General features: G+C 41.7%; 1 protein-coding gene across 4 annotated transcripts; it reads left to right on the top strand.

Moving 5' to 3' along the window:
- Positions 1 to 16,511: 16,511 nt before the first annotated feature.
- Positions 16,512 to 65,901, top strand: LOC116945129 (amyloid beta A4 precursor protein-binding family B member 1-interacting protein-like). Of its 4 annotated transcripts, XM_032959296.2 has the most exons (16): positions 16,512 to 16,600; positions 17,071 to 17,300; positions 31,658 to 31,774; positions 32,200 to 32,284; positions 33,516 to 33,862; positions 37,130 to 37,204; positions 38,258 to 38,335; positions 40,636 to 40,795; positions 44,804 to 44,925; positions 45,523 to 45,588; positions 47,272 to 47,415; positions 48,951 to 49,061; positions 49,486 to 49,584; positions 50,384 to 50,489; positions 56,022 to 56,131; positions 62,583 to 65,901. In XM_032959296.2, the coding sequence occupies exons 3-16, from the start codon at positions 31,670 to 31,672 to the stop codon at positions 63,618 to 63,620; spliced, it is 2,646 nt and encodes an 881-aa protein (XP_032815187.1). In that variant the 5' UTR covers positions 16,512 to 16,600; positions 17,071 to 17,300; positions 31,658 to 31,669; the 3' UTR covers positions 63,621 to 65,901. The 4 variants fall into 4 exon arrangements, with proteins under 4 accessions (XP_032815187.1, XP_032815195.1, XP_075927552.1 ...); XM_076071437.1 differs by lacking the exons at positions 16,512 to 16,600; positions 17,071 to 17,300 and adding an exon at positions 17,312 to 18,125; XM_032959304.2 differs by lacking the exons at positions 16,512 to 16,600; positions 37,130 to 37,204 and having other exon boundaries at positions 16,883 to 17,300.
- The last annotated feature ends 6,188 nt before the right edge of the window (positions 65,902 to 72,089 follow it).

The following is a 72,089-nucleotide window of genomic DNA, read 5'->3' as shown; positions in this document are numbered from 1 at the left end:
CTCTTCAAGGGTGGGCTGGCTTGTACAATATAACAAATACTCAACAGTAATACCTGAGCACTACCAAATTTCACAGAGGCCATGGCTGAACCCTCGCAAACCTCACATTGTATTTGTTTCCCAGGACCAGGAGACTGTTAAAGGGTTGACGTCGTTATCTTTAAATATAGATTGATTTCCTTATGCATTCAGACATCGTGTAAGGATATCATTCGTAGCATCTATATTTCACAGCACCCATTGAGATTCTGACATGAAATATGAGGGGAGGAAATTCCATGCTCGAATCCATTTTCCAGCCCAAGTTGACAAGGTTTTTTTTTCCCCCATAGTGCATTTTGCCAATGGAAATAATAAATTGGATGATTTGATAATACCAGTATTCACAATTAGTGTAGTTTCACCCTTCAATTGTCAAGCAGACCATGCCTGAGTCACACCAGAAAAATAAGGTCACTTATTAACACGTAGGCTTTCATAATAATTCAGCCTACGTGTTAAACAATATTATTCATAATAAACTTTTTTGAGTTAGATCGCGTTATTTATAAATGTGTCGAAACCCTCCAACACCCGACATGGCCAGTCAGTAAAAAAGTGTCACGTTGACAAAAGACAAATAGTTCACTACTTTAACCCACCGGTGTGTTGAAGAGTGAATCCACAACATTTAAAATTTTTGAGTACGACGTTTCGCTGGTAATTACATCCAGAATAGTGAAGCCCTCACTTGCTCCCGGTCTTAAATAGAGCAGCAGGGTGACGTCATCATTTAACTCATTCAGGTGCAGTGATTTGAGGCGGGGGGGGGGGGGGGGTATTGCAATTATATAATAGATTGGTAATCAGCCAATTGTTATGATTAGTAATGAGCTGTAAATAAGTAATAAGTTGTAATGTGTATTATTTAATAACTGAACCCAATTACTATAACCACTCATGTGCAGAATTAAAGGTGAGGGGGGTTATATAATAGATTAGAAATCAGTTAATTAGTATGTGTTTCCCCTATAAGGAATTGTAATATGTATTGTTTAATAATATGCTTCCAGGCCACACTAAGCCTGTAGCTGTCAGAGTGATTAAAGTTATTTCTATTTGTCTCAATTTCAATGGATTCTCTAATTAGTCTTTGCCAGTAATAATTAGTTTTACACAACACTTCAACGTTATCAAAATCAATTGAGTGTCCTTGTTGGCAAGCATGTTCTGCCACTGCCGAAAGTTGTGTTTGAGATAATTTTATATTTCTTTGGTGGTATTTTAGTCTTACGCTGATGTTACATCCCGTCTGTCCAATACATCTGCCACATAAGCAATTAATCTGATATACATCTTCTGTGAATAATTTAGGTAATTCGTCTTTAGTGCAAGATGCTAGTTTTTGAATTTTGTGTACTGTAGCAAATCTTACTTTAATGTTTTGCTTTTGCAAAACATGTTAGCCCATGTTTTGCAAAAGCAAAAAAGCTAATTTGTCAGTTACTCCTAAGATATATGGTATTTTTATTGTTTTAACAATCTGATCGCTTTCAGCAGTGTAGCTTTGCGATTGTGATTTGGCATTCAGTGATCTGTTAATTTGAGTATTATTGTAGCCATTCTGTCGTAGTGCTTCTTTAACATGTGTAAGGTGTTATTGGACGGACATACACCGTCACTGGGGGGTTCCCACATCTGTCCCATAGGGGGCAGTCAACGGGCTGAGCCAGTACCAGTGGAGTATGGCTCAAGGGCCAGACAGTCAACCAGCAGATCGGATCCTGGGGAAAATGGGCCAACCCCCAGGTGGGTGAATGATGTCACCCTTCCAGAACCTGGTGGAAGCTTCTGGAAGGGAGGCGTGGCTAGGGCGGAGCAAGCCTGGGAGCAGGATAAAAGGCCAGACCCCGAGAGGGTCCGGGCAGTGCTGCCAGTAAAGACTGAAGAACCAGTGGAAGACAGAAGGCCAGCTAGCCAGGACCCTGGGACTCATCTGACCCGCCGTCCTTATCAGGGCCAGGCAGAGTAAGCCAGTGGTACGACCCTGGAAGCCTCGGAGCCCGACATCCTTATTAGGGCCGGGTCCGAGTGGCCAGTGGTTGAGACCTGCGACTTGGCAGGGCCAGGTCAAGCTAGCCTCCCCTAGGACCATGTAGCCGGAGGACCCCGAGACCCTAGCTCAGGGATAGGGCGAGTTCTGTGGGGAAGTGTATCCCCTTAGTTAACGGGTGGAAGGGCCGCTACCCTTCCAGTTACAGTTGTTGTGTTGTGTAAAGTTATAATAAATAAGTGTTGCCTCAATCATCCGTCTACGCCGTCTTAAAGAACCCACTACACATGTTTAATCTCTCTCACTGGACTTCACCATCTGACACTGTTTTAGCCTGATGTATGAGCGTCTTGATAAGAGAGGATTTCTGAGCTGGGTGATGATGTGAATCTGCATTCAGATAGGCAACAGTGTGCGTTCACTTTCTGTAGACGCTGTTTGTTATTTTACCATTTAGGCCATGTCCAAGCAAAATATCTAGGAATGGGAGTGTGTTATTCGCCTCCATTTCCATGGTGAACTGGATGGCCGAGTTTTGTGCATTGAGATTATTTAGAAAATCATTAAGTGTATCTTTACCATATGACCAGACAACCAAAGTGTCATCCACATATCTAAACCAAAAAGTTTGTTTTAATGTACTCGAGGCAAGTGTGATGTCATGACAGCGAAGCCGCTCCACCGAGGGCGGGGCCACCACTGTGCTGCTGCAACAGAGAAGCCACCCAGCTTCCGTCACAGCGCTTTCCCCACCACCCCCCACATAAACACACACATGCACTCACGTAGGGCCTCGTGGGGGGGGTCACACAGTTTCTCAGGGCCAGGGAATTGGCAGAACCCGTCCCAGGCCGGATGACACTGCGGCGCCGTGGATTAACTTAAAATTGTATGGCCACGGCGAACTCACTGAGAACCGCAATGAGGAAATGCCCAAGGCACACGCAACGGCAGGCAGGCGGGGGGCGGCACGGCGCAGATTGACCTTGACGGTCTGTAAACGATGTGTGCGATCACCACAAATTGGCACACGATCACCACAAACTGGCACACGATCACCACAAACTGGCACACATCGGTTAAACAATGGGGGGCGGGACGTCAGAGAGGGGGGTAATCCGATTGGCCAGGGGTGGGAAATCCGAGGCTGCCGATTGGATAAGGGGCCAGCGGGTCGGCGGTACGTAGACTTTGAAGTTGGAGCATAAAAAGGGACGGATTTGGGAAGCTCAGTCTCTTTTCGCCGTGGGTCAACTGGAGAGAGGGATCGAGGAGTCGTCAACCCCACTGCTACTCGAACGTCCGTGAGACGGGTCAGAGAGCAGCCAGGTCCAGTTTCCCAGCCAAAGCCACGTGCAGCCTCGCCTTTCCGCGGCTTCCTACACCTCGAGGTCGGAGCGTAAATATAGAGTGGAGAGGTAAGTCCGAGGAGAAAATCCCGTAGAGGGGTTAGTAGGGAGAGACTAGGCAAATTGAGCCCTAAACAGCTGGAAGATAGGACAGACCTGCCCTGCTGACCTGCACTAACACGAGTAGAATCATTCTAGTTAAATAGAGAATAAACCACCAGTAGACATTAAACCGTGTCGTGTTGTCTCTCTGAGTACGGGGAGGGAGGGGGTGCGTGGTGTGGTGAGCCTGTGCGTTTTGTGGTGTCTTGTGTTTGCGCACGAGCGTATATTTTGCCCGCACGTGCGCGTTCGCCGTGCACGTTAACTGTGAGCCTGTGCGTTGTGGTGCCCCGTGTGTTCTGTCCGCGTGGGCACTCTCGCCGTTGTGCAGCTCGTGGTTGGCGTGTACGAGAAGGGCACCGCGGCGTATCTGCGAGTTGGTTAGTGCAGCAAGTTAAATCATGCCCCAAGGAGCAGCAGCGAAGGGGGGAGAGCAGGAGGACGGTGGGTCACAGGAGAACGGGGAGACGGGGGGCAATCTCCCTAACACAAGTGCTCTTGCTTCAAAGTTTTCCATGTACATATTTACTATAGCAGGAGATAAAGGAGAGCCCATTGTTGCTTCTTCCTTTTGTTTAAAGAAATCACCTTTCCATAAGTAGTAAGTGTTATTTAAACAATGGTCAGCGAGTTTCGGAATATATTTTGGTAAACCTATATTATTTACTAGTGTATCAAGTAATTTAAGCGACTCGTTCACTGGAACCTTAGTGAAAAGAGAAATCACATCAAAACTCACCAGAATATCATTAGGGTTAAGTTTAATATCTTTAACCACATTCACAAGATATCCTGAATCTCCTATGAATGAAGATGTCCTACCGATGTATGGCTGTATTTGTTTAGTTATACATTTTGCTAATTTATGTGGCAGAGCCAATTGTACTATGGGTAGTAATGGGATGCCGATTTTCTTAATCTTTGGTAGCCCATACAGTCTAGGTGGGTTTGAGGCCCTTAGCATAATATGGTATTGCTCATTCTTAGGGATTAATGAATTTGCAATGATTGCAGTAGTCTTACATTCTACAGTGTTAGTTGGATCTCATTTAATTTTAATGTAGGTACTTTCCATAATCGGCTCATGACATCACTACAGTAGTGCGGCCTTTATCAGCTGCCAGGATTTGAATATATTTATTTAATCGGAGCTCTCTTAAGGCTTTTGCTTCGTTCGAGCTAATATTTACTTTTGGTCCTTTTATATTCTCAATTATTTTGGCAATCTCATGTCGAGTAATCTCTGCCTCATTATTTGGAAGGAGTCTTCCTGCTGATTCTACCTCAGCAATGATCTCATGGAATTATGCGTGGGGTAATGGCAAAATTAAGGCCTTTAGAAAGGACGGAGATCATGTCACTGGTTAAAACAGTGTTAGTTAAGTTCATTACGGTTTTGTTTTTAAATTGTTCGTTTTTAGTAGGGAATTGTTTATTATGAAGTCTAGAGAATGCATTATTTTGGCTAGTATTTGTTAGATGAAACACATTATCAGCTGATTGTTGTGTTATGGTATCGATTATATTCCAATAATGCATGGATACACTAATGCTTATATCTAAGTGTAACTGCCTTAGAGATTCCGAAATGTAAGACAATTCACTCTTGTTGTACTGTATTCTCTCTATTAACAATAATTCGCTATATTTGTGTAGTATTTGGTTAGCTTTAGCAGACTTTATGTGATGTGTTATTTTAACTGCGTTTGGTATTACCTTCGAGTCTCTGCACCTTTTGAGGAACGCAAGTGAAGATATCAATTTCATCCGCTTGATGTAGAGCTTCTCGAATTTTCTGGTTTTAAGAAAAGTATCCTCCCCATAGAGGTTAGTCAGTTTAACACGTAGAATTCCCGACCAATATTATTCATAATTAACGTTTTTGGGTTAGATCACGTTATTTATAAATGTGTCATAACCCTCCACCACCCGACACGGCCAATCAGTAAAAAAGTGTCACATTGACAAAAGACAAATAGTTCACTACTTTAGCCCACCGGTGTGTTGAAGAGTGAATACACAACATTTTCAATTTTTGAGTACGACGTTTCGCTGGTAATTACATCGAGCATCATCGGGCAATTTGCCAGAATGGTGAAGCCCTCACTTGCTGATATATTTTTATTATTTTTGCTATCTACGTGGCTTTACCGAAAGACCCAAAGAATATGTAATATTGACTATTACATAAGTAGGCCTGAGCAGAGCACTGAGAAGGGATGAAAGCAGGTGAATAACACACCAAATGGAGGAAAACGCCCGAGAGGATGACCACCGCGGAGATGAAGCGATTAGACGAGCTCGTGTGCAATTGAGCAAAATGGATCGTGGAATCGCAAAATCGTGAGGAATTGTGATGACAAGATGAGACCCTCGTTGCACGGCTCCTATTGCTGATGATGATGATGAGAAAGATACAACTACCATCACATTACAGAAGGCACTTAAGTAAATTAGAAAAGTTGTTATGTAACGCTCATACGCAGGATTACTGTGGAATGCAATTGTGGTCAGGGTAAGAGACATATATATAAACCAATTGTTAATAGTGGTGAAGAATATCCTCACAATTAACCTATTGGTGTCCTTTAAAAATAATGGCTGCTTTGATTCAGATTGAAACCATATTATATAAACGAAATTCACAATATGCTCTGAAGCTGTTATTAATATATGATTTCTATGTAAGCAATTTTCAAAACCATTAACATATTACAGAAAATGGAATAATCCCTTTGCATATCCCACTGTCAGAGAAGAATACACTTTTGTTATGGTGTCAAATTCCCTTCATTTTTTTATATTTGCAAAAAAACATTTAACATTGTATGTTGCAATGCCGCAATTACCGTACTACCTTAGATGTACACGTCCACAATCCAAACCTCACGTGTGATATATATTTTAGAATATAGAAAATTAATTTCGGGACTTTTTTCTGCAGCTTTGCTCCAAAATGCTTCTATTTTCAAGATTTATCGTGGTAATCTTGTACTGTAATTGTTACAATGAAAAACTAATGACTTGCCATGATGGCATGAGCACATAAAAGTATGAGGCACATTTATTTAGAAGAGCAATGGAAGCATACACACCTACTTTAGATGGAGGTATGTAGTGAGTATATCAAAACTATTTGAAATTTACACAAACATTTTTTGTAAAACTCTTTTTTTAAAGGCAGATACATTTATATATATAAAGAAAACATTACGGAATGTATACCTTTTTGCATAAAAGTGTGATGGTTAGTTTCTAGAATCGCAATATTACGGCATATAGTGTATACATAGTTTAACTTGAACAAAGGAAATATTGTGCTCTAGGCATTGTAACAACTGCTTTGTGTATAAAATAGATATTCACAATACATGGTATTGACTTGTGTGGGCAAGGAGAGATTATTTTCAGTCATCTTCTTCTTATGGCTGATGTAGATGCAGAGCACCAACTACAATTCACGTTCACGTGGTCAAGCCAGACAACCGCGTCAGGAGTATCGGAGTGTACCATCGCTGTAATTTCTCCTTCGTATTTGTGGATCGGGCATTGCGTAATAATATGCTGTATTTTATCGTCTGTTCTGGATGACCACAGTCGCACACTGCTACCAGAGAGTTTCAAATTTTCCATTTGTGCTTCAGGTGTCCGCATCTGCCATGGTTTGTGCAGATACAGTTTCGGTTGGACCATGAGCTTCGTCGAAGATCAAATCCAAGGATCTTCTGCGTTTGGTCTTTTACCAAGGTGTTTGTGACTTATTTCAAACTCCATTCAGCTCACCAAGCTTCATCGGAGTTGAAGGTTAAATGCATGGGTCCAAAAGGGCTTGCGTGATTTCAAGTGGTGACGAGGGACGTTATAGAGGTCCTGATGAATGGGAAGGGGACTGTTTTCCTCGATTTGCAGGACTGTAGAGCATAGGTGATTGGTGAAGGTGCTCACGCCACTGCCGGCAGAAGGGCTTCCACTAGAGAGTATTTGGCCTACTCTTCCGTGCTGGTAAGACATCTTGGAGATGGGCGTATGCACACTTTAATCCACTCGCCACGTGTCAATTGACTACCCGTGGTGTACCCATTAATACTGCTGGGTGGACAGAAGTGGGGGGTTATATTTAGACTCTTGGCCCCTTTCCACGCCAGGTGATCGAATGAAACTGGCAACCTCTGCATTGCAAGTGCAGCGTGCTGACCGTTACACCACAGCCTCATCCATTCCTATACGTTGCGTGTAATATTTTCAGATAAACCCTGCCGTCAATGGCAAACATGATTGATTCTTGAATCTAAATGTGACTAGCTCGAATTGTGCTAATTCATTTCTTCATGAAAGGTGGGTGAAATGTTACTATAATCTTACAGTGCATCAACAAGTTTTCACATTGCTGCTTCATCTTGGATTATACATGTTTACTATATCAAGAAATAGGAAAACAGAATTTTATTTTTTTACATTTAATACTGCTTATCGGTTATAAAAAAGTCATAAACAGCTTATTCTACTTTTTGGCCATTCTCCATTTAATTAGTGCACATGGAGCCGTTATTGTGTGGCCAGATTACAGATTGCCGTTAATGAGGGTATGCTCATCCTTCACATGATTAAGCACATGCAAAATGAAAATCCAAATATGTATTTATGCTGGAGGAATCCGATGAGTTATAAAGCTCTTTTTCACAGATGTCCAGTAGGGGCGGATAAGAACATATAAATACATGCCATTCAAGCATAGGTACAGATTGTATTATGTACAGTGAGGGAAAAAAGTATTTGATCCCCTGCTGATTTTGTACGTTTGCCCACTGACAAAGAAATGATCAGTCTATAATTTTAATGGTAGGTATATTTGAACAGTGAGAGACAGAATAACAACAAAAAAATCCGGAAAAACGCATGTCAAAAATGTTCTAAATTGATTTGCATTTTAATGAGGGAAATAAGTATTTGACCCCTCTGCAAAACATGACTTAGTACTTGGTGGCAAAACCCTTGTTGGCAATCACAGAGGTCAGACGTTTCTTGTAGTTGGCCACCAGGTTTTGTCCCACTCCTCTTTGCAGATCTTCTCCAAGTCATTAAGGTTTCGAGGCTGACGTTTGGCAACTCGAACCTTCAGCTCCCTCCACAGATTTTCTATGGGATTAAGGTCTGGAGACTGGCTAGGCCACTCCAGGACCTTAATGTGCTTCTTCTTGAGCCACTCCTTTGTTGCTTTGGCCATGTGTTTTGGGTCATTGTCATGCTGGAATACCCATCCACGACCCATTTTTAATGCCCTGGCTGAGGGAAGGAGGTTCTCTCCCAACATTTGACGGTACATGGCCCCGTCCATCGTCCCTTTGATGCGGTGAAGTTGTCCTGTCCCCTTAGCAGAAAAACTCCCTCAAAGCATAATGTTTCCACCTCCATGTTTGACGGTGGGGATGGTGTTCTTGGGGTCATAGGCAGCATTCCTCCTCCTCCAAACACGGCGAGTTGAGTTGATGCCAAAGAGCTCCATTTTGGTCTCATCTGGCCACAACACTTTCACCCAGTTGTCCTCTGAATCATTCAGAAGTTCATTGGCAAACTTCAGACGGGCATGTATATGTGCTTTCTTGAGCAGGGGGATCTTGCGGGCGCTGCAGGATTTCAGTCCTTCATGGCGTAGTGTGTTACCAATTGTTTTCTTGGTGACTATGGTCCCAACTGCCTTGAGATCATTGACAAGATCCTCCCGTGTATTTCTGGGCTGATTCCTCACCGTTCTCATGATCATTGCAACTCCACGAGGTGAGATCTTGCATGGAGCCCCAGCCCGAGGGAGATTGACAGTTCTTTTGTGTTTCTTCCATTTGCGAATAATCGCACCAACTGTTGTCACCTTCTCACCAAGTTGCTTGGCAATGGTCTTGTAGCCCATTCCAGCCTTGTGTAGGTCAACAATATTGTCCCTGACATCCTTGGAGAGCTCTTTGGTCTTGGCCATGGTGGAGAGTTTGGAATCTGATTGATTGATTGCTTCTGTGGACAGGTGTCTTTTATACAGGTAACAAGCTGAGATTAGGAGCACACTCTTAAAGGGAGCCAGAAATCTTTCTGATTGAGAGGGGGTCAAATACTTATTTCCCTCATTAAAATGTAAATCAATTTATAACATTTTTGACATGCCTTTTTCTGGATTTTTGTTGTTGTTATTCTGTCTCTCACTGTTCAAATAAACCTAGCTTTAAAATTATAGACTGATCATTCTTTGTCGGTGGGCAAACGTACAAAATCAGCAGGGGATCAAATACTTTTTTCCCTCACTGTACACATTTTGGTGCAAATTTAAAAACGTTTCAAGAGAAACCCCCACAGCTTGGCTGAGCATACACAACAGTGGAAAAAAAATGTACATTCCTACATGCCTAGTATAAATCATGAAAGCTATTAACATCCTTGGCAAAAGTGTTTTGCCCTAATTGAAGATGCGCAGTTATATAACTTGATTCAATGCTATAGAATTACAAGTCATCATAGTACGGCATTGGAATGCTCAAGAGCAGAATACAGGGTCTCCAATGTGTGTACTGTCGCTACTCAACATTTTAAAAGCGTGAAAGGTTAATATAATATATAAATAAATCTGTACCACGTTTAAGTACCTTTCAGCTGTATAAATGTCTTGTTAACATTTTCTATCAGGGAAGAGATACTGAGGTTGTTCACAGTAATTGGCTTCACATGTCTAAGACACTTATTGCTGCCTAAAACAAAGCAAACTTTCAGGTTTTATGCCGATTTTATGGGCCACAAATCTGACAAGGAAATTGCCTACCTATAAATCCAACGTAACGTTTAAGATCTTGACCCAAAGCCAGAGGTTTACTAATACAGCTATTGCGCAATAGAAGATCCGTGCTCTAAAATGTGGGGCGAAAAACACGTTTTAAAAAATGCGATTTCTACAGGAGATGTATTCATGTTCTGTATGGGGTAATTTTGCTTACATGAAGGCAAGGTTTATCACACAACAAGTGGCAAGCGCGATGTGGATTATGTTAATATCGGAGAGTTGCTCCTTGGCTCGTGAAATTCAATCCTATCATCATGTATTCCATACATTAAGAATTTCATCTTTATATCCAAATAAGTCGTGGTGGGATGTTTAGGATATTTGTTTAACAATAAACTACATTATGGGACCTCCTTTGCCAGTACCAAAATATGAGAATAGGTTATGCACTTTTTTGGCGTCCTCTGGTCTAACACCGTTTGAGACTAGGCTCCAAGGAAAGCTGTCTCTGGTGTGGACCAATCAGTTTCAAAGACAATGCATATATTATCAGAGTGTGTTTTTTGTTTGCATTCTGACCACACATATTGTGGTTAATGCAGACATTATTCCTTGTAAAAAGGTTTCAGTTTTGTGTTTTAACATCTTAACACCTGTTTTGTTGCCAGAAAAATGGGGAAACCCTATTCTCATAATAAACTAGATTTATAAAGTGTCTTTCTACAAGGTACTTAAAGCGCTGTGTGGTTTAAATGTGTTTAAGCCAAAGTTCCATGCAACATCCATTTACATTTAAAATTTCCACTTTTATTTTCAAGCCAAAACCATGTATCCCCTTCCCCACTGCGCAACCCACCCCCAATATAATTTTGATTCTGAACTCCGAATTAATTTAATCACCTCAATGCATGTATCTGGAGCATAAGATTTGATTTTACTCGATGAACACTCGCTGCACCACCATCACACGCGTGCTTCATGAGGCTTGAACACCAGTGGCGATTGTCTGAAACGGTCCTGGGCCTCCCCGAGATAGACTCAGCCTCAAATGAGTACCTCATGTGGTGTGTAAACATCGCCACTGGGAAGACAATGGCGGTCGGGCACACCCCCTCGTGTGTCGTGTCGGCCTTCATACGTGCTCGCTAACAGCACTTGCACCAACAGTCTGTTAATGCTAAAGGGGAGATCTTTGTCTTTTGAGACAAGTTGTCATGAGGAATATGTTGTCTGTGCTGCCCTCCTGTGCTGGATAACGGGAAAGACCACCCCAACGCATAAACACGGCACTGCTCTTGTACCGCATTGTACACAATAGATTAATTCACTTTTGGTGGTTCCAACATTTCTATCGAGCAAAAACATGTTAGATAATCTCTATAAGTATATGCACATTCATGGGGTGTTTATTCCTGTAAGCATTAACACGTTACCTTTACTTATAGGATGGCATTTTAATAAATATGTAAAATGCCCATACACCTCAAAATTGCCTTGCAACTTGTAATCGTAGATTTTGGTGAGCACCAAAATTGTAAAGTGTAACAAATACAACAAAGTTCACACTGGAACTGCTGTAACAATTGCTGCAATTTATATGGTGAAGCCACATTGGCAGCGGTACACAAGCACAACAATTAACAACAACATATCGATTAAAATGTCCATTAAAAAACAGAGTGTTGAAAGTAGCCAAATCCCAATTAGTCGTATTTGTTGGTGTTTAACTGGTATTTATTTAATTTCATGCTTTTTTAGATTATCAGCTTTAGACTTTTATTTTTATTCTTGCGTCAAATTATAATGTGTGTATTATTGACATAGCATCTTAAATTCGAGTGTATTATATTTAAGATGTGTTTTAGCTAAACAGTCTCCAAAGTATTTTAACTAAATCATACATCACATGCCTTATGAAAGTGTTGTTGGTTTGCCTGACTCCCAAACATCTCTTGATGATAACACGTATTTTCTCTTACATCAGCCTTTTAAACAAAATTCCCGTGTTTTCATTGTCCCATGTACATTGGACGCAATAACTTTGGGCAATTTAAAGAAAATAAAACCTAAAAAAGTGTCAGTTGGCTCTAAAATCTTATTAACGTATTCATGATACGTTAAGTGATCTTGAAAAATATATATTTAGCCACGAATATAATAAGAGAGTGCACGCTAGCTTTATTGAACACTTACCAGTTCGCTTTGAATGCATATTTTATTACGTCATCGCGACAAATACGTTGGCAATTTTCACTTAATTAATTAACTTAATTCGCTTAAATCCCCCTGCTCTCATAAAATCCCGTATTATATGTGTAGTGACATCGCGGGATGTCACTGTGTGATGCCGGCCCTAGAGAGGCCCGGCGTGCGGTGTATTGACATCGCGGACACCACTTGGATGTGAGTGCAGTACCGGCCCTAGAGGGGCTCGGTGAGCGCTGATCGATAGCGCTGGATGGCACCACGCTTGGCGTGCAGTGCTGGCCCCTACAGGATAGGGTGTGGGAGTGCCGGCCATGGAAATGGGGTTACTAAGGGCCGTGGCACTCTGGTTGACCCCAGAGGACACATGACCGGTCAAGTCAACACAGGGGCGCCTAGTAGGGGCTTGGGGTGGTCACGTGTCAGGGTCGAGATCCTGCTTGAGGATTCTGTAAGGTGGTCGTGGCCAAGGGCGGAGCCAGCCACGCCATAGAGGATATAAGCCGGGTCCCCTAGAGGGACCGGCGCTGTTGTTCATCCTGAATAAATCTTCGTCTACGTTCTACGTCCTGCAGAGTCTCCAACACGTGGACCTGGACCCAAGCTGTGGTCCGGTCCGTTGTAGCTAGTTACGGTGTAATTAGTGTAATTAGCCTGGTGGTCACCAACATAGGTTGTTATTATGTTAAGGGGCAGTTACCCCGTGTGTTGGTGTTAATAAATGTGTTGCCTCAAAAAGTACATCTGTGACTCAGTTGAACTCACTACAGCTGCATCATGAGCATTTGTGTTGTTATCACGGTTTATCCAGCTTTTAATACGACTGGCATATTAAACTCGATAACAACCATGCGAAAATATGTAAAATGTTGTGTTATTATATTGAATCCAAAAAGACAGACCAAAAAAAAACACCCACGAAAAAATGTACAGATGTAATGCCTACGACAGGCGATTGAAAACTAATTTCTTCAGAACTGCTTTTTGTGTTTACTTTGTCGTCCTTCTACCGCGCCTCCGATTTAGCACGGCTGGCTACGTACGGTGCGAAATAAATTCAACGTACAATATACATACTTGCAAGGTGACACGATATTTACTGCGCCTGTAGGTGGCGTACATAAACCGCATTCCAGCCTTAACGAACTGCAATAAATTGCCCACCGCGTCCCACCGCCTGCATATCCGGCCAGCTTTTTGTAAAAAGTAGAGCGTATGCTTTTGTAAGGTGAAGCTCCACCACAATCTTCAGTGTGACCTAACTTGCATATACATCAGTGCACACGATGAATACGTATCCAATGGAGTCTCACTTTCGTTAACGTATAACGTTGACAACTTACAAACGATATTAATAATAATAATGAACGCATTAACCATAATTCAATCTACTTAAGTCACCAAACATCCATTCGTATTAAAATTGTAATAGTGTACATATTACAGTTTTAACTATTCCATTCTTGCGTATGGCATGATGTTCAGGCACTAATGACAATATCCGAGGTCTGCTAGCTATGATGGGGGGCTTCAGAAGAGAGTTCCTCTGTGGTTTGTTGTGGTCCATAGTTTGGGTTCCATGGCCACAATCGGACCGTGGCTTGACCTTATGTTGTTTTATCCCCGACCGAAAGCACCATTTGAACAATAAAAATGTCTGAGATATTTCTTTTAGACGACCACAACTTTAAATTTGTGAGCATGAGATAAGCGGGATTTCACCGTATTTCTTGCGACCCCATCCTCCGATTAAAAGTTCCTATTTTGGGGTAGCGACCCACTGTTTGGCACTTGCTTGCTCTATGGACTTGCACCCTGGCAACCACTCTTGTCTTGTTTCACTCTCCTCCTGTCCGTGCACTCTCTGTTCCAGCAACCAATGCTTTCTCTCAAAGAACCGAGTAAATATTCTTCGCACAATGGGAGCTCACTCATTCTCCGTCCACTTCCCGTCTGGAACGTTCTTCTCCCCGGCCGTCCGTGCTGTCGATTCCCTGCCACCGTTTTGGCCTATGACTGACAGCACAAATATGCCCACTGTCTCTGTACAGCAGCTCAAGATTATGTTACATTTACATTCGTTGTGAACAAGACCAAGTGACTTGGCATTGGAGAGCAAAGTGTTTCTAAACTCGGCTAGATTACACTGATGTTAAATCGAAATATTTGGGCTCATTTGTATATTGGATTTATATGTAGTTCATGAATTGTCCATGAAGTAGAACACTTTTGTGTGGAGGAGGTAATTGGTTATTTGTTTTTTATGGAGTCGCTTGAAAGAGTTTATTTGTTAGTCACGAGAAAATGTATCCAAAAATTTAAAAATATATATATATGGCACACCGGAATCTCAGAAGCACATTTATCATACCTCAGCTCTTTGTATTTGAGGTGGGAATGTGTTCTCCCACATATAACATTAAGCTACGGGTGTTATCTCTTTCCCTACATGACATGTTTTGTTCTTGTTGAATATATTGTAATCACAATAGTCTAGACGAATAGGGGAAAAAACTGCAGTTTATATGCTATTCAACACTTTTGTTTACAAATTTAATAACGGGTATAGCGTTTCTCCCAAATTCCTTAACGCAATGAAATAGTTGTTTTGGTCCATGTAAAAATGACAAAAAATGCAGCTGTTGTTACATTGGCAAACAGACCACACGTGCACATTCTTACGTACTTTGCTTTACTTCTCTTCCATTATCAACACCACCAGTCATGATGCACTTCCTGTTTGTTCTCCTCGCAAACCTCCCTGTGTTTACAAACCTTCCTCCATCCGTACATCACTCGAGGCCGCTCTCTATATGTTTCGTTTTTTTTTTGCGATTAAATACATTATAGCTTGCGTCTCAGTCTCCCTCTCCCTATGCACTGTTCCGTTTATCGTTCTCTCACTGACCCGATGCACGGTACCCTGTATCATTATCTAAATCAACCAGTGGTGGATCCAGGGGACGGGGGCCTGTGGGGGGTGGCGATAGTCTGCACCTTGAAACCCCTTTAATTTGTATTTTACTGTCTTTATATTCACCATTATAAATACATTGGTTATGTTTGAATTATTATTAAATAAAACTATATATTTTTTTATTTACCAAGTAAGAACTACTGAGCTATATAGCTTTTTTTTTCAAGAGACGTGGCCACAAATGATAGCTCAACGAAATTAATGATCACGTGGTAACGTATAGCGGCCGAATACTTTACACCCACGTTGATTCTCATGCAAACTCAAACTTCCTGTGTACCAGGCGAGGTAGTTAACATCTCACCACCGTGGCAATTTCACGACTGCCCTCCCCCTCACCTCCCCTTGGGAAGTTTCGAGTAGTTCCACCTCTGTAACCAAGTCAATTAGCACGGTTGTCAAAGTACGGTGTGGAAAAAGTTCAACGTACGGTATATACGTACAACATACATCATTGTCCCGATCCCGTATAGATCCCTCCATGCCTGACCTCTCTAACGTGTTCGTTCTACACCCCCCCCCCACCACATAACGATGTAGTTATATTGTTCGCAGTTTTCTCTACCAACTTTCCATCATCTGATTTCATCAAAATGTCTTCATTCCATTCTCAACGTCACTCATCTACACTTTTAAAATCGGCATTTTACACGCGATTTTGTGTCATCACTGGGAGGAAACCACGTGTGGACACGCATAGTTATGAAAGATCAGCACAAGTGTACAAATATCCGATGAGGTTTAATCTCCTGTCGGTAAATTGTTTTTCAACCTAACAATTCATTTAGAGTGCGCACAATAAAGTGGCTTTTTTGTCAGACGTGGAATGTACCTCTATGAAAACTCTTGTACAGCGCCCAGGTATTTGTTTTGTTTGGATGCCAGCGTAAAAGGCCAAATTAAATTTGAACTGCAGGGGATTTTTTTAAAGATAATATTTGCACGCCTTCTGGATGAGTTATTGGTACACATACATACGTGGGAGCTGGACAAATATTGTCCAGTGTGTGGGATGAGTGGTCAGTCTAATCACATTTGTGAAGTTTAATGGTGTTTTACCCAGGAGGTCTGGCAGCACGCCCTTTTAAACAAGTGCACACTCACTAGCTACAGGGCGCATTGTGCGCTCGGCTCATAGTCTGTCATGCGGCAAATACAAGTATACTGCATACAGTGTACGTTGTTGATTAATTTACCGGAATAAGTAATGTGTCAGTGAAATTATGCTCCGTCCACCGTAGCCACCGATTGACAAATTATAAGCGAATAGAATCTGGAAAAAAAAAACCTAGATTTAAAGCGGCTTAAAAGTTACGTTTCGTAAACGTTTCAAAGGAGGTTTTCTTTCATTTGAGATCCTTCAGCTCCAGCAGTGGAAGTGTACTAATACTGTGTCGATGACATCGTGTGTGTGTGTGCGGCTCTGTCATTGCACATAGGCGACCCTTGTGCGGTGATTGTCCACACGTGTTGCGAATTTTTGCAGCGTGCAGCCGTTGTTGTCACTCATCCAACACACTGTGCAGGCCGTGATAACAAAAAAAAACGATTTCCTGCCCATGTTTCCTGTTTCGCGCCTGTACCAAAGCAACATTCATGATGCGCGTGCGTGCATACGAGACTGGGTCTTTTTTTGTTTCTACAGGAAGAACTTGAGCATCGAACAAAAGTCATCGGGAGTATCCTTTAAGCCATTATTTTCAAAGCTCCTGGCACAGGCTGAGGTCACGCATTGACTGCCAAAAGAATACGTTCGAACTAAAACTGATAAAGGACACACACACAGAGCTGAGCGCAAACCATCAATCTCTTTTCAACTCAACCGTGTTGTCATCTGTTTGTCAACTGGAAAGTCACTCAACAGAATTCTACAAGGTAGGAGAAAGCAACTTTATTGACCTTTCTTTTTACATTTTTAAGCTGATTTCCCTCGTTATTTCAGATACTGTCACAAAAAATATTAGATGAGCTACTTTAAACCGTAGTATTAGCGTATAAAATTATTTTCAGCACTTCCTCCTAAAGCTAAGCTTTGCATCGTCTTGTTTTCAAGCATAACTGTCATGGAATATATAGAGTACTTTATTTGGATACAAATAAAAGCGTGTTTTTTAGGAAGTAATGCTATTCTTGTATATGGTTATATTTTCAGGAGCTAAATGCCAATGTCGATGTTTCGTTAACCAGGAGAGGGCTTCGAGAGAGAGTTCATGTCAATATTTTTAACAGAACAAAACGTAGCTTTAAAACTCAAGCTTATATTGTGTTGTAACTTTGTATATGATTCATGTAGCATTGTTGAAAACCGTGGACTGTATTGGAAAGGTATCTAAATCAATTAATTATAATGCACATACAAAAGTTGAATATTTTTTAAACAGGAAAAAAACGTCTAACCAAATGTACCGTATTATTGGGCATGCATCAGAATTTATTTTTAAATGAATTTTATAAATCGCGAAAATGTTGGTAAGGATATTTAGCGTTATATATTTACGCAGAGTCAATGGTGGAGGAGTTGTTAATAAGTAAGGACTTGTCCCTTGCTTTGTATTCGACGCGTGTGCGGCGATGGCACAGCCATCGATCGAGGTGTCGAATTGGAACCGCGTTGTTGTGTGATCGGCATCGCTCTCGCTGAAGTTGTCGATGCCTTCAGGGAAGTCGTGTCCTGCTCTACACGCAACTGCGCACAATTCTGTGAGTCACTTATAACTCAGTATAACACGTAGGCTTTCGCGAATTATAACCGCTTTTCCGTTACTTATTGCCAATTATGGACTCGGACCATTGTCCTATCATCTCGCAGAGTCCTTGGCACGTGATAATATGCTACAAAGTGGCAGTGGGGGTCGCAAAATGCCGATGTATTACTATTAACCCCAATGATCCGATCGAAATTAGGGATTTCGATCGGATCATGGGGGGGGGGGGCACGTGCCACACCCCCCTCCCCCCACTGGCTCTGCCAGTGGGTAGAATCAATCTACGGTAAAATTGATGTATATTTCTTAACATAATTAACATAAATTTTGATTTAAAGCTTTCGTGACTGCAGTAATTCATATTCTTAGCTCTTTCGGTAAAGTCACGTTGAAGGGAAACAATAAAATAATAATATATATATAAAACAATACAAATTCTCACGACGTTTCGACCGTTTGTGTTATGGTCGAAACGTCGTGAGAATTTTTATTGTTTTATATATATTTTATTATTTTGTTGTTTCCCTTCAACGTGACTTTACCGAAAAAGCTAAGATTATAATTAACATATTTGTCAATTGAGCCATATTTTAATTTATTTGTAATTTAGTTGATAAGTAAACTACTAAAATGAGCTACTGTATATCATTATTTGTATAATATGCAAACACACCAGTGAAATTATATCAAAGGTTATTCTTAAATCATGGCCAGATATAAGAATATAACAACACTTGTTGTAGCTTTGCGTTTAGTATTTCACTATACTGTAGTGTATTTCATGTTGAAATGCAGTGCTAGTCTACAACACATTTAATATAAATTTGCTTCAAATTACAGTTCCTTCAGATACACAGTATTAGGTAAAGGTGAAATTTAAAGATGCATGTAGCTTAAATATGAAGATGAAAGAAACAACAAATGTGACTATCCTCATTTACTTATCACACTGAGCATATACAGCACAGGATATTTTATAATAATAGCTGCATCAGCATATACACTCATACATGACTGGCTCATGGTCCATTTCAATTAAGCCAAATTTAAATTATTTACAAATCCTGTTAAATGGAGATGCGCCTCGGATTCGCACGGTTGGCTACGTGCGGTGTGAAGTAAGTTCAACGTACATACAATGGTGCGTTGGCAGTGGTTTACAACCACAGTTAACGAGAAAAACTCAACACATATTTCAACAAGACTACCTTAATAAAATAAGGACAATAGTATCAGAGATCACGTTTCAGACATTCGCCATTCTTCATAGCGCTTAAGTAACTACAATTCCAGCGCGAGTGGGCTGGAGCCTCAAAACAGTTTTCTTTCTCAACAGTAGTTATGACTACAGCTGGCATGACCATTCATTCCACCAACAGATGCCAAGAGTCGTTTATGGTCACAATACACAGCTACTGGGAGCTCATCTCGGCTCATTCACGGTGGAGGTCATTTAGGGTTTCTCCTGTTTTTTTTTCCCATTCGTGCCATAAAATATTCACCCGCCTGATTATTTTATTTTTGCCCTCTTAAAAAAGCAAACAATAATTATATCATAAAAAAAAATAATCTAAAGCACCGGGACAGCATCTCATTGCAGAGTCAAAGCAACAAGACCGAGATAAATGTTGCATTACTTCTGGTTTCACAATTGGTGTGCCCGCATCGCACAACTGGAGCCATGGTATATTATGCCACTGGCGCACGACAAAGCACTATTCGGGAATTTCCCGTTTTTTTTAGTCCCACTCATGCCGCTTAATTCCGCCACTAAGCGGTACATTGCATTTCTGACACCATTCAATTATGGCACCCATTGTGTCACGAATCATCCTCTGAAATGGAGGTGGTGTAAATGTTGTATTATTGCCTTCTGTAACATAATTGAACTTTGATCGTTGAAGAGTTCGAGTGGAACGGGTGATGGATGAAGAGTTGATGGAAATGACTTGCTCAAATCTAAAATGTGTTTTTTTTTCCCCTCTAAGGTATAAAGGCAACATTCAAACATGAGCTAGTTGTATGTGAGAACTATTCATACAATAACCATTACGGCCTGCACTTTGTTCTCATACAAGGAAATATAAAAAAAATACTACCATGGTGAAAATATCATGAATGTGGATACCTTTTATGTAATTGTTTTCATACAAAGCACAAGCAATGGAAAGGTTGGTAGCGGTGGCGCAGTGGTCAGCACGCTCTTCTCCGAACCCAGTAACCTGGGTTTAATTCCTGGTCACGGTGAACCACAGTGGCGAGTGATATCTCGGCTGGTCCTGAGTCCCTCTGCTTCACAAAGCTGCACTGACCAGCATGGCAACTTATGGTCAAAAAGCCTCATGATTGACACGACTTTAATCCAATAGTATTGGGTTGACTAGATGTCTTGTGGCCCCCCAATTAATTTACCCCTAACATATTTACATTGCATATTCATCTGGACCACGTTGTAAATTAACACAAGGTATGTAAATTATTATTTTTACTATGTTATAAAATAGTAACAACATACTGATAATAAGACTAAATATCAGTCCATTGTCAATTCACTGCTGATAAATGCATCAACGTGTCGTGTTAGTTACAGAGGTCGTGTGACTACACTTCACCACACTGGTGAGCAGATTTGTAAAGCCGAGCTCCAGGAGGGGTTCAGATATTAGTTGCTGCTGATGATAGCCGTGCTGTGGAATCAAACTCAGACCACCACTCTACCCAATAATAGAATACAGCAATGCCAATTGTTTACCCAATAAAGCATTAATGAGTCTCAAGGCTAAAGAAGGCCCTGCATTGAAATTGTTTGCCAATACCATGAATGAGTGGCATGTGGGAGGAAAATGGAGTACCTGGAGAAACCCCACACGTAAAAGGGCTGCGATTTCCTGGCGACACCTCTACCACACCAGGCAAGGCTTGGTGGCCACCGATGTAAAAGCTAACCAGGGCAGGGTTAACCCTCCTTAGCTTCTGACATTGAACAAGATCGGGTGGATTTGTAGATATTTTCTCATACATATTCTAAATATTTTCTACGTAAGATATCGTCGTTGAAAGACCAAATCCTCTTCATGTAGCATTTAATGAAAGCATTTAGAAATTGTTGTGGTATGTCTCAGAGAATGCAATACCATGTGTATGAATTGAAGACAATACGGCATCTTATTCACATTTCAATTGACCACGTGCTGTACATTCCAGAACAATCGTGCCCTTTTATGAATAACTGCAATGTATATCTACTACCCGGTAATTTTGTGTATGCTTGGATATGTACACAGCTGTTGTTTGCCACAGCAAATAGTGACAGCCAAACATTTTCTGTTGGGAACATTTGCGAACCCACAAAGGGCAGATTGTTGCTAGGGATATGAAATGCTACTCTAACATGCAATGTTATTCTCACGCTACAATTAGCGTGTGGTATGTTTTTATTATATATTTTATAAATACAGTACAGTAATGTATGTTTGTAATGAAAATAGAAATAGTATAATGAATGTACAAAGATTACAATTTGACCACAATCTCACGAGACTAGCTAACTAGATCTTAGTTCTTCAAAGAAAATATTGCTTGGAAAGAATTGGCTGTGCCCACATTTATCTAGAGTTAATTTATATGTTCCATATAATGTATCATAATTGTGCGTTGCCGCTTCAATTGTATTTATTGATATAAGATATTTGTTTTACTGTGCAAAAAACTTAAAGAGCATCTGCTCTCTCTGTGTTACCTTTCAACCCAGACACTCAGGTGCTGCCAATATTTTACGTTAAAACTCAACAGAATCCAGTACCCATAATCCATTTGTATTCCTGTGAGTGCACTCAGTATCATTCTCTTTATGGTGAAACCTGTGTGGGTGCAGGTCTAAATGTATAGGACCACAGTCTATATGTGTAATAAGACAGAAGTGCCTATTTTCCCACATACAGCCCGCATGCGCATATAAGCCGCAGACGCATATACCCCGCAAAAATAGCGTTTTGTGTAAAACAAATTTCAGATAGCCCACACCTCCATATACCCCGCATGCATTAATATATTTAACGTCGTTTCTGCAGCTTAATTCCATCATTAATACGAAGTTTACATTTGTAATACATTCCACTATCAATTGTTAACATTAAAATCATAACGTGCACAAAGAAAACAAACTAACCGGGAACGAGTGAACTTAAAACAGTAAATAAGTAACAAAAGTAAATATCCAATAAATACGTAACGCGTAACTGGTAGATAAGTAAGGACAGTTTTAGCACTGGCAGATTGCGCACTGCACAGATAATAGCGGCACTACGGTAACGCCGTTGCCTCGCCCCCCCACCTCTCTCTCCCGTCACTACCACAGATCTTGCTCTGCACCACCCCCCAACCTCCCACCTCTCCCTCCCCCCAGATTTCCCGTCGCCGGTAAACAAAGTGCGCCCACTTAAAACATCGTCGTTTAATTGTACAAACAATTCGAATAATTTAAAACATGATAGCATGTGCAATTTTAGTGTGAGTAGTTTATTCAGCAGTGCTTTAAGTCAAAGGTAAGTGTTGCACAGTGGATAGTCCTACCATGAAAAAATTAAACGAGTTATGACATGTCACACGTGTAAAATATTTATGGGATAGCCCGCACCTCCATATACCCCGTAGGGTCTTGTTTTGTTTGTAAAAAGTGGTATACCCCGCGGGTTATATGCGGGAAAATACGGCACTTTTAACCATTTGTTAGTTTATTGCATGATGAGGAACTCCCAATTGCCATGTCAGTATGGGAGAGTGTTTGACCATACTTCACGATCTTAAATTTCGATTTAAAGCTTTCGTGACTGCAATGATTCATCTTCTTTGGTTCTTTCGGTAAAGTCACGTAGAATGAGAATAATATTATTGTGTTATTTTATTTTATCAATTTATTATTTTATTCTCATTCTACGTGACTTTACCGAAAGAACCAAAGAAGACTTCACGATCTTGTTCAGTGTGGGTTTTTGAAGGGGCTACCCATGTCTGATTAAGGTATCACTCACCACTAATGTTAGCTGTGGCCGGGAACCAAACTAAAGTGACCAGGTTCATAGCACAGCGTACTAACCACCGCATCACTAATCTACCCCCATTTTTCTAATCTTATCAATGGAGGCGGTGGCTCCTCGGACGTCAGGACACTGAGCTGGCACCGTTGAGGTGCTAGGTTTGAGTCCAGGCAGCCTTCCATGATTAAAGTGGTTTCTGAAGGTTGATGGTTGGTTTTAGTGTATTCACCAATAGCTGCATAAAAGCACACATCACACTCTGTTAAATGTGCAGTTGCAACCGAGTTTGCTATATTCCAGCTACTGTATGTGACGTTTAATACACTTTGCACTCTATGGGTTTTTTGCTGGCATGTGACAATCTCACATTAGAACTTGTGTGAAAATGTACCTCTTAATGTGAAGGTTAATTAGGCCACTTGGAGGATCACTTAGGAGGAGTCCTGTGGAACAAAAAATATATATTTTGCAGGCTGATACATTGAGTGCACTGCTCTGAGATTTCCATGAGGATTCTTCATCAAATAACACAATTGGAATATATTTTTTGGAAAATAATTTTAAAAAAAACGTACACACTGCGTTTGAAACCTCAAGTGATAACATCAGGCTCAATGTGTGTGCTTGTATTGGGGAATTTACTTCTGTTGCCACACACCCGTGTGTGTGTGTGTGTGCTCATCTACAGCACATGACTGAACAGTACCTCACCCCTCTGATTCGCATGAACACCACAAGTGCTATATACTCGTGGTGTTCATGCGAATCAGAGGGGTGAGGAAAAACAAAAAGTGCTATATACTCTTTGTTTTTTTCGGTAAAGTCACGTAGGTAAAATAAAATAAAATAGAACAACTAAATTAAATCACGACGTTTCGGAGGCAACACAAGCTTCCGTCTTCAGGTGGAACAGTCACAGCAGAATAGCTGTACCAAGGTACCAAGGTACAGCTATTCTGCTGTGACTGCAGCAGAATAGCTTTGAATTAATGTTATGGTGATGCTTTTCATCATTAAACCCACACTTCCTCTATTTATTTATTTAGTAATCTAACTGCCTAATCTCTATGCCAAGGAGTTGAATGCAGTTTTTCCATTTCACCTTATATATCCAACTATCAAGATGGTATAGCACAATGAGACATACATGTGTAATGACAGTGCCGAGCGATAGCGGGATAGTGTGGCTCCCTGGGACCATGGTTACTAATAGACGAGCTATTAATGACATGGGAGCCAATGGCAGGGAAGGACAAGTTCATGAGTATTCATGAGCCGGGATCCAATGGCGGGGAAGTGTTAGAAGAACGTGAGCGGCAGGGGCAGGTGCGGTGAGGAGGATTGAGGCTTAGGGTGTGGCCGGAGTGGGCGAACATAAATAGCAGCGTGAGCAGAGGCTTGGGGCTGCTTGGTGTGGGGAACTGCCATCATCGTTACCTGGGATCGGGGCGTCTGCAAGTTGTCTGGAGCTTGGAAGCTATATTGTCTTCGAGTAGGATTGGGTTTCATTACCCGAGTGTACGGAGTCACTCGTGTTACGTGTTGAGTTGTTATTGGACTTTATTCTTAATAAATATACGGAAGACAAGATGGCGTCTCTGAGAGCTACATTACAGTGGTGTCAGAAGTGGCTATTGTAAATTGCCGAAGAAGGTAAAGAGTAAGAACCCACCTGTAGCATCTTCAGAGACGGAGAAGGGAGATGGCCATGGAGTTCCCCCAGCAGCCCTGGAGCCGGGAGCCCGGTGACGAAGCCAGAGGGTGCAGAGGATGTGGCACCTGCATCAGAGGAGTGGCGAGCCCTCATGGCAGAGGCGGTTCGGCTCCGGGTGACCGTTGCTAATGTGACGTCGAAGAAGTGAGTGGCGACTTCGGGAGCCGATGCGGCCGAGGATGAGCCACAAAGTCAGGCGTGGATGGGGGAGTGTCTGCCTGCTATCGGGGTTCCCGCGCTGGAGACCACGTCGTCGGGGGCCGCCATTTCGCGGGTGGAGACGCGGCCGACGGCCGCTATTATGAAGCCTGCGCGGGAGGCAGCGATGACGGTGTCGTCTCGGACAGCGGAGGGGGGAGCCATCGAGCAACCATGACAGTTGCCATTAATTGCCTTCACCCGCCGGTTTGGAGCAGCGTACCAGTCTGTCGGCTGGATGGAGGAAGAGGCGCGATCTGCTTTGCCTACGGCTCTGGACGATGAGGGCCTCGCGGTGTTCTGGGCCATCCAGGAGGAGAGGAGATCCACGCTCCAGGATGCCTATTAGGAAATGTCAGCTGTGTACAACCCACCGAGGGGTGCTGGCAAGCCAGGGAGGGCCTACAAGGATGGACTTGGGGGGCTGCATGGAGTGGATGATCCCGACTCGGGGAAGAAGGGACAGGCCGATCATCCAAAATTATCGTGGAGCCATCGGAGGAAGAAGAGGAGTCTTCGGGGGGAGTGACGGCGGCGGATCGCGGAGGGGCCTGGCGGCGATGGGGGACGCCGGGATAGCTTCAGGAGTGGCGATCCCGGTCCGATCTATTGCCTTCATTGCGGGCGTCCTGGCTCCCCTGCTCTGCTGAGGTCAGCTTCGACCCTTTGTGTGGGGATGCCAAGTATCATGGGGACATCATGGAGCCCCCTGCGTCCACCGCCTCGTCGACAGCTATGGCCTGGCCCAGGCTAGTCGCGATGCACCTGACACCCGACCGCTAAAATCACTTCACGCATCAGGGTCATCGGGGATGCGTAGAGGCTGAACTCGGACACGCAGTGGTGACTGTTGGTGGGCCGAGTAGTGTAGGGTGTGTGGCTGGTTCATCGGGAATTGTATATGTTGTGTATGTGGTGAAATTGTGAATTATGTGTTGTGGGATGAGTGCCTTGGATTGTGGTTTGGAAGTCGTTGTTATGAAGCCCTTTAGATTAAGGGATCATGGGGTTTGCTGTGGTGATTGTGTGTGTAGCGGCACATGAAAGAATGGGAGCATAGTAGCCTGTATCAGAATAGGGGGAGTGTAAATTATGGTGCCAGAAATTCGATTGGGACACTGGCTGTGGCCTTATTCTGGGGCACAGATCCTGACCAGGATGCCCCTGTAATTGTTGCCGGGGGGGCTGCGAATGTTACGGGGATCCCCTCTCCCATAGGAGAACAGTAGTGAGTTCAGATAATTGTTGAGAATCAGCCTTACACGAGAGTTGTGGTCCCATCATGCTGTGGCAGATGGCTTGACCTGACAGCCCGGAGGCGAGACACTCCGTGGCATGTCTAGCGCTAGATTTGAAGCTTTCGTGACTGCAAGGATTCATACTCTTTGGTTTTTTCGGTAAAGTCATGTAGGTAAAATAAAATAAAACAACTAAATTAAATCACGACGTTTCAGAGGCAACAAACACAAGCTTCCATTTTCAGGTGGAATAGTCACAGCAGAATATCTGTGTCAAGTGGACAGCTCTGAGACAGCCGGGATTATATACAGGTTAAGAGAGGGGGAGGAGCCAGAAAGGGACGTGGGTGGGGGGGAGGGCTGAGTTAAGCCGCCTTTTGTTAAACTGCAGGGGGTTCGGGGGGAGGGGTGGCGTACTGCACAAAAGCGGGTAAAACCTCCTTTTGTTATGCTGCAGGGGGTTCGGGGGGAACGATGGCGTGCTGCACGAAAGCGAGTACAGCCCCATTTTTTAGAAAGCAATGTAAATGGCTGTACAATTATAAGGCAGCTTAAGTTTGGCATACAACCCACTGAGAGATGGAAATGGCTGTACAATTATAAGGCAACAAACGTTTGACTTGATTTATAACATCTTTCCAATGGTTGCTCAATTTGAAACCATCCTCTCGGTTTAAGTTGTGTCTGTGTTTGTATATCTGGATGGCTTCATGGACAAATCTCTGGTAATAACCGGGAGGTTTGCAGAGAACTTTGGTATCAGAGAAAACAATGTCATGAGAACCCGCTATGTTGACACAATGATCAGCCACGGCCGAAGAATTTGTTCTGCCGTGTTTCAAATCTGATTTGTGCTCGCGGATTCGGTCAGAAATATGTCGTTTCGTCTCCCCGATATAGCAGTCACCACAGGTACAACTCAATTTGTAAACACCGGGGTACTGTAAGTCAGGAATGACATCCTTTACGGATGGGATCAGATCACGGATTTTGTGTACTGTATTGAACCGGACCTGGATCTTGTGTTTGTTTAGAATTTTGGAAATCTTTTTTGTAACGCCTGCTATGTATGGTAACGTGATGATTTTGATTGGAGTATCAGGTGGTTGTTTCTGTATGGTGGGAGAAACAGCTGGCGGATGGTACGGTCAGAGTATCCGTTCATCTTGAGGGCCAGATGTACATGTTTTAATTCACTGGCCAGGTGGTGTTGGTCAGAAATGCAATGAGCCCTATGGTATAATGTTTTGATGAGAGAGTTATTTTGAGTCGGGTGGTGGTGGGAATCAGGCTTCAAGTAGGAGTCTTGCATCATGTATCCCCAGTGTTGTGCGGTCGGGGTCTGAGGTGTCGGAGGGGCCGATCCAGTGGGCCAGAGTAATCGGACGCCAAGGGATGTGTGTTGTTGCACCCCCAGTTGTGGATCCCTCGGGCTTGAGTGTAAGCCCTCTTGGCCATTGACGGCCACAAATCTGCCCGGGGAGAAGGACCGACGTCAAGAACTGGACATTTCGCTGACAGATCGCCGTGATGTTGTTGTTCTTGTGTTGTGGGCGTCCGTATGTTTGAAATGTCCGTGGCTTGACGGGATGATCGCGGGGTTTGTGTGCATGTGTTGTTCGGATTTTGGCGTTATTGGGGTGTTATTAGTTTGGTTGCTGTTGTCCGCATTGGGGTTCTAAGAATGTAAGTTGTTCTTTCAATCCTCAAACGATTGGTATACGTTGTGTTAAATGGGTGATTAAGCCTAGAAAGAAATTGTCTGAAACTGTGTTAGCTGAGGACAACTACTTTTTTTACGAGGGGGGGGGGGGTGATGTAATGACAGTGCGGAGCGATAGCGGGACAAAGTGGCTCCCCGGGTCCATGGTTATTAATGGTCGAGTTATTAATGAGACGGGAGGCAATGGCAGGGAAGGACGAGTTAATGAGGATTCATCAGCCAGGATCCAGTGGCGGGGAAGTGTTACTAATGGACTAGTTAATGAAGATTCATGAGACGGGATCCAATGGCGGGGAAGTGTTAGAAGAACGTGAGCGGCAGGGCCAGGTGCGGTGAGGAGGATTGAGGCTTAGGGTGTGGCCGGAGTGGGCGAGCATAAATAGCAGCGTGAGCGGAGGCTTGGGGCTGCTTGGTGTGGGGAACTGCCATCATCGTTACCTGGGATCGGGGCGTCTGCAAGTTGTCTGGAGCTTGGAAGCTAGATTGTCTCCGAGTAGGGTTGTGTTTCATCACCCGAATGTACGGAGTCACTCGTGTTACGTGTTGAGTTGTTATTGGACTTTATTCTTAATAAGTAGACGGAAGACAAGACAGCGTCTCTGAGAGCTACATGACACATGGATGCATTTTCGATGATACAAGATAGTTATATCGCATTAGTGTAATTTTGAAATTAATATACTGAGCATGATATGCGAATTACACAATGTAATTACTGCATAGTTACCTTGTAGTATTGTAAAATATATTTACAGAATTGTGTCAGCCATGAACTTCATGATTAATGACATTAATTATTTACAATACCGTATTACTTATTTTTCATACACTATACTCTACGTAAAAATGACCACACTGTATGGATGCAAATTTCGTACATTTTTATATTTAGGCCATAAGGGCTTACAAAATGTTGCTCACGAAAAATAAAACGAGAATTCATTGCATTGGTTTATAATCCCCTGGGTATTGTGAGTCTATATATACGTATCCTCATGTTCCTGTTTTTGAGAAGCCAACAGTCACAGCCTCCCTGCCCCCACAGCCATAGCCACACCCTTTGCATGGCTTCTGTGCTCTTTGTGTGACAGGAAACCTCTATGCACTAGACCGGCCAAGCTCGATTTTCACATGTCGAAAGGTGGATGCGTGAGGTTTGTTACTATTGCCAAAGGCTTGGTGTATTTGACGTGGGCAATAAGCATTCAGATTCCAATGCTGAGTTTTGTGAGGAGCGCAAACATAAATGATGACGTTGAACGTCGAATGCTTGTGTCCACGTGATAAGGTGCTATTGCACTGCAGAAAAGGCATTATGAACATCCGCATTGCAAAAGGTCTTTGCATACTTCACATACATGAACTAAACTTGAAAGGAACATATATGTTTGTCAACGTTTCAAAGAATTGCCCTGCCACCGCCACCTTGCTACAGTGAGGGAAAAAAGTATTTGATCCTCTGCTGATTTTGTACGTTTGCCCACTGACAAAGAAAGTATCAGTCTATAATTTTAATGGTAGGTTTATTTGAACAGTGAGAGACAGAATAACAACAACAAAATCCAGAACAACACATGTCAAAAATGTTCTAAATTGATTTGCATTTTAATGAGGGAAATAAGTATTTGACCCCTCTGCAAAACATGACTTAGTACTTGGTGGCAAAACCCTTGTTGGCAATCACAGAGGTCAGACGTTTCTTGTAGTTGGCCACTAGGTTTGCACACATCTCAGGAGGGATTTTGTCCCACTCCTCTTTGCAGATCTTCTCCAAGTCATTAAGGTTTCGAGGCTGACGTTTGGCAACTCGAACCTCCAGCTCCCTCCACAGATTTTCTATGGGATTAAGGTCTGGAGACTGGCTAGGCCACTCCAGGACCTTAATGTGGTTCTTCTTGAGCCACTCCTTTGTTGCCTTGGCCGTGTGTTTTGGGTCATTGTCATGCTGGAATACCCATCCACGACCCATTTTCAATGCCCTGGCTGAGGGAAGGAGGTTCTCACCCAAGATTTGACGGTACATGGCCCCTCCATTGTCCCTTTGATGCGGTGAAGTTGTCCTATCCCCTTAGGAGAAAAACACTCCCAAAGCATGTTTCCACCTCCGTGTTTGACAGTGGGGATGGTGTTCTTGGGGTCATAGGCAGCATTCCTCCTCCTCCAAACACGGCGAGTTGAGTTGATGCCAAAGAGCTCCATTTTGGTCTCATCTGACCACAACACTTTCACCCAGTTGTCCTCTGAATCATTCAGAGGTGCATTGGCAAACTTCAGACGGGCATGTATATGTGCTTTCTTAAGCAGGGGCACCTTGCGGGCGCTGCAGGATTTCAGTCCTTCACGGCGTAGTGTGTTACCAATTGTTTTCTTGGTGACTATGGTCCCAGCTGCCTTGAGATCGTTAACAAGATCGTCCCGTGTAGTTCTGTGCTGATTTCTCACCGTTCTCATGATCATTGCAACTCCACGAGGTGAGATCTTGCATGGAGCCCCAGGCCGAGGGAGATTGACAGTTATTTTGTGTTTCTTCCATTTGCGAATAATCGCACCAACTGTTGGCACCTTCTCACCAAGTTGCTTGGCAATATTCTTGTAGTCCATTCCAGCTTTGTGTAGGTCTACAATCTTGTCCCTGACATCCTTGGAGAGCTCTTTGGTCTTGGCCATGGTGGAGAGTTTGGAATCTGATTGATTGATTGCTTCTGTGGACAGGTGTCTTTTATACAGGTAACAAGCTGAGATTAGGAGCACTCCCTTTAAGAGTGTGCTCCTAATCTCAGCTCGTTACCTATATAAAAGACACCTGGGAGCCAGAAATCTTTCTGATTGAGAGGGGGTCAAATACTTATTTCCCTCATTAAAATGCAAATCAATTTATAACATTTTTGACATGCGTTTTTTTGGATTTTGTTGTTGTTATTCTGTCTCTCACTTTTCAAATAAATCTACCATTAAAATTATAGACTGATCATTTCTTTGTCAGTGGGCAAACGTACTAAATCAGCAGGGGATCAAATACTTTTTTCCCTCACTGTATACCGTACAGTATATGGATTTGAAATGTTATTTACACGCGGTATTTCTTGAAAATTGCAATGGAATGAAATAAATCCAAGTAAAAATGTGAGCGTTTGTGACGAAAAATGTATGTTTTAGTTAATTTTATTTTGTTTAACCAGGTGAGAACTCAACAGACAAGGATAGCCTAATTTTCAAGAGTGGCCTGGGTAACCAAAATTACCAAAACTAACATAAACACGAGCACAACAATGACGCAAATAATAATCGGAGCAGAGACAGAGCAAAGACAACTGCGTTATGGAAGAAATAATCAGAATAATAATCTTTCTTTATCCTGGAGAAACCCGATGAGCTATGAAAATGTTTTCACAGATGTCCAGTAATCACAGATGTCCAGTAGAACAAACAAAAAACAGGGCTAACAAAAATATATATTAGATTATGTAAATTTCCTATCGCGACGGTTTTCTCAAACAAATAATTTTTAACAACCATTCCATAGTAAAAATTAAGCTAGAAAAAGACAAGTTGCATACATTTGCATAAATCGTAAGTCGTATGTGCCCTGACCAAATATGTTTTTGTTTTTCTCAACAGATTAATACAGAGATGGATGAATCAGAAAATGAAATCTTGGAGGCATGTGAAGAAGGCGCCAATGAATTTGATCAAATGTTTGGTGATTTTCTTGGAGAGCTTGAAGAGCTCACTAAAGTAAGACCGTTTGTAAATTCACAGCATATATCAATTGTACGTAATGATTGTCCCGTTGGTTATTTTATAAATAAGCCAGTTGCACATTGGAAGGCTTTATTGTTACGTCATCATGAAAATGGCTGCCCAGTGGCCATATTTAAAATTATTCCTTCTATGATTGCTCGGGAAGTCATATACTGTCCGTGAATTCAATATATTATATATGAAGATAGCATATATGCTATCAATGCAGATAGCAATACATCTTAGAACTACAATGCCGAACTAAAATACTCAGTACTGTAGTTATGCTGGTGTGTTTTTTTTATGCCAAATTAATACAGCATATTACAGTGGGGGACACGCTACACAACTGCGGAATAGATTTCTGTATTTTTAAAATGACCAAGGTAATCTTAACATGTTAATTGCTTTCTCCACAGGACATTGACAGAGGAATTGCATCTGACACAACCATTAGCCAGCCTGCTGCCAAGCTCAATGATTGGCCCACCATTAACTTAGATGGTATGATTTCCACCAGATACATATTCAATATCGATATAAACATGTGTTAGCCAGATCTATGCATTAATCATCACATATTCTTTTAATATAAAAACGAATACGCATCATTACTGCAAAATAGTTATTTTTCTTTTAACTTTTTTGTTTATATCTTCCTTCCAATACAGGATAGCTACCATTAACTATGCACAGGGTGGAAAGCAGCACAATGTTTGTGTTAACACGCTTGTTCAAAAAAAAGTTTAATTACAATGGCAGTTAGGGTATAGATCACACATGTCAGCACATTATTATCTTGGTATACTAGGGGTACTACAAAAGTGACAAAGTGCCGTAATGCAATAGATAAATTACAGCAGTTGAAAACATAGTAGCTCAGAAAATGCTTCTCGCTTTCTAAATTAATATTGATGTCAAATGTCGCACAACTCTGATTTATATTATTGCAAATGCTTTAATATTTCCTGAAGTATATCTTTATCATCTATATATATAAAAGGGACATTTGTGAATGTGTCTTTTCGAAATGTTTAGCATACTTCCCGACATGCAACAAACTTGAAATTGGGCATGTGGGTAGCTTCCAGACTGTACACCATGCTAAAAGCATGAAAATAGACTGTTGTATAATGAGGGACGGGGGGGGGGGGGGCGCAATAATGGGTTTATTTTGCACGGCAAGTGAGCTGTGACGTAACATCTGTGATGTCACCCGCATGCGGCAGCGTCACGCAGTGTGCCTGCTGACGTCACGCATCCCCCCCCCAACCCCTCCGCATAGGCCTGTGTCTCCCGCACAAATGTGCGGCGTAGCTGTCTCGATTTTCGAAGTCAATGCGACTATTTTCAGCTCGCTCTTAAATATAAAGCAGAAAATACATCTGTTCGTGTGAAGCAGCAAAAACTCTCGAACGCTGAGCTCTGAAGTCATGAAATTTGCACAGCTTACGCTGTCTGGAATTTCTAAGGGAGCGCGACTATTTTCAGCTCGCCACGTCATTCCCTTACTGAGTTGCCTGAATCGACCTTACGGCTAAGTGGGTTAAGGTTGAATTTCCTTGAGTGAAAAACATCCGATTTAGGGAATATTAAATTTATCCTAGACAAGAATCCCAGTCCCCGGGCGAAGCCGGGTAGTAAAGCTAGTATTACATAAAACAAAATTGGACCCAGTTTAAACATTGCTGAACATTGCCACCGTGATAACAGCATCTCAAACTCTGACACGCAGACATGCTGAACGACAGCATGGGTCTGGACACCCTCATGGCAGACCTTTGCTCCATGGAGGAAGAGCTCAATCAGATGACCATGGGAGATGTTCTGAGCCACGAGCCTGCCGGCTGCCCAACTGTCACAGCCCAGCCACCTGCACAGTCACCTTCGCATCTATACGCACAGCTAGTCGCGAAGTCACCCCCAAAGCAGGAGCAGATGACTGCTGCACCCCTGAGCAAGGCCCTGACACCTGTGGCCCCTGGGTCAGGAAGACCACAGCCCAGCCACGAGCTGCCTTCCTCCACGATTCCTGAACCTCAACCTTCCACCCCGAAGCCCGAAGATGAGAATCTTACCGAGGTACAGTGCTTGTAGAGGCAGTGTGTTTGAGCATTACATCTTGACGTTTGCCAATCAGCCTACGCTTAGGGTAATAACAGATATTGCTTTATTTATTTAGTCTTATTATTATTGATTATCGAAGGTGAAGTATTCAGAGAACAATGCATCATGGATTAGTATACATTATTAAGCTCTGTGTTGACTTGGGACCCGTGTTGGTGGTGTGCCCTTGTAAATAACATATAGCAAACCAGCAGTATGTTTAACTGTCTATGCTGATGAGAGTGTGAAGATCAAAACTTATGGTTAAACATTTGGGAAAAAACGAGCAAAAAGACCCGAACATTTACCTTGGCTATTTAATGTGTTTGTCTATTTATAATCCCATATTTGTTCTGATAATGCATTATTACAATCATAGCTACTGACTGAAAATCACTTTAAAAATATGTTTAAAGATAAATACATGAATATATTGATTTATTAGTTTACAAAGGCAAGAGTATGAACTACAATAGTAAACAAAATAAAAACTGTACATGGGGTATGAGCTACTAGTTTTTGCTAAGTAGCAATATGATTTGTTGCTTTTAAGTGGGTGCATGAATCATTCAAAGTGTGGTTAAGGTCTAGTTGTTTCTCTGAAGAAAGCAATTCTGAAGCGATTGCTCAAATTGAGATAATGGTTATCATGGATCTTTGCCATGAAGGTGGCAGATGAGAGAACAAAGACTCGGTTATCCTTATATTTACAAAGTGTAAATGAAAGATTCAGATGATTTTTACATTTGCATTAACCGGTATCCTAAAAACCTGGTGATTACAGAATGTTCACAAGTATGATCTTCAGTTAAGTAGGATGCTTCTCAGTCTCCTGAAGAAGTGTACATTAAATTCACATAATTCAAGTTTAAATCTCAAATGTGCAATGTATAGTTAATAGAGCATACCACACACACACATTTTGAATAAAATTAGTACTTAAGGCTAGGAATCCAATTGTGTTTTATCATGTTAATTATAACTGCACAGATTTCTGAGTTATTTTAAGAGGGCCTTTGCAAAGCTCTATCGAGAGGCCACAGGTTCCTTTTGAAAGAATGTACCCACGAAGTCAGAGTGGCTTCTGACATTTGCAAGAAAATGATCAGAAACAAAGCTTCTCTCTACGTGTCCTTCATAGATCTCGCCAAAGCATTTGACCTGGTCAGAAGGAAGGGCCTTTCTTTAACACTAGAAAGGATTCAGTGCCAAAGAGCCCTAATCAGTTTGATTTGATCCAATCACGACAGACTGAGGGCCACAGGCCAGTATGACGGTGATCAATCTGTCAGTGTTGAAATCAGCAATGGAGTTGATCAAGGATATATATTGCACCAGCAACTCTTTGTAATATTGTTCTCCCCATTACTCAGCTATACATTTAATCCAGAACTGAGGATGTATGTTTATTGAACTTCGTTCGTACTGCACGTAGCCAACCATGCAAATCGGAGGTGCGGGGAAAGTACAACAAATTAAACACAAAAAAGCACTTCTAAAGAAATGAGTTTGCAATCTAGATTTTAAAATAGATCTCCGTATAAGATCTTACGGGAAACTTTCCAACATTTCTCATTCGTGCTGTAACTTCTTTATGCCGACGATGGCGTACTTGTTACACCACAGTGAAAATTAGTAGCAACAACGTTGCCTCAAACATTCTGCATTGTTCTGACGAGTTTGGACTCACCATCAACCTAGAAAAGACAGTGATCGTGACACAAGGCATGCTGACCCCTCCAAAAACATGTCAATAGCGAACACCACACGAGAAGTTGTACACAAGTTTTGCTACCTTGTGTCCACTATATTAGATAGCCTGCCTTAGGATTGTGAGCTTGATTCACAGTTTGGAAAAGCATCTGCTATTTTCAGCCTTTAATAATATTCAAATTTGAAACGCCACGATACAAGTCTTCGAGGTATGTGTTCGAAGTAACCTGCTGTACGGTGATGGGTGAGACGGGGACCACACACAGCAAACTCGAGAAAAGCCGAAACAGCTTTCACACCTGCTGTCTTCAACGTAGCACGTGGGAGGACAGAGATAGTTGTGGAGGTACTCACTTTCCAGTCTGAATTCTTGCTGAAACATAAACAACATCTCTGTGACTTCCCAGGTGCTTATTTTTGTAGTGAATTCTAAAAGGCATCGAGGCATGCCTCAAGACAAACTTAACAGCCTTCAATGTAGGTTTAGTGCAATCTGGAAAATAACAGCTCATGAAAGACTGAGCTGGAGATTCATGCCGAATGAAGGGGCCAAACTAGGAGAAAAAAAAGTGTTACAAATCTTGTGTGAAACAGCCCGGCCTTCCTCTGCTGCCGGGTTGTACCTGTACACTGCGAGCATGTAGTGTGGCAGGGGTTGCAGTTCAAGAATCGGTCTTTTAAGAAACTAACAACATTGCAAGGGGACCTATAGTTGAAGAACTTCATCGGCGCTGATGCAAATGTCTTACGAGATGGACGAATGTCATTGATTTACATTTTCCCTTTGTTTTGGTTTGAAGAAGAGATCGGGCTGTTGGCACATTTGTGTTGATGAAAAGTGTGTGTGTATGCATTCTAATACATTTGCCCTGTTCTCATATGATTACACATTCAAACATTGTGTAAACAGGCTGCTAATGGGATTATTTTTTTGCATTTTGATTTGCGATAGTTGAGGTTCCATCACGTCTGCTTAATCTACAGTGCGTTCTGTTTTTCGTAAAATTATAATGTATTTTGTTAGGAAGTCCCCCTTCGCGATTAAAATCATATTTTTACAGTGAAGGCATTCAGCCACAGACGCCGCACGGTAATGCTCCAGTGCAAAATAAGAGTAGCGTATGTGCAACGTGCATCACAGTTTTGTTTCGCATGCCGACATGCAGATTGTGGAATCAATATAAGTGACTATGATGGGTGGCGTGCATTTGATATTAAAAAATATTGGGGAACTGCTGTATCAGTATCCCAATTTTTTTTTTACGAGAAAATACATTATCCAAATTTGTCTCCGAACATTTTTCGAGCGACTTTTATTCGCATAATTAATTTAGATATGTATTACATGTAAACATATGGAAAATGTCATTATTTTAGAGTGATGAGTTGATGCGTTCATTGTTCCCCGATGAAATGCGTACCGAGTTTAGCTGTTCAACTTGACGCATGTCAATACACTGCTGTATGAGCCGCTTTCTCATGTGCACTTTGTTGTAAAACGGCTTCCCACAAATGTTTGTGCAAGTGAAGTTAAGCTTCCTGGATAGCGAAACCTCGTTGCTGTTGCATCAGATGGCCGGAAAACCTGCTCAGCTGCTCTCGGAGGTGACTTGAGTACAAGCCTGAAGAGCTCCTCTCCACTGATGCCCATTCCAGAACCTTGCTTGTGATCCTCATGTGCATGAAAGTGCAATGCATGTCGACTTGTTAGATAGGTGCCCAATTTGCTTAACATTTCAAAGGTGCATTGTATTAATGTGGATGTTGTTGTGTGACAAGTATAACATAGATTGTTTTGTTGTTCATCTGGTGATTAAGCAGGAAACTTCTTTTGGTGATACTAAGTCCGTTAAACACCATCACTGCTCAAAAAATGCTTAGTTCAAGACTTGTTCTAGCAGATAAAAAGCCCTTGGCACAAGTATGCATTATCAACCAAAATTATAAACATTCGTTGGCAAATATGCTAAGATCTCTAAAATTATGCTTACAGACAGACTATACCTGCTTAATGACACCAGTACTACTGGCATCATGTGCATGCAGCAAATATTAACCCATTACTGACAGTCCTAACAAGAGATTCATATCATCCAGCATGAAATGCAGCCTGTTTCATCAGGAGTCCTGCAGGCTTGCATGTACGATTTGCAAGAACACAATTTCATGCTTAGAAAACATGTTCCAAATGCATCATTATCAAGATAGGGTTGAAAGTCTTGCATGCATGCAAGCTAATATTATTTGACACACTCATCAACCACTGTAGAATAACAATGATATGATACATACAGGAATAAATACACTGTATTAATACGTGTATGGTTGGGTGGGAGCAGTAGTGCAGTTATTAGCACAGTGTGCTACAAATTAGGTGACCCGGGTTCAATTGCCACTCATGGCCAACATCACTGACGAATATCTGAAGCAGTCCTGGGCCCCCCTCTACTAGGTCGACTCAACCTTAAATGGATACCTTGTGTGTTATGTAAAAACATCAGCACTGAAGAGGCAAAGGCAGCCGGACGTGGTCTTAACCATGATAGGTGCCCACTAATGGCACTTTCCCCAACAGGCTGTGTTGGCTATTTGGGGGATCTTTGTCTTTGTTGTTGGCAGGAGCACCTAATGAGGGAGTTGCATGTTGTCTGTTTGTAGGAGGAGAAGGCAGCAAGAATAAAAGCTGAAAAGATCCGTATTGCTTTACAGAAGATGAAGGAGGCACAAGTTAGGAAGGTGAGTTATACAGTGTTCGCTATTTAAGCCAATTAAACAACGAATAAATACAAGTTATTTATGGTGGAGCTTTCATTGAAATAGTTACATTTTCACCAGTTTGAAAACAATGCAAACGGTGTAATCAAAGTTCACAAAAAGAGTATCAATTCAACATTTGAAATATAACTTTGGTTGAAAAAATCTGAAGTGCAAATTTAAGGTTACGAACAGACCATTATAATAATTTACTCTAGTGCATATACTTTACGCTGTGAAGCCAGATTAGCAAGTCCCCCTATATCTGGCACATGATATAGTGACTCGTTAAACCGTTGGATGACATTGAAGCTTAAGTATAAAACATTGTCTTCAAAATTGCAAATGAAACTGAAAAATGCCACGTAAAACGGATAAAAGTGCATTCCAAAATTATACAAATTTAGCGAATATATGTTAACACAAAAGTGAAATTTTAATGTCAGTAAGAAACCCATTTTCGTAAAAGAAAATTAACATTTTAACAGCGCAGCATGCAAATGAAATGTGAGCCATGCGATCCGCGTGCGTTACTCGTGCAGACGCGGAGACGCGTGTTCCTGCCTGCTGAGCAAAAACAAATGCAATCCATTATCCATTTTTTTTTATAAAGGCAAATCCCACCCCACACTGCCGCCTTTTACATAAAAAATATATATCAATGAATAAATATTGGTTGGGACCAATATATGTTTTTGTTAATTCCACTTGCCCACGATATATTTTTTTTATTCCTGGTATTCTCATGTCTGCCCATATGCTGCAATAACCTTGCCGTATGTCTTGAGTAAATGTTTGTTGAACAAATGTATTGAAGGGAAACGTCATGTGTTCCACCTTGCCGGTTTACCTTATATCACTGCCAATCATTCTCACGATTGTCCATGTAAAACAGGGGATAATGCCACGGGTGTAATGTATAGCACGCTGGACTTGCAATACAGGTGTTGCTGGTGTGAGCTTATCTCCCGGCTTGGCAGTTGCAACAATGGGCAAGCTTCTTAATGTATTCCTTCTTCAGTTGCCAATGAATCATAAGCCTACTCATAATAGATACAATCCAGGCACAATGGTACTTGATATTAATTTGTATTTTCTAGGACTTGATGGGTAGTGCGTAGACGCCTTTCCTAAATTTAGCTTGCTCACGTGGTTGGTTGTGATAAGAGCTTGATGTGTTTGTTGTTCCTCAAATCGGTTTTATCATCATCGTTGAATACAAGAATGATTGAGGCATCATTCCACGATTGTGGTATTCAATTTCTGTGTAAACATTTGGTAAATAGGCCTTCTAATTTTGTTTCAAAAGCTGATCTTGTTACTTTGATAATTATCACAGATATTACATTTCGGTCCAGGAGATTTCCCTTGTTTCATACTGTGAAAAACAGTGGTTACTTCTTAAGGTGCAATATCTGGATTGTTATCCTCCGCATCTGAGCAATCAATGCTTACCTGTCGAATTTAAATTATCTTTAGAGATCTGAATGAAATTTCTCCACGAGCTTACTAATTATGTGTATATCATGTGCTATGGTTCTATTTGGTCTCTTAGAGCTACAACTCTTCTATAGCATACGTGTATTTTTATTTTATTTTTGTGTGCTTTTATGCATGTCTAAATATATCAAGTGCTAGTGTTTTGACGTACCTGTTGAAATTAATTGGATGCACCTGTGTATCCATGCATGTCTGTGTGTGTAGCTGGGGAGTGGGGAGCGATAGTGTAGTGGTTAGCGCGCTGTGCTATGAACCTGGCGACTCGGGTTCGATTCCTGCTCACGGCCAACACCAGTGACGATTATCTGAACCGGTCCCGGGCCTCCCCTAGGTCGACTCAGCCTCAAATGAGTACCTAGTGCGGTGTGTAAACATTACCACTAGGGAGACAAAGGCGGTCGAGGCGTGGCGCTGGCCACCCACCCCCTCATGTACCGATCTGGCCTTCAAAGGTGCTCGCTAACAGCACTTGCCCCTACAGTCTGTTAAGGCTATACAGGGGATCTTTTTCTTTGTGTAGCTGGGGAGTTGTGGTCCAGTTAACCTGGCAACGTGGTTTTAATTCCAGGCCATGGATACCATTAGTGGCAAGTGGTATTTGGACCTCTCGTGAGCTTTTCTCTAACTTGAGTACCAGGTTCAGAATGTAATAATCAATTAATGGTTCCCAGCCATAGGTAGTAATGGTTACACTATCCCTTCACGTCCCATGCTGGTTTCAATATCACTTGCCCCAACAGTCAATATTGATGAGTAGGAGATCTCCATCCTTTTGTTGGCAGTTGGTGATCCGAATCGGCCTTGTGGACAAGAGTTCCAAGAACCTGATGGTGGAGGAGCAGCAGTCAGTGCGTGAGGTGATGGACAACCTCCGCGAAAAGACACACAGCACCAACAGCCCAGACTGGTGCCTGGTGGAGACCAACCCTGATCTCGACATGGGTATGGACAGCCGAGGGTTCACAGAACATACACATTATGGAACTGGAGTTGGACAGTGCTCAGGAGAGTTGAAATGTGCCATGCCTTGAGATGCCACATCACATGTGGAGAATATAATAAACTTCTACATGACTTGAGGTGCTAGATGGCCTCAACACAGTATAAATTTTCATCCCAGAAAATGCATTGGCCTTATTGCCGCGTGAGGTTTATCAATGCAGTATAACGTACAAACATATGAATTACATTGTTCGTTCCATGATTTTGACATGTCAATTACAACCATATTTATATGTCAAGGTAAGAGAGAAAGGCACCGCCCTGCAATTGGTCGATCACGCCACTGATGGTGGAAGGGCCTCCAATTAGACAAAGCTCTCGAGTGCCTGGCTAGAGGTTGTTTGGGCTACTCTTCCACACTGGCCAGAGGTGGGAGTATCCACACTTTTCTCCACCACACTGATCACTTAATTGTGGTTGAACCCAGTTATACTACTGGGTGGGCAAATAGGTGAAGGTATTGTAGAATCTTTCCACATTCCTTCAACTACTACACGATGAGATCCCATCAATTTAGCGACCTCTGGACTGAAAGTCCAGTGTACTCATAATTACACCGCGGCAGCAACCCTTATTGTTATGTATGATTGCAGAAAGCCTTTCTGCATGGTGTGGCAAAGCATAGCTTTAACGAGGCCCATTGGATTGTCTTCACAAGAGAGCTCTCTAAATGCATTTTTTTCACTTGTCTACACAAATGTAAGGAAACGAGTAATGCTCTCTTTACAGCGAAATCTCAAGGGCACAAACTCTCTGAAAATCATTTAAGTTTTTTTTTTTAGCTGTGATTTAGCAGCACGGCTGTAATTAGGCTAGAGTGGAAGTACATTGAATAACAAAGCTTGCTGACTTTTACCTCCATTAGATCAATACACAAAGTGCTTGCCACAAATGAAGCACAATACTTTGCTGATCTTGTCAAGGAGCATACATCATCATGCAAACACCATTCATCTTCGCAGTGGCTTTTCGGTAGCCATCAAACAAAAACGGTCACTGCATCGCGCATTTTCATGATGCTCTTCTGCAGCCGTCTGGAACGTTCTTCCTTCCGATATTAGGAAGACACTAGAGCTATGCACTTTTAAATCTAGATTGAAAACTCATTTCTTTAGAACTGATTTTTGTGTTTAGTTTGTTGTCCTTCCCCTGCACATCTGATTAGCATGGTTGGCTAAATACAGTGCAAAAGAAGTTCAACATACATTCAAACAAGTAATTGTAGCTCTGTGTTGCCTAACCCGGGCCCACTTAACGTGAGCATGTACTTTAAAGACCACAACACATCTTCTCAAAGCGGTAGCAAATGAGTCATTCGCACACTTAATGGTTTGTGTGATGTGAACAAATACACCCGATTTCTGTGAGTTACGGTCCGATAACATTGCAATGTTATTTGCTTTAAAAAAATAGAACGTGGAAGTACTTCAAAATACAGTTTGTCAGTTGCATGACATGTTTTCTATTAAACAATAACTGGCAAGATGTGCACCATTTTTTATAGGCATAATATACATGAACTAGCTTTTTTTGTCCGTACAAGGACGAGTGTATATTGCAGTAAATCTGAAATGTTCAATAGAAAAATTGTTCAGCTCATGATTATTAATGAGGGAGGGGTTGCCCCATGTGGAGTGACGTCACCCGCTAATGGTTATTGGGGAGGGTTGCAGCATGTGGAGTGACGTCACCCCCTCATGGTTATTGTGGAGGGGTGCGGCATGTGGAGTGACGTCACCCGCTAATGGTTATTGGGGAGGGGTGCGGCATGTGCAGTGACGTCACCCCCTTATGGTTATTGTGGAGGGGTGCGGCATGTGGAGTGACGTCACCCGCTCATAATTATTAATGAGGGGAGGGGTACGGCATGTGGAGTGCGCGACCTTCTTGTGCGTTAGTGGAAATTTCCACGCGTGCATGAATATTAATGAAGGTGGGGGAGGCCTCTTTTGCAGTGATGTAATGCACGGATGTAGCACTGTGCTGCATAGATTTATTTTTTACCGTCACTTTCTGGAAAAGAAATGTCATATTTTAAGCGACTTTGCATAATCAATTATTTAATTCAGCTCGACCTTCCTCTGCGTTAGTGTAAAAACCCACCCACTCATGAATATTAATTATGGGGGGGGGCTCATGTGGAGTGACGTCACGCAGGGGGGGGGGCTCATGTGGAGTGACGTCACGCGCGGGACGGACAGACATTTCTGGGTGATTATAGGATTATAGTAGGTAATGATTTAAATCGTGGTTATTATTTCATGCGAAGCAAAGCATTTCTCAGAGGAACTAATTACACGGTCTGCACTTACTGCACTGATGCACAACACGTCGATCACCAACAACAGGATAAGCCAATTGCTCAAAGTGTCTGAGACAGGAACACATCGCATTCCAATGTACTCAACGCCATCATCACAATCTACCCTCCAAAGAGAACTCTCAACACAGCCTATGTGTGTTTGATTGTGCGGAAACCCAAAATGGTCATGTTAGGCTGTATTGAGCTAATCAAACCAAGTGCCATCATATTATTAAATATATTGATGCCGAACGTGGCCAACAGATATGTTACTCATGCACTGGTGCACAGCTACTATTCAATTACCCATGTGGAAGCTGTTGCTTTTGGATACTTTACTGGAGATGAGTGGAGTGCGAGGTCAGCTGGGAAATCCAGAGTCATGCTCATGTGGTGAGCGACTGTATAATGACATTTTCCCAAAAGGGAATGACTTTTACCTTCACAACGTCAGTTTATATCACCTGCCTGACATTTACTTTGGTACACATTTCAAGAACACTGTACCATTTTCCGAAGTTATTGAATGGCATGTGTAATTTACTACAGTAGTTGGTCGGGTTTTCAAAATGACTGGCAGAGATAAGATATTGGCATTCAAAATGTATTGCTACAGAACGATATCACATCTAAGCTGGACCCAAAGAGTGGCCAACGTAGAAGTAAGAAAAAGGTTGCACATAGAAGAAGACAACCTGATGATGCAAGCAGTGGTGAGAAGGAATTTGGCACTATTTGGACACATATGTAGGATGGAAAACAACAGCAAAATTGTAAGTGTGTTGTGGGGAAAAATGGAAGGAACCGGAAAGAGAGGAAGACCTAACAGAGAATGGTTTGATGACGACATGAGAGATTGGTGCCAGAAAGCTGTGGCACTACTTGAGCATATTGGCACAAGAAAGGGGAAAGTGGAAACAAATTACTAAATGTGTAGTGGACACCTACAGGCTCCCTGCCCATGGATCGTGATGACGATAACGAGCCAACGTTTAACGATGAATTCACGCGTTATTACAAGCAGCCAATTCAATGACACTGTGCAGTTGTTAATAAGAATTATGAATCAAGTTGACACAGTGGGTTTCACAGCAAGTTGTTTCTAGGTACTTTGCAAACATATATGTACAAACACTTTAAATCGGCAACTTTTAGGAAAACAAAAAGTCTTAGAAACATTTCTAAAATGGAGATCATGTGCAAGACAAAAAAGGCAATCCTAAATAAGATAATACACGTAATACTGGAAAAATAAGTCTTAACTCGTGATTTTAAAACATTTACTGACACCCAAGTTCCTGGTTAAGGGAGTAAGGTCCATAGTTTAGTGTGTGTTCTGAAGTTAACGAAGTTAATTCTGCCAGTTAATTCTGGCAAATCGCCTGTGAAGCTGGTTGAAATCACCAGCGAAACTTCATACTCAAATTGATGATGTGGGTTTACTCAACACACCGGTGTGCTAAAATAGCAACTACTTGGCACGTTATGTTTACGTGACAAACCTTACTAATTGGCTGTGTCCGGTGGTGGTGGGTTAACGACACATTTATATTGATGCGATCTTAGCCAAAAAAAAATAGTGAATAATATTGGCCGTGAAAGCCGAAGTGTTAAACCGAGTGTGTTTGTGTGACGTGGCTTTTCAGAGCGGTTCTACGAAGACCACGAGAACCTGGTGCAGAACCTGGTGACGTGGACCCGCGATACACAGAACGGGCTGACCTTCGTGGAGCGCAGGGAAAAGAACGCTCTCTTTAAAAACCCACAGGTGCACCAGCATGGCCTGCTCTTTGAATATCTGTTTTTAGTTTGTTGTCCTTTAGAGCGGTTGGTTTCGTACGGTGCGTAAATAAGTTGACCATACGTACATTGCTACTGTAGATAATCGTCGTAAAAATGGAACACGCTTTCAAGGAAATGTTGTACAACTGTTGTTTTAGATTTAGTATAATATGACCCTCTGTCATATAATTTTTACATTCTAAAGTCTTACCTTTAAGGCTCATTTGGGCTTCATTAAAATGTGTTTAAATTATGACAACCCTCTTGAGATTTACAGTTAACGGAACTGAAAAAGAAAACACTAGTGAACTGCGTGCGATTTTTCTGAATTCCCGAATACCTTAAAGAGGTTCTATGAACTGTACATCGGTTACCACAGCCTAAACCACATCTCTGAATACTTGTCGAGCTATCATTTGTGACCAGGTCGCTTCTGAAAAAAAGCTATATATTTCAGTGGGCCTTACCTGGTAAAATAAAAATTGTTTATAGTTTAGTTTAAACACACATTCCAAACACAGAATGGCCAAGATGCTATGACATCTGTTCAATACGTTTTCTATCAATTGTTTACGCTTTTCAGAATTATCTGCTGGGAAACAAGGAAGCTAAGGATGTGAAGGACAGGGATAAGGAATCACTCCTGGAGGTTTGTATTGAATGGCTGCAACCTGCATGGACCATTATGTACACCTTGACATTTGTGGCACGTAATAATAATTACCAACGAAAATCATAATTAACTATTTCAGGAGTTTTATTTTTTTATTTAAAGCTTTCGTGACTGCAGGGATTCATACTCTTGGTTTTTTCAGTAAAGTCACGCAGAAGGGAAACAATAAAAGAATAAAAATATAAAAAAATAAAATTCTCACGACGTTTCGACTGCAACACAAGCAATCATCATCAGGTGTGGTTTTCACACCTGATGATGATTGCTTGTGTTGCACACCTGATGATGATTGCTTGTGTTGCAGTCGAAACGTCGTGAGAATTTTATTGTTTTATATTTTTATTATTTTATTATTTCAGGAGTGTCTTGCATTGGATTGTTTGACCAGAGAAGTCAGATAAAACCCACATTAGTGGGGTGACACCAAGCACTGCCATGCCTCTAAAACACCTGGCAAACTCTGGTGCTCATCCATCCAAGTACCAACCAGTCTGAACCCTGCCTATCTTTTGAGATCCAACAAGGTCAATTGCATTTATGGTGATTTGGTCACGGAAAATTCACTACATCATGGTTCAACACACGTGTTGATGGTGTGTTCAGCACTACACCCAGCTGCGTAATACCGAGCACGGGGCCACAAGTGGACGATTATGTGCTTATTGTAGCCTGCATTGACTTAGGGGACGCCCACCAAGTGCACGGGTCAGTAGGAATTGTTGGATATTTAAGAGGCTGCTCCTGTGCAGTGATCTCTCGTCACTGGGATTAAAGTTAGGAACTCGAGAAGAATGTCAGGACTGCATATCTGCGAACTGCATTTATGCAACGTACTTGTAATATTTACATTGATTATTAATGAATGCTTTAAAAGCTGACAAGTAGCAAACACAGTGTTCTTTCATTTAGACATTTAATCTCTCCATGAATTCCACTGTAGCTGTGCATATTAATTCAGGGTTATTATTATTATTATCCATCAGTGAACCACCATGAAAGAGGTTGTGGGAAAGAGTTCCAGAAAGCATAGCAGCTTCCATTAAATTGTGATTTTAGAATGTTGTAATTCATTTCAACTATCATGTCCCATACTCTTTGGTTCTTTTGGTAAAGTTACATAGGTAAAAATAAAAAGAAAGTTACCTACGTGACTTTACCGAAAGAACCAAAGAGTATGGATCATTGCAGTCACGAAAACTTCAAATCTAGAAATATCATGTCCCAGTTTATATCATTAATCCAAAGTTTAAAGATAAACTTGCATTGATCGATGAGTCATTTTAGGAAAGGTTCAGCCAATGTTAGAGTATATATGCCTCCCTTGCAAAATAGATATGACTTCTTATTGCTTGTTCTATAACTAATAAAACGAAACTAATTTATACATTGTATTTGCTATATTGACCAAAACATAAAAATACGCGTTTTTTCCCCCCATCAACTTAACTACGAAGAGAAATTTCCAGTTAAGATTATGTATGTACTCACCACCACAGAATGGTAATTGTTTTTTAGGAACGTGAGTTTAATAAGTTCCCACGTGAAGAAGCAATTGTATGATTGCGAACAGCACCAGGTCATCCCTCTCACACCTTGCCTCACCTCCGGTCCTTCTGCTCCCTCTCTTCCTACCTCCCTGCTCGTGCTGCCAATGGGCAGGAATGTTTCTGTGGGACCTCAGTGGCTGTACCTGAGCTGGAAGGAGAGCTTTTCCTCAAGGAAGATGGCAAAAAGTCATGGAAGCGGCGCTACTTTCTGCTTCGAGCCTCTGGAATCTACTTTGTGCCCAAGGGCAAGACCAAGGTGAGTGGGCCCCATGGTGCTGTGATGCGACATAATGCCCTGTGAACGATGACAGTTCGGCTAACTGGCTTTTACGGTAGCTGTATGAAATCTGTAAACAAAAAATTTTGCTCCTTGTTTTGCTTTTATTTTCTTCCATATGAACACATTTCCATGTTTTTATTCTAGCAGTGCAAATACAATATATATATACATAAAATGACCCCCAGATGACGGAATTGAACTGCCATGCCTTCACATTTCCTTGACACTGTCTGCATACTTGTAAGGCACACCATTCAAACAACGTTTGTCGCATTCGATCAAACTGAAACGTTTAATTCTCAGGAACTGAAATAAGCTAAAATTAAATAACAAAGCCCAGTAGGAGAGATTTTTTGAGCTATCATTAGTAACAGGGCTGGTACCGTCAAATGAATACAATACACTTGAGCACACTGGTGTGCTCATAGATGGCTGCCCAGATTCAAACACAGGATCTCAGCTGTGTGAGATCAGTCATAGGCCATGGTATTACCACTCTTGGACTACCTGCCCACCCTCTTCTATGTCATCAATTATTACACATTTCCACGCAATGATACATGCAGATTGTAGTATTAAAGTTAAGGATGTGTCGTGGGTAATAAACTGGAGGAAGCTTACTCTGAGGCAACACGTTTATTACAACACCAACAGACTACAACACAAAAGGGTAACGGCCCCTTTCACTCGATACTCTATGGAGGGGAGTCCCTCCAGGCTAGCTCGCCTCTTACTGGCTATCACTACGCCTACACTGCTGGGGCTTGAGTCTTCTCTTGAGTCTTCACTGGTTATAAGTTGGAGCTCTCACTGGTACGAGCTCGAGCCGACCCTAGCCAGGGGTTTCGGCTCTGCTCATTGAACTCTTCTCTTCAGGGCTCTAAGTCAGGGTCTTCGGCCGCACGATGACTGCCGGGACCGCTCAGGGACCTGGCTTATATACAGGGTCCCGGCTCACTCCGGCCCTAGCCACGCCTTCCTTCCAGGACCTTCTCCAAGGGCCAGGAGAATGACATCAATCCCCCAGCCCCCTTCCTGGGGTCTGGGGTCCCGACCGTTGGTCACCATGCTCCCCCCAGGGATTGCCTCGGGCCAATGGCCCGTCAACATTATCTCACAGTTTCAGCCTCCCTTCCGCTCCCTACTGGCACAAGCTAGTACTGCCGGCTATAGGTAGTTGCGATCATGTTCAACCATGCCACGACTACCTATGTACTCTCCTGACTACCCTAAAAATCAACAGACATAACCATACTGCGTACGAGCTTTTAATTATATAAATTGCTACTTACAACCAAACATGCCCTTTCGTAGAGTCTGTTATGCACAATGATGTTCAAAGGTTAGTTATTCTCATACTGTGTTGGTTGATCCGTGACGTCTTTCCTTTGTGTTTTTTTAATACTTTTTTTGAAAAAGCCTTCATTAGTTAAAAATACAGCACTGCATACTGCATGTAATACAGCATATGCAACCTTTTGAATGTCACATATCACAATGTATGTTGTCAGACCCTGCGGGACCTCACCTGCTTCATCCAGTTTGAGAATCTCAATGTGTACTACTGCCTGGACTACAAGAACAAGTACAAAGCACCAACAGACTGTTGCTTCGCGCTGAAGGTACTTACCAGAATGTGATAATTCACAGTGAATGGCAATCCGTATTGAGAGTAAGATATAAGGAATGTAATAGGGTACAGTATTCCTATATGTTCAAAGTACACGTGGGAGCTACAGAATCGTTATTAATATTGATGAATTTCACGTTTAATCTTTGCGCTTATGACTTGTAAAGAACAGCACTCCAAAGTGAGGTGCATATTGATTGGCATATTGTCTAAATGAATAGACACTATGATTAAATGAGTTACATATTTCTTTGAAACCGCACTTTTTTCTAAGAACCTCTACATATCACAATCACATAGGCTGAATGAACACATTCTGCTAAATTTAAACCTTTTTTTTCTTTGAAATATGCAAATCTTATGGTATTATGAGGAACATTTCTCATTTTTACATCATACGCGATAATTCTCCCCAGCACCCTCAGATTCAGAAGAAGTCGCAGTATATCAAGTACCTGTGTTGCGATGATGCACGAAGCCTTCATCAGTGGGTCACTGGCATCCGCATTGCCAAGGTACCATCCCCACACTTTGTTGTGACGCTCAGAATTAACATAAGGATGTTTGTTAAACTTATTTCGCACCGTACATAGCCAACCGTGCTAATCGGAGGTATGGGGGAAGGACAATAAACTAAACACAAAAAGCTCTTATAAAAAAATGAGTTTTCAATCTAGATTTAAAAGTGCATAGCTCCAGTGGCTTCCTAAGATCGGAGAGAAGAGCTTTCCAGACGGCCGCAGAAGCACATTTAAAAGTGTGCGATGCGATAAACGTCTTTGTTCGATGCCTGGCCAAAACCTGCTTCAAGGATGACCAGAGTTCGCGTGATGGTTTATGCTCCTAAACGTTTCAGTTTGATTAATAAAAGAAGTGAAATGTGGCTCGATGGTGAAGAGCGAGAATGCTCAATAACTTTGTAGCAAAGCAACACAAATTAACTGCTGCTCAGCAAGACATTTTAGCACCGACATACCCCTTTAATCATAAATAAATATTAACATTAGCTATCCATTTGTTCATATAATAACTTCATACAAAATAAATGCTGTCTTCAATTATTAAAGTGCTATTAAATGCATAGAATAGGACGTTTTTCAACCTTTTTTTCATTAAAAAAACATCCTCTGTTGATACTTTTCCAAACACTTGCTGTACTTATTGAATACCTCCTATTAGAACGGTAGGCTACATACGGTGCGAAAGAAGTTCAACATACAATACAATTCAGCAGTTAAATACTGGAAGCAGAAGTTAGTTAATTTTCTTTTGAAAGTGGTTAAGGAGCTGTTCCGTCATCCTCTTCTCATACAGTATGGCAAGTATCTCTATGACAACTTCAAGGAGGCGAGCAGGAAGGCAGGCGAGGGCTGGCCCACCCTGGCCAACTTGGTTGTCAAAACACCAGAGCCTACACCAGGTACGGACAATCCAGTTAAGTCACAGCAAGGCACAAAGCCACAGCAGGACACATAATCAATAGCACGCAACAACGAAAACTCAGGCTTAGTTCAGATGAGTGTGCCTAAATATCCATGAACGTGCCCCATCTTCATCATTAGACCTCTTTTTCCAGTACCAAAATGTAATAATAGGGTTTTTCCCCTTTTTTCTGGCAACAAAACTGAAACCTTTTTACAAGGATTCATGTCTGCATTAACCACAATACCTGCAGTCAAAATGCAAACAAAAAAAGGTTTCAGTTTTGTTGCCAGAAAAAAGGGGAAAACCCCTATTATGTGCCCCATCTTGTCAGATGTTAAAAGCCACACAGTGTCGAACTCGGTTCATGGATGGAAGATTGTCTGGGAATATCGGCAGTAGAGCAATGTAATATGAAATCCATCTATGCGAAGGTTTGAGTGTTACTCTCTCATATTTGTGGGTTTTCTGTGGGTATCCTGCTTCCTCCCCCATATCAAACACAATTGGCTTATCATCCCAATGCAGGACCCTCCTGAAAAAAGGGTCACAAGGCTCAGTGAAGCTTTCCTTGGTCAAAACAGTCAAACTTACAAAGCCATAGACTTCGTTTTAGGTCATTTGGTATTACCTGTAGTGGCAGAGTTATATTTGAACCCAGGAAGGTGCCCCCATGTGTTTTATAAGCCAGGGTACTACCCCCTGTTAAAGGGGACAATTTGCAATTCATTCACCAATTAAAAAGTCCAGAATGGCAAGTAAATACGACGAAAGTAAAGACTACATAAGTAAAAACAATTCAGTGATTCACTTCGTCATGATTATGTGAGTTTGATTCCCGCGCTCAAATGCGATCTTTGGTAGATGATATCTGAATTGGTCATGGCAATCTCCAGTACCAACCCACCTTGATCAGTGTGGGGAATTATGGTCAAAAGAGTCAATACAGCTGGCATGGGACGTGGAGGCCTTAATCCAGCAATAGAATGAAAAAGGGGATGAAAATTATTGTTATCATTTGTTTAAGTCAAGTAATTAGCTTTTAGGTTGTGGAGTCATGCACTCTGCATCTTGATACCGACCCACCATCCCCCAGTCTCACGTCTCGGCTAGGCAATCTCAAGTCAGGAACGGGCACAATGCTCTTCTTAAGTAAATGATACAATCAAAAGAACATCTCATAAAATATGCAATTGCAATCTGGAACATTTTTGGAATCAGTCAATTCATGACTCTGAAACGGTTCTCCAATATATTGAGTTCAATGGAAAAAAAACTACGTTTGGTTTTATACAGAATGAAATTAAAACAAAAACGTCTCAATGCTGCTGTTGATGATGAAAGGCACTGTGAGTTTGTAGCTGGGGAATATATTCTTGCAATGTCGACATTTATTGCAATAAAGCCACATTGAGTTTTATTTTCAATAGGTGGCAGTATATACCAGTGTATACCAAAAATAAGACCCAAAATGTATCAGATTTCGGGGGCATTCTCCTTAACAATGTGTTGGATATTGACATACGAACATAGAGTGTATAAATTTTTATCATATCACTATACTTCAATGGTTTGATCAATTCATTATACAAGCATACTAAAATGGTAACACATCCCATTGTAGTTTCAAAGCAGTGCTGTCCACATTCTAATTTACACAGAGATGAGTGGCTTCTTTTAAACCAAATTTTCACAATGAAGACACAGCATAGATGAGAGTAGCCAGTTGATTTTTCAATGATTTTTAGCATGATAAGAATGTGTGCCTGAGAGCTGAATACTACATTTTCAGAGGAAGTTTCATATTCCATTTTCAAATATTTAACGGTAATCTTTCAAGGCTCAGAGTGGCTGAGACAAGGAAGTGGTACATTCTGCAACAACATTGGGCTGCATTAAAATCCGTTGCTTTTTGAAAGCTGAATACATTAAATGTGTCTCAGTCTTGTAAAGGAAACATAACTGGACAATATCCAATTATTAAACTGAACCAATTACCTACGGCCACTGGCTAGAATCTAAACAGTATAATTTGATTAGCAGTGGATGTGAACCATCACCTTGACGTGGTGGAGGGGCTTGCATGCTCCGATGAACCTCAGCGCTATGTGGTTGGGAGTTCCATACTCCTAGTAGGGTCACCCATGACGAACGAGGGGAGGTTTCAGACTAAGAATGGTTCATACCGAAGAAGGAAATGGAAAACCACTTCTGGTATATTTGCCAAGAAAATATTCACGACCAGAAATTTAAGGATAGCTGCGCTGGTGCTGGACAGTGGGCCCCCAGGAAAGAAAGCATCCACATAACTACTGGAGAAGAACGAAGAACTCTGACAAGTAGAGCTACCTGTAATAATGCTACCACAGGAAAGCCGAAATTAACTGCGGATGCTGAAGTCTATAGCACCGAAAGCCAAGCTGAAGGGGACCTGCAAAGATATCCTAGGTGTCAGTGAGCTAAGATGGACAGGAATGGGGCACTTTAATTCGGACGACTGTAAGATTCTATACTCAGGCCATGAATCGTACAAGAGGAATTGAGTAGCCATTAAAAGTCTAACTCTGTAGGTTACAACCCGGATAATGATGGCATTGTCTTAGTACGTTTCTGATCCATACCAGTTAACATCACCATTGTGCAGGTCTACGCACCCACCTCAATGTCTGAGGCAGCTTACATTGATTATTTTTTATGGGAAACTTCAAGAAACAATTGACAGCACACCAAAAGGCCACACATTAGTTGTCATGGGAGATTGGAATGCAAAAATAAGTGACATGCGGACAACTTGGATAACTGGACAACATGGCCTTGAAGAAACTAATGATGCTGGGGTCATTTTATATATTTTTTTGTGCTGCCAATGACCTAGTCATTACAAATTCTCTTTTTAAGAAGAAGAATTGGAGAGAATACACAGAGACACTGTTTAAGCTAGATGAAAGCATTAACAAAAAAATTATGCAGGAGAGTATGAACAATAACCTTCTGTGATTGAGTGTAAGGTACACAAAAGACCATGAAAGAGCTTACGAACAACAAAGCTCCAGGAGGAGAAGGCATACCCATTGATCTCATCAAGGGATCAGGAGATGAGGCTATTACTCAGTTTTGAGCCAACAGATTTGGTCGAGTGGTGAGTGGCTCAGAGACTGGAAGCGTTCAGTATGTATATATATACCTATGCATAAGGTGACCCCAGAGAATGCTCCAGCAACCGTACTATAGCTCTCATATCCCATACCAGCAAGCTTTTGCTGAAGATTATTCAACATAGAATGGACATATATGTAGAAAAATAACTACCAGATGGTCAAGCAGGCTTCAGGAAAAGAAGAGCAACAAGGGACTAAAATTGCGAACATCAGACGGATAATGGAAAGCTCAAACGAATAGAGGCAACAGCTGTACCTCTCCTTCAATGACTACAGCAAAGATTTTGATTGTGTGGACCATGAACTGATGTGGATTACAATGAAGGAAATGGGAATCCCACTAACCTTGTATGCCTGTTACATAATCTATATGCCAATCAAAAAGTAACGGTTAAACCAGTATAGGGAGACACAATAATTTGACAATGGGAAAGGAGTAAGACAGGGATATATACTGTCTCCATACCTATTCAATTTATGCGAGAGGCAGGCCTGGATTCCATCGAATCAGGCGTGAATATTGGAGGCAGACTAATAAACAACTTAAGATATACTGATGATACCACCCAACTAGCAAATAGCCAAGCTGAAATAATGACCCCGTTGGTAAATGTTAAAGAAGCTTGTGAGAAGGCTGGACTCTGACTCGATCTCCAAAAGACAAAGGCGATAGCGACACAACACCTAAACTCATTTAGTCTGGGAAATGAACCAATCGAAGTTGTGAAGAACGTTGTATGCATGGGCTCCTTGATTGCTGAAGACGGGGAGTGTAGCCACGAGATCAGAAGTGGGCTAGCTCGCGGTAGAACAGCCATATCACGGCTCAATACGATATGGAGAGACAAGGGCATTACCATAAACACCAAGAAGAGGCTTGTCAAAGCTCTGTTATTCCCTCTTGCCCTATATGGATGTGAGTCGTGGACGCCGAGATTGAGTGAGTGAAAGAGGATCAGCGCATTTGAGATGTGGTGCTGGAGAATAATTATACGTACACCATGGGCAGCAAAAATATCAAACATGTCCACCCTGAGAGAGATTGGTCCTGCTGTTCAACTCGAGGCCTTATTCGTGAAGCAAGAATTGACAAACTTTGGACACGATATGAGGACCTCTGGACTAAGGTCTTGCTCGGTAATGGAAAAAGTAGCAGGGGCAGAGGTCGACCTCGGAGGAGGTGGATGGACGACATCAAGAACACCGCTGGCCTTATATACTAACCCAGCTATGAGAGGCAGCGGAGAGACAGGTGTGGATGGCGGAGTCTGGTCGTGGATGTCACCAGAGGTCGTACTCGACCTCACAGCACAAGTTGTTGACAAGTTGACTGCCTGGAATCCAATTAGCGTTATCTGATTAGCAGTGCATGTGAGTCAACAAGTTTGTAAAATATAGATATATAAATACCCACAATTAAACTGTAATTATGAAATTAGTATTTATGCTTAACAATTGGCAGCTCATTAAGACTTAGGGATTTGGCCAATATTTTTGGGAACATGTGACTATACACACTGGGTGAGATCCATACATTTGTAATTACAGAATGTTCCAATGCAACATTACATTTCCCATATTAATTACCACTTCGGCAAAGTAAATGCACATGTACGATGCCGTGACTGCAAATGAAAATAACTGTTAAATTACATTCATCACTAATTCTTATTTTACCAATTAGTTGTCACCAGTTAAGACGTTATTTTTGTAATATATAAATTGATACATTAGCTTGAAAAGAACATAAGCTGTATCACTTAACTCAAGCGAAACTCTAGAAGTATGTGTGCTGCCATAATTCAGGAATCTAAAACGTTGGGATGCTCCCCATGATCCGTGATTCCACTGTGGTGAATGAGAGCAGACACATGGCTAAAAACCTCCTCTCGTTCACGACACATTCGTTCTTTTAACATCTGCTAGAGACAAAATCGAGTATCTGCTCTTTTGACTTTTATTTACCCTTGATGCTCTATGGAAACGTGCAAATGAATTTGTGTCTCGGCATTGCTTTTTTTTTCGCATTGAATGCGGTCCCATGTTTAACCCTTGCCCTACTGTTGCCAATAGCACCTGGCCATCTGGCAGCATTTGTTTAACAAACCTGACTCTGCTCATGAGACACAGAAGGTCAAAGCTGGTCCAGATTTTGTTTGATCAATAAATGTTGCTTTGTAATATTTGTCTGGAAAGCCAATCTGCTTATGGAATGAAACATTTCGTTTTATTTATATGTGGAGGCACAACATGAAGTGTTGCGTTTGTATATTTATACACACATACATACATACGTAGAAGCCTGAGTTGCAAAGAACAAACTCATTGCCTACAAAGTTCTTCGTGACACGCGGGTTGACTGTGCTGTGTAGGTGTGGTGGCCGACAGCCCGACATCGAAAGGATTGCGCAGCACCAACACCGTCAGCGCCATCTTCTCCGAGGCTTGGAAACGAGGCACCGAGCTCACGCAGGCCCACCGGGTCAGTGCGGCCATGTGTGTGTTGCGTGCATTAGGCCATTGCTACGGATGTATGTCCCGGTTACACAGCCAATCTTTGGTGTGGATTTATTTTTGTGTGTGCATGCGTGTATACGAGTGTGTATATGTTCAGTGGGGAACGATAGTGCACCAGTTAGCGGTCTGCGCTACGAACCCGACCAGCCGGGTTCGATTCCCGCTCACGGCAAACATCAGTGACGATTATCTGAACCGGTCCTGGGCCTCCCCTAGGTCTGCCTCAAATGAGTACCTGGTGCAATGTGTAAACATCGCCACTAGGGAGACAAAGGCGGCTGGACGTGGTGCTGGTCACCCACCCCCTCGTGTGCCGTGCTGGTCTTCATAGGTGCTCGCTAACAGCACTTACCCCAACAGTCTGTTAAGGCTATATGGGGGTTCTTTGTCTTTGTGAGTATGCCCACGGATTATAAATACATTTGGCACAACGGGTCATAACCTCATTTTTTAGGATGCCAGGTAACCAAAGTGATGCATTTTTTGTAGAGATGCAAGAGGCCACAGCATGTTACTGGGGAAAAGGCCCATGGATATATTACAAGAGCCAGTGAAGAGTGGGCAGATGAATGCTTCATAGCATCACCAAAATCACACCATGCACTGCTGCTTTTGCGATTCAGTGTTCCCTCTGTGTGTTGGCACATTTATCAAGTGACAAACAACACAGTAGTGCATCACATCTTGATTTTCAAATGCAGGCAATTAATTTACATATTCGGAGCATTAAAATCAATGTATCTGTGCACATTTTTTAAATAGTGTATCATGAATAATAAAAACTAAATTCCAACACAGACATGGAACCCAGTTGTAAGCGAAAGAGAATACCGTTGGCCTTGCATTTACAACGAGGAGTTAGGCGGTGTTATTCTATGCATGCACATACACGTACGCTAGAAAGTAATGCTAGCAATAATGTCAAATTCGGAAAAATCTAATCGCAGTGTAGTTTCATTTAGAGTAAACGCTATTAGCATTTCCAACACTGAATAATATGTTATTCCATACACTGAATTCTTTACAAGATGACATCTAACCATATGCATGAGATCTTAAAAGTAATGTTGTGTTTCTATAGCCCTCCAGATCCAGTATTTTAAGGACTATTACAGATGAGAGGGGGGAGGGGGGGCATTCTGTTCATCCGGGTTGTCAGTTGAAGATAGATTCTAGAATCTCTGTAAGGTGTTTCTTGAAGGGTCCCAGTTAATCTCGGGTGCCAAAGTGGCGAAATGTTAACTACCTTGCTTGGTATGCAGGGGTTCGTGGGTTCGATTTTTAACCCTGATGCCCACTGTATATTTGGAGTTTGTGTGTTCTCTCTCTCCGTGGTCACGTGGAGTTTTCTCAGGGTCCTCCGGTTATTCCCTCCACATTTAGAAATATGCATTTTGAGTACTTGGCTGCTAGAAATTTCCACATTGATGATGACCAATTCGTTCAGCTATCATTTGTGGCCGGGTCGCTTCTGCAAAAGAGCTATGTAGCTCAGTGGACCTTACCTGGTAAAATAACAATAGTGTAGTGAGTTCAACTGAGTCGCAGACGTACTCTTGGAAGCAACACATTTTTTAACACCAACACACGGGGTAACTGCCCCTTAACAGGATAACAACCTACAGTGAGGGAAAAAAGTATTTGATCCCCTGCTGATTTTGTACATTTGCCCACTGACAAAGAAATGATCAGTCTATAATTTTAATGGTAGATTTATTTGAACAGTGAGAGACAGAATAACAACAAGAAAATCCAGAAAAACGCATGTCAAAAATGTTATAAATTGATTTGCATTTTAATGAGGGAAATAAGTATTTGACCCCCTCTCAATCAGAAAGATTTCTGGCTCCCAGGTGTCTTTTATACAGTTAATGAGCTGAGACTAGGAGCACACTCTTAAAGGGAGTGCTCCTAATCTTAGCTTGTTACCTGTATAAAAGACACCTGTCCACAGAAGCAATCAATCAATCAGATTCCAAATGCTCCACCATGGCCAAGACCAAAGAGCTCTCCAAGGATGTCAGGGACAAGATTATAGACCTACACAAGGCTGGAATGGGCTACAAGACCATTACCAAGCAGCTTGGTGAGAAGGTGACAACAGTTGGTGTGATTATTCGCAAATGGAAGAAACACAAAAGAACTGTCAATCTTCCTCGGCCTGGGGCTCCATGCAAGATCTCACCTCGTGGAGTTGCAATGATTATGAGCACGGTGAGGAGTCAGCCCAGAACTACACGGGAGGATCTTGTCAATGATCTCAAGGCAGCTGGGACCATAGTCACCAAGAAAACAATTGGTAACACACTATGCCGTGAAGAACTGAAATCCTGTAGCGCCCGCAAGGTCCCCCTGCTCAAGAAAGCACATATACATGCCCGTCTGAAGATTGCCAATGAACATCTGAATGATTCAGAGGACAACTGGGTGAAAGTGTCGTGGTCAGATGAGACCAAAATGGAGCTCTTTGGCATCAACTCAACTCGCCGTGTTTGGAGGAGAAGGAATGCTGCCTATGACCCCAAGAACACCATCCCCACCGTCAAGCATGGAGGTGGAAACATTATGCTTTGGGGGTGTTTTTCTGCTCAGGGGACAGGACAACTTCACCGCATCAAAGGGACGATGGACGGGGCCATGTACCGTCAAATCTTGGGTGAGAACCTCCTTCCCTCAGCCAGGGCATTGAAAATGGGTCGTGGATGGGTATTCCAGCATGACAATGACCCAAAACACACGGCCAAGGCAACAAAGGAGTGGCTCAAGAAGAAGCACATTAAGGTTCTGGAGTGGCCTAGCCAGTCTCCAGACCTTAATCCCATAAAAAATCTGTGGAGGGAGCTGAAGGTTCGAGTTGCCAAACGTCAGCCTCGAAACCTTAATGACTTGGAGAAGATCTGCAAAGAGGAGTGGGACAAAATCCCTCCTGAGATGTGTGCAAACCTGGTGGCCAACTACAAGAAACGTCTGACCTCTGTGATTGCCAACAAGGTTTTTGCCACCAAGTACTAAGTCATGTTTTGCAGAGGGGTCAAATACTTATTTCCCTCATTAAAATGCAAATCAATTAATAACATTTTTGACATGCGTTTTTCTGGATTTTCTTCTTGTTATTCTGTCTCTCACTGTTCAAATAAATCTACCATTAAAATTATAGACTGATCATTTCTTCGTCAGTGGGCAAACGTACAAAATCAGCAGGGGATCAAATACTTTTTTCCCTCACTGTATGGTGGTGACCACCAGGGTAACTACACTAATTACACCGTAACTAGCTACAACGGACCGGACCACAGCTTGGGTCCAGGTCCACGTGTTTGAGACTCTGCAGGACGTACAACGTAGACGAAGGTTTCTTCAGGATGAACAACAGCGCCGGTCCCTCTGGGGGACCCGGCTTATATCCTCTATGGCGTGGCTGGCTCCACCCTTGGCTACGACCACCTTACAGAATCCTCAAGCAGGATCTGGACCCTGACACGTGACCACCCCAAGCCCCCACTAGGCGCCCCTGTGTTGACTTAACCGGTCATGTGTCATCTGTGGTCAACCAGAGTGCCACGGCCCTTAGTAACCCCATTTCCATGGCCGGCACTCCCACACCCTATCCTGTAGGGGGCAGCACTGTACGCCAAGCATGGTGCCATCCAGCGCTATCGATCAGCGCTCACCGAGCCCCTCTAGGGCCGGTACTGCACCCACATCCAAGTGGTGTCCGCGATGTCAATACACCGCACGCCGGGCCTCTCTAGGGCCGGCACCACACAGTGACATCCCGCGATGTCACTACAGTAGTAACAAAAAATAGAATTTGCTTGCACCGCGTGTGGTTTGGGCAGCCGGGGTTCCAGATTGCAGCTGATCTTTGCGTAACACAAAATCGCCTCCTTGCCCTGGTCCTGAACTTTTCCACATGCAGCTTCCACCTGTAGCCTCTGCTTCTCTTCTTCTCATCTGTGTTGAACCTTGTCATGTTAAATGTGACTAATATTTCCACTGGTGTTATAACCTGTAAATCAAGTGTAGTGTCATCTCATTTAAGCCATAAGACATTGAGGTTCATCTAAGGTTAAACAAACACAAAATAAACACTCTGTGACTAAGAGCACACTCTCATTGGTGGCAGCTGGTAATCTGCTTAGTTTCTGTGTTGATGGAGTCATAAAAGTGTCTCTACAAACAAATTCAGTGTCCATTAGCATTTAGTGCAATATGGGTTTTATAGCTTGGGATCCAGTATTTTTTTTACTGAAAGTCACATAGGTATAAAAAATAATAGATCATGACGTTTCGATCGCCACACAAGCAACGTGACTTGACCAAAAGAACCAAAGAGTATGGATTCCTGCAGTCACGAAAACTTCAAATCAAGATTTAAAATATTCTGCTGCACTCTATGGCTATAGATATAGGATTTTACATGGCAACATTTTTATTTTCTCCCTTTTTGAGAACAAAATATTTGTATTCGAAGAAGTGTTTCTATACCTAGTGTACATGTCACTTTATTTTCTGTTGATGTACAGAGGTGCAGATTCATATGTTGGGCAAATGTTCCTATACAAAACAATCATATGCCTTTGTCACCATCAACAATGTGGCAAATCACCTTCGCAAAGTGTTTTTGATATTCCTTCCAATATGAATTTGCCCATTGGTTGGGTGCTCTTCTGATGCAATGAAAGGTTTTACACAAATGGTAATAGGTTAACCTTTATACAGCCCAAAAATATTACTGACGTCAATAATTCATACGTCTTGTCTGCTCAAGCGTTTCAACTCGCATTGCAAGTTGACGACAAAATACATTTACATAAAACATCTTTCGTGTTATGTAACACGAGCTTCTTTGGGAAATGGCCTGGTGTTTCCATTGTTGAAAATATTTTTTAATGGGTATCATAATATCAGAGCTGAAGATTTCCAGAGAGCCACAATTGATTTTGCCTCTTATGGACATCATTTATCACGAGGCGACCCTGTCTTCCACGTGCAAACACTCACGAATCATCACATATTAACAAACATTCTGACAGGATTTGACAATGGTGAAACATCGTGACTATGTTTGCTTCATTAGTTACAGCTGTATGTCATCCATTGCTGGACGAAGGTCTCCCCACACACTGTCTGTCATGAAGGTGAATTTTTTTTTCCCATATTCCACCACGTTCGTCAGTGCAGGATGGTTAAGACCGGCTCAGATATTACTCGTCACCGATGTTTGCCATGGCCAAGAAATGAACCCAAGTTGCCATTTTCAGAGCAAAATGCACCAACCACTATGTCACCATGCTCCACTGATTTTGCTTTCATAATGGTACATTTAGAAACAAATTCTGCACAATGATTATGGAGGCCGGTAATTAACAAGGATTTAAGATATTCTGCCATTATTGTCAGTTTGCCATACATCTGGGTCATAATTTGATATTGATGTATATAAGCAATGAAATAAATTAAAACGTACAACTCACGTATTAAAAATATTTACATCCTAACGTATGTTTGTAAATATTCGCTTGGTGGTGGTGGTGGCTAGCAACGCATATAACCCAACACTGTAAAGACGAGGGTTGGTGGATCAAATAAGTATTGGGAAACTCCCTTCCTGTGGGTGTCGAGGTACCATACACTGGCTTGCCATGAGAATGCAGAACAGTAAATGTGGACCCAAACCAGTTCCATATTTAATGGATCGAGCGTTGCCCCCTCACAAGCTCAGGTTTTCGCCAGGTACTCCAGTTACCACCCACATACACATATACAGTAATATACAGATGTATGTCTCCAATTTCACGTCATTACTTAATTAATACCACTACCTGATGTGCGTCCCCTCAACCCACACCTACATCGATGACAGCATCATCCATCCTTTCTCTTATCCGTCGCCTTGGCCTCTGCCTACCCTGTAAATTGCTTTGATTTACGTCGTTTCGATATTCATTGCACCTTTCAGGAATGCATCCCCGATGGAATATCCTATACATATGTTTACGATTAGGAATTATGTACACAGTAATTAATTTGTATCTTGCATACACAGATGAATGTGATGTCCTGAAAGTAACCGATCAACTTGACACCCAAAAATGAGTTGACATGTGACATTTATGTAAATACTACATATGTATTGAAAATGACTGACCTCATACAGCCAAGTTAAAGTGTCTCTGTCTTCAATTACAAAATGGGGCTACATAAGTTTCCATTGTCAGTTTTGATTCATCAATGCCAATTGCACATCTGTATGATGGAGGCCACTTCCTGTGTAGAACAGCCACCCTTACTTCCCAAAGAGTGCTGTTATTTGCGTTGCCAAAGGAGATGACAGAGTCATAATTTGTTTATTGTAGGCATGACTGTGATTACCAATATTGCCTGACCAAAATGTGCATGCCAAATTTTTGCAGGAGAATCAACTGGATGATGTATTCCTGCCACTCTCTCCACCACCTGGTGCTCTGGAGAACTCGGACACAGCAGGAGCAGAAATGTCCTTTCCTCCTCCTCCTGAATCTTTTGTGCAAACCAAGGTCCTAGGCCCAGCGCCACAAACTCGGCCCATTGTCAAGTCAGATGATGTTTCTTCTCCACCTCCTCCTCCTCCATGTGATGGGTTTCCTCCTCCTCCACCTGACACCTTTCCTCCCCCACCTCCTCCTGCAGCAATACCTCAAAGCAGCAGGCCAGCACCGGCGGCTAGAATGAGTGCCAACCCGGCGAGCGGAGTTGTTGTGGCAATCAGAGCAAAGAAACCTCCATCAGTGCCACAACGCAAATCGAGCTGCCTTTCAAGCAGCGACATCGAACAGGTGCAAGGCACGATGATGGCAGATGACTTTCCACCACCACCCCCGCCTGAAGAGTTTATGCCACCTCCTCCATCTTTCCTTCCTCCACCGCCACAATTTTACCCTCCACAAGAAATGGCACTGCCACCTCCTCCCCGTTGCAATGCTCCTACACTTCCTTCTTTTCCAAAACCACGTCCACCAGCTGGCAAGGCACCACAGCCTCCCAAAACCCCATGTGCTCCACAGCTCCATAACAAAGTTGGTACAATGCATCAAGCACCTATAACAAACAATTCCTTACCCTCAGCTCAACCCAGCATGCCAGATGTGTCCATCCCAACCCCTCCTGGTGCTGCACTACCACCACCACCGCCGCCACCACCACCGCCACCACCACCAGTTACATCGAGTTCAACCATGCATGTAAAAGCAGTTAACCCTTGTAATGTGGTCCTCAAAAAAACACCTGTCAATCCCATCCCTCCACCCAAGCCCAACTTCCTAGATGATCTTGCAAACACTCTTAGAAAGAAACAACTGGCACAAAACGCTGGGGATGGAGCAACAGGACCATCAGTGTTGACGCTGTCACCTCCACGACCCATTCCTCCAAAGCCTGGCTTCCCACCTCCGAGTTTTCATGGTACAGGTTAATCCCTGATATATATGTCCATTAATTAACAGCAAGTTGGCAAACTAATGTCTGATTGCAATTTTAAGAGTTAGCGTACACAACCTAACCTCATAGAAACTAACATCAAATCTAATTTTGAGTCTCACCCCCATTACGTGAGATTTAGAACTGCAGGATTACTTCAGTGTCAAAATTGCGTGTGTAATGAACCGTTTTCAATGTTGTAACTAGTAAATTGCCCAATGTCCCCAATCAATTGGAACATTTCTCTGCTGCACCAGCATGATGTTTTTTTGTTAATACAAAGTATGATTTGAATATGAAAAGGGATGCTCATATTTAATTGAAAACTCCAGTCACTTAAAAAACAATGTTTTATCATTTTTGTATACAGACTCATTCTTGGAAGATATTCACTGTAATGCTGAAAACACTTTTAAAATTGCACATCATCCTCGACATTGTATTTAAATAACGAAAATGTTGGTAATGAAAACAGAGCAGAGTTTCTTTGTTGTAAACAATATCATTAAAATACTTCTTGCTTGAAATTCAAGCACACAATGTCAGTGCATTTTCATCACCAGCTATGAAAATTTCTTACATTTGCATCTGTTTATCTCTCGTAATATCTAATCTTCTAACGTCAATATTATTTCAGATAAAATGTTATTTGCACATTTGTGATTAAAATTATCCTGCCATAACACACTTATAAACACAGTATGTTCTGCTTTCCCAAGTTTTATCATGTCATTATCGGTCCATCCATCCAATCTGATTAATCCACTCCAACATACAGTGAGGGAAAAAAGTATTTGATCCCCTGCTGAGTTTGTACGTTTGCTCACTGACAAAGATATGATCAGTCTATAATTTTAATGGTAGGTTTATTTGAACAGTGAGAGACAGAATAACAGCAACAAAAATCCAGAAAAACGCATTTCAAAAATGTTATAAATTGATTTGCATTTTAATGAGGGAAATAAGTATTTGACCCCCTCTCAATCAGAAAGATTTCTGGCTCCCAGGTGTCTTTTATACAGGTAATGAGCTGAGATTAGGAGCAGATGAGACCAAAATGGAGCTCTTTAGCATCAACTCAACTCGCCGTGTTTGGAGCAGGAGGAATGCTGCCTATGACCCCAAGAATACCATCCCCACCGTCAAACATGGAGGTGGAAACATTATGCTTTGGGGGGTGTTTTTCTGCTAAGGGGACAGGACAACTTCACCGCATCAAAGGGACCGTCAAATCTTGGGTGAGAACCTCCTTCCCTCAGTCAGGGCATTGAAAATGGGTCGTGAATGTGTATTCCAGCATGACAATGACCCAGGCTATGTGGTCCATTCACTGTATTTGTAAATTGTGTGTCTTACACACATCATTTAATGTCATGATGTGGAAATATGACTTGCGGGTGGCCACAATGTCAGTGGCATGCAATGAAGCCACTTCAGATAAGTAGTGAAATCTGGTAAAAACAAGATAACATCCTCTCTAGATAATGAGATTACCCATCACCTGGAAAAAAACAAATGCAGTTCAAAATTGAGTAACACATAATCCTAAAATGAAATACCAATAGCCTCATGCAACACTTTTACATGAGGCACGAATCTATTAACTCGGCTACAAAATTTGGTGAATTGCCACATATGCCAGGGCAACTAAATTCGTTTGGCTTTTTGCACTGTGTTCAGTTTGTTAAGTTCGTTTTGCTCCCTTAGTCTAAATGGAAAATGAGCTCATCACGTGTGTATGAATTACATGAACCAGAAATAATCATTTATTACATGCATGATTCAATATTTAATGTATCATGATTTTTACTGTAATCTATGAATTGATGTGTCATTAAATGCCACATTTCCCCCCTTTAAACGTGTTGTTTATTGAATGTGGACAAGCCTCACGTATTTTCGTTAAAGGTTTCCAGTGCGTGTACAATGATACGGCAATGCATTGGACTGTTAATTACTTCGTTGGGAATGTTATAAAACACACCTGACTGCACAACCCTGCTATGCAGCCTGCCATTTTTTGATGAATGGACCACATAGCCTGGGTAAAAAGAAAACAGGTGACCTAGTTAAATGAAGGCCTTTGCACTGTGACATTACAGTACATGCGCTTTGAATAAAATGTTTTATTAAACATGGAACATTAATGTTGCATGACAATGTATTAGAAAGAAAAAAAACTAGTTTTTTTAAGTGTCACACAAAATGGACGAAGGTGAGTGTGACAGAAAAAAACTGTTTCTGGCAATATTAAACTTTGACGTTGATTTTCCTATATTATTTCGCAAAGTGTGATTTCTTTCAAGCTAATACATTGTGGTACAACCATCTACATTCGAGCAATTTAAAATATAGCAATTGCTCAACATAGATGTTTGCACACTACTTCATGACTGGGTGCAGCAAGGCACTGGGTTAACAATAATCGTTTTCTTATGATCTTTGGTGTTTTTTTATTGATTTACTCTGCAGTGAAAAATAAGTACTCATAATAAAGGTTATATAGCATGTGTCGTTAACCCACCAACACCCGACACAGCCAATTAGTAAGATTTGTCACGTGAACAAAATGTGCCAATTAGCTATTACTTGAGCAAATTGGTTTGATGCCGAGTAAACCCACACAACATTTACAATTGTGTATGACGTTTTGCTGGTTCATCAGGCGATTTGCCATCATTATAATCATCAGCAAAACTAATTGGCTGTCGGGCGGTGGTGGATTAACAACTATTCATATTTATATTCTTAGCTCTTTCGGTAAAGTCACGTTGAAGGGAAACAATAAAATAATAATAATATATATAAAACAATAAAAATTCTCACGACGTTTCGACCATAACACAAACCGACACACCTGATGACGACCGTTTGTGTTATGGTCGAAACGTCGTGAGAATTTTTATTGTTTTATATATATTTCATTATTTTATTGTTTCCCTTCAACGTGACTTTACCGAAAGAGCTAAGAATATGAATTACTGCAGTCACGAAAGCTTTAAATAAAAATTTATTCATATTTACACAATCTAACCCAAAAACCTTTATTATGAATAATATTGGTCGCCAAAGCCTACGTGTTACATTCTAAAAAAAATAAGTACATTGTAATTTAAACGTTTCCAGAGTTCATGCATATTTTTATTTGATCCACCCATAATGATAGGTTTATTGGCACATTATTGCATTGGATAGGGAAAACGGAAGGGAAAATTCGAAAAGGAAGATAGCAGATCAGTTTGTCGATCAAAGTGAGCAGTTGGGATGGGAATCTCCACAAGAGACGTTGAAGCTCACGCATCTATCATGGCTATCAACCCTCAGTTATGAGGATGACAATAGACATATAGTTGCTTTCTAGACATAATCAGACAATGCACCATAGTACTTGTACTGGATGATCTGAAACAGCATAACTAAACATTTTTAATTAACAGAATATGGACAAAAATCACCCACAAAAGTGTTGTACTTCAAATTCACATCTGCTGGTAAATAAATGGTCAAAACAGCAATGTCAAAATAGGCAAGCATTTAACAGAGACAAATTGTCAAAAATAGTGGTTAGGAGACCCATCTGAAACATATACTGTTCATACTAATTATGTATATGTAGCAATCCTAGCAAAGCATTACTGGATTGAGACGCTTCCTTGGATTTACTACAGGAGATGGTGGAAGTTTGATATGCAAGAATGCAGCAGAAACCTCCATTTTCTGTCACTGTAGGACTGTTCTTTAAAATGCATTGCAGGGAAATGGGTTTACAAGATCTGATAATACCAGCAAGGATGAATGTGCAAAATGCTAAAGAAAACCTGACTCAAGAGAAAACTTGTCGTATTAAGACGAAAATGTAATAATTCTTGGCACGACAGATGTTACACTACTCAATAATATACACAAATGATAAGTGATTTTATAAATACTGATGTCTGTTTCCCCAAGAATTATTTACTTTTTGTCATCCCGTTTAAGGTTTTACCTTGAATTATATTTTTTGTACGTGGAGAAGAATGATGGAAAAAGGATGGATATTGTGGAAAATACAAACTGCCATTGGACTAATTGGGAACATCTGTAAAAAAAATTGCAAACTTTTAAATTTGTTGTTTATAAATATAAAAAAAAAAACATTCCAAATCACTGCAGCATGGACCTCATGTGATGCATGAAATGTAGAGAGGTATGTTGTTTAAAATGTTGTATATTCAAAATTTTCTCAGAAAAATGTATGGTCTTTATCAATAAACATGTATTCCGTTATCAGACTTAAATGTAATCTTTGCAATATGTGATTGATGCTATATGAATGCTATGTTCACAATTCTATCCAACGAATCTTGCAGACAAGCTTCCGTTTTAACTATTTACTTGCAATCGCTATAGAATGCAAATCTGTCCAAAAGCATCACAATCAACTGCCTTTGTCCTCTTGGGCTCCTCGTTAGCAATGGCATTCATATCAACGCACGTGACAGACACCAACTGATCTCTTTCTGAGGTCTAAATCAATGCACCGTTTGTTTGACACATTATATTTTCAAAATAAGAAATCGTAATGTCATTAATCTCACCTGAGGAGAACTGTGAGAGCCCATCGCCATTAACCACAAACTGTGAACGCAGTATCCCTGTTGCATGAACCTGTTAAGGCAGGCATTGTCTCCCCGTGCAACCCAAGCACCTGGTACCCCATCATTCCATTGCCGGCTGATACGTCTCAAAAGTGCCGTATATCGTCACAATGTACCCGTATAATTACAATAAGAAATGCACGATACGCAAATTACTGGACATTTTTGCTTAAATGGCAAAATTCAGAGGTCACACTCGTGAGCTCACCAGCAGATGGCAGTGTTGAGTGTTAACGCGTCGCGTGTGTGGGTTTTCTCCAGATTCTCAGATTTCTTTCCACATTCCAAGTCCTCATGATTGGAATTGACCAAACTTCCCATTGCAGAAGCCTCCTGAAAGGGTTCCCTAGACTCAGGCTTTGCCTGGGTAAATAATGGGCGTTCTGTATTATACTTTGTTATTTTGTAAGAGTAAGAGGAATAATTAATATTAACTTAATATTTTCCCATTTCCGTGGGAGAAAAAGTTATATTTTCCCTTTATAGCCTTGGTTTGCGAATAATATCCACCTGGTATTTGTGCCGGACATAAGTGCGTTTGGCATTGCGTCAGATGTAGCGGGTTCAAAATAAAGTCAGAGCCAACATAGTGACAGTTTTTGTCTTTGTTCATACGTACATGTGACCACTAAAGTCATAAATCAATGCGAAGGCACTTTTATGAAGTTTATATGTAACAGTGACTTAAGCATAAGCTACATCTTGAACCCATTAGTGTTAATTTACCTTGTTGTCGAACAACTCTTCAGTAGACTACAAATAAAACTATTTCTCTTCACCAAATGTAATGAGAAAATAAGTTGCTTTTCAATATTAATATAATGAAATCTGTATTGAAATTATAACATAACTTTATGGAATAACTAGCTTTACTACCCGGCTTAGCCCGAGACTTGGATTCTACGCGGAGGGTTGGGGGGGGGGATGCGTGACGTCAGCAGGCACACTGCGTGACGCTGCCGCATGCGGGTGACATCACAGATGTTACGTCACCGCTCACTTGCCGTGCAAAATATATCCATTATTGCGCCCCCCCCCCCCCCCCCCAAAATACAAAAGTTGCATTTCAGGAAGTATGCTAAACATTTAGAAAACACACATTCACGTAATTACCCCTTTATATATAGATAACTACCATATTTTCCCGCATATAGCCCACATACGCATGTAACCCGCAGACGCATATACCCCGCAAAAAATACCCCGCTTGCATTAATATATTTAACGTCGTTAGCGCAGCTTCATTCCATCATATCAATACGAAGTTTACATTTGTAATACATTCCACTATCAATTGTTAACATTAAAATCATAACGTGCACAAAGAAAACAAACTAACGAGTGAACTTCAAACGGTAAACAAGTAACAAAAGTAAATATCCAATTAATAAGTAACGCGTAACTGGTAGATAAGTATCTACATCATTAGACCCCCTTTGCCAATACCAAAATATAATAATAATAGGGTTTTTCCCCTTTATTTTTGGCAACAAAACTGAAACCTTTTTACAAGGAATCATGTGTGCATTAACCACAATACTTGTGATCAGAATGCAAACAAAAAAAACATTGATAATATATGCATTGTCCTTGAAACTGATTGGTCCACACCAAGGGACGGTTTTCTTTTGAGCCTCATCTCAATTGGTGCTAGACCAGAGGACGCCAAAAGGTGTACAGCTCAAAGACAATGCACTATCAAAAAGAAAGGAGAAAAACCCTATTATTATAGTTTGGTATTGACAAAGGAGGTCTAATGATGTAGATACTTACCCCGAGCCCTCATTACTTTGATAGTGCATTGTCTTTGAGCTGTACGCCTTTTGGTGTCCTCTGGTCGAGCACCGATTGAGACGAGGCTCAAAGGAAAGCCGTCTCTGGTGTGGACCAATCCGTTTCAAGGACAATGCATATATTATCAGTGTGTTTTTTGTTTGCATTTTGATCACACGTATTGTGGTTAATGCACACATGATTCCTTGTAAAAAGGTTTCAGTTTTGTTGCCAGAAAAAAAGGGGGGAAACCCTATTATTATGGTAGATAAGTAAGTCAGCGTACTGTTAGGCTTACCAGCATTCGACCTCATCATATTACAGCTACTGGACCGGTAGTTACCCCTGTACAGTTTTCGCACTGGTAGATTGTGCACTGCGCAGACAATAGCGGCACTATGGTAACGCTATTGCCTCCTGGCAACAAAGCCATTGGAAGTTTGAAACAAAGCTCATGGTCGCGACTGTATAGTGCTCAGCCAATAGCAGCGGCCTAAGGGACTCAGCAATTACGATTCCGCGTCTGGTAGACGCTTGTTAAGGCCCTTCCCATTGTGCAATCCATAGCCTCAGCTGGAACTTTCGCACCCCCCTACAGCCACTGAAAGTATTACGGTAAACAAGGTGCACCCACTTCAAACATTGTCGTTTCATTGTACAAACAATTCGAATCATTTAAAACGTGATAACATGTGTAATTTTAGTGTGAGTGGTTTATTCAGCAGTGCTTTAGTCAAAGGTAAGTGTTGCATAGTGGATAGTCCTACCATGAAAAAATTTAACGAGTTATGACATGCCGCACGTGTAAAATATTTTTGGGATAGCCCGCACCTCCATATTCCCCACAGGGTCTTGTTTTGTTTGTAAGAAGTGGTATACCCCGCGGGTTATATGCGGGAAAATACCTCTGAACCATTGGATTTAATGTTTATGCACATGGATACAAGGAGTAGACAAAACAAAAACGATGTGACTATAACATGTTCACGCTAAGCAACACACTCTGAAAATATGAATAACATTTTAAATAAAACACGTAACTAAGTATATGTATTTATGTATATAACGTATACAATGCAATTACTATACTACAATGAATAAAATATGTATTCATAACCTCATGGGCTGCATTAACGTCAGATTGCTGAACGAATACATTATGAGGTCGCACTCATTACACACAAAGTGCTTGCCACAAATGAAACATAATTCCTTGCTGATCTGGTCAAGGAGAAAAAGCCATCATGCGAACTCTGATCATTCCCGCAGTGGCTTTTGGCTAGCCATCGAACAAAGACGGTCACTGCATCGTGCGTTTTCAGGTGCGCTTAAGTTCGGAATTCTCTTGCTTCAAATATAAGCAAGCCACTGGAGCTATGCAATTTTAAATCTAGACTGAAAATGCATTTATTTTGTGTTTAGTTTGTTGTGCTTCACCAAACCTCCGATTATCACGGTTGTCTGCATATGGTGCGAAAGAAGTTCAACATACATACACATAGATACATGAGAGGTGATCATCAGCACCCATGAGATATCCAATGCTGGATAAAGACTTCCCTAAGCTGCTGCCATTCCTCATGGTCACATTATGCAAACGATATACGTAGCTCCCGCACACGAGATAGTCTCATCGCTCCATCTCCTTTCGGGTACATTCCCTCCTTTCGCTGCAACTCGTTAATTTCTACCAATGGTGGCCGTCGGTAGAATAGAATACGAGACCACTCAGACAAAATGTATTTTTTTGCACAGTTGAAGATGAGAGACCTACATTTAAAAAATGGAATGAAGTAGGAATAGAAATGAGTGCAAGACCCGTGGTATCAAATACAAAGACGCACAACCGTAGTTCATTTCCATGGGCGCACATCAAGGCTGGCACGGCCCGGTTTTATTCATTCGGGTTTTAATCGGTTTTTGTATAAAACCGGAGCACCTGGATCCTGCCCAAATCCGGTTTTATTCGGTTTTATTAAAGTTAAGTTCGGGATTTCAGTCGCACGCACCCGTTAGCGGCGTTCGGGCTGGGGCCCGGGCTCAGCCGCCGTGCGC

This window comes from Petromyzon marinus, chromosome 2 (genome assembly GCF_048934315.1).
Source record: "Petromyzon marinus isolate PM22_M1 ecotype Great Lakes invasive population chromosome 2, UKy_Petmar_22M1.pri1.0, whole genome shotgun sequence".
Lineage (NCBI taxonomy): Eukaryota > Metazoa > Chordata > Hyperoartia > Petromyzontiformes > Petromyzontidae > Petromyzon > Petromyzon marinus.
Note: the sequence above shows the minus strand (reverse complement) of the source record. Positions and strands in the feature narration are given on the sequence as shown.

Bases quoted from the DNA above. Each gene is read 5' to 3' on its own strand.
- LOC116945129 (XM_076071437.1), top strand. From the start codon at position 18,075: ATGCCTTCAGGGAAGTCGTGTCCTGCTCTACACGCAACTGCGCACAAT. The intron at 38,336-40,635 runs GTGAGTTATACA...TTTTGTTGGCAG, and splicing joins AGGAGGCACAAGTTAGGAAG to TTGGTGATCCGAATCGGCCT. The intron at 44,926-45,522 runs GTGCACCAGCAT...TACGCTTTTCAG, and splicing joins CTCTCTTTAAAAACCCACAG to AATTATCTGCTGGGAAACAA.